A 70,105-nucleotide genomic window follows, 5' to 3' on the forward strand; every position below is an offset into this window, starting at 1 on the left:
AGCAACCAGGAAATTGCGACACTTGGAAGCATACTGCTCCGGAAAATCCCGGAAATGAGAAACGTGGGCGGTGGAGGCGAAGTCGAAGCTGTCCACAGCGACGCCTTTCTGCTTCAGGGTCTTCATAAAGATTTCCACGTCCCGGTGCCTGATCACCTGATCAGCTCTGGAGTAGAGGAAGAAATGCGGCCAGGTGGGCGGTCTGTCCTTCACGGCGTCATAGTGGTTCTTGTGGATGTACTTGGTCAACGGGTAGAGCACGACTCGCAACAAGAAAACAGTCACTGCAAAAAGCGCCAAGAGGACGTATCGAAGAACCGGACTTATTTTGGGACCCAGGGTGGCCGTCAGCGCACGCAGGGCCCCACGAACGTTCCCGCTACCCGGGGCGCTGTCCACAACCGCCCCGATCACACGCAGGGAACTGAACTGCTTGTCGCTGTGCAGCAGCTCCACGATGTAACGGTACAGCATGAAGCCTCCGTTGCTGAACGTGTGGAAAAAGATGGGGCTGTTCTCCACCTCGTAATCGTAGAGGATCTCCAGCAGCTTGAGGGCCGTGCTTTTCATCTCCTTGTAGCCGAAAGACTCTGAGATGAAGACCGTCTTCAGGGGGGCCGTGTAGCGGATGGTGACACATCCCTGAGAAACAGGAAGTAAAAAAAACAAACAAAAAAAACAGGAAGAAAGGATGATATAGAGAGAAGTTCCAGAATTACTACAATGCTTCTTCTACCTGCTCGTTGTAGATGGAGCTGTATTTGGACAGGTGCTTGTCTTTGCAGCCAGCCCAGCCCAAAAGAACCACAACCGGCTCCTTCGTCCCCCGCCAGTGCCTGTCTGAAAACAGAAAGTGAAAAAGCCAAAGTGAGCTAGCACGCTAAGCTAACAGCTGGGGCAGGATCCGTTATGTACAGCATCGTTGTGAGGAGGGATGCTAACATAGCCTAGCTTAGCTTAGCTAGCGGAACACAATGAAAGGACGCTGACCTGACACCACCGCGTCCGGAAACACGATGTTGTAGTCGATTTCATCGTCCGCCATTTCTGTCCGCGGGGAGTCTCAGCTGCTGTTCTCCGGAGACGACGTTGTGTTCATCTGGCAGTCGGGTGAAGAAGACGATGGAGGAGCTCCGGGCGTTGAATCGAAACCGCTAACGATACTTAGCGGGTCGATGGGCAGTCGGCGGAGGTTCCTGTTTCCTGAGCCCGCCCCACTCGGCTTCTGATTGGCTGGTACGCGTTGCGGTCATTGGTTGAGTTGGACCGAATACGAGTGGGATTGGTTAGAGTAGAAAAAAAAAGACAGTTCACTGAAAGGGCTCTTCCTGGAAATGCGTCACGTGATTGGCTTTATCGCCCCGCCCCTTTGGTGTGACAGTTTAACTCGTGCTTGAATTAAGTCGTGACATTCAGATTCCTTTAATGGAGTGATAAATAATAATAATAATAATAATAATAATAATAATAATAATAATAATAATAATAAATATAATAACAATATAAAAGTAATCTTCTTTCTTCTTCTTTTCCTTTCGGCTTTTCCCTTCAGGGGTCGCCACAGTGAATCAGTGTCCTCCATCTAACCCTGTCTTCTGCATCCTCTTCTCTCACACCAACAACCTTCATGTCCTCTTTCACTACATCCTTAAACCTCCTCTTTGGTCTTCCTCTAGGCCTCCTGCCTGGCAGTTCAAAACTCAGCATCCTTCTACCAATATATTCACTATCTCTCCTCTGGACATGTCCAAACCATCTCAGTCTGGCCTCTCTGACTTTATCTCCAAAACCTCTAACATGTGCTGTCCCTCTGATGTACTCATTCCTAATCCTATCCTTCCTGGTCACTCCCAGAGAGAACCTCAGCATCTTCATCTCTGCTACCTCCAGCTCTGTCTCCTGTCTTTTCCTCAGTGACACTGTCTCTAGACCAAACAACATCGCTGGTCTCACCACAGTTTTGTACACCTTTCCTTTCATTTTAGCTGAAAGTCTTCCATCACACATCACACCTGACACTTTTCTCCACCCGTTCCATCCTGCCTGTACACGCTTCTTCACCTCTTTTCCACACTCCCCGTTGGTCTGGACCCCCTGGACCCTGTTCACCCTAAGTCAGTGGTTCTTAACCTGGGTTCGATCGAACTCTGGGTGAGTCGGTCTCAGGGGTTCGGCAGAGACAGATCAAGACAAAACACCCGACACGATGTGTACATGTGACACATCGTGTCAATTCTTGATGACACAACCCCCTTATCCATCACTGGCTGCAGGGATCACATTGCATCGATTAGCCTACCTGTGCTACATGGGATTTTGCGCACTCAGTAGTCTATCTATGCCTGTCATGATGGTTCGTCATCTGATTGCTTTCTTAATATTTTAATTCATAGTAACTGTGTTGAGCAAAAAAAGAAAGCGGTCGGACGATTATGTGCAATGGGAATTTACATGTACTGTATAACGGAACGTGATGGGAGTCAGCGTTCTCCATGATTTGCAGTGTCAAGTTGAGCAACTCTAGTCTCGCACTGGAGAAAATAAAGAAACACTTCTTTAAGCTGCATGGAAAATAACAGAAACAGACTTTGCTGTGAAAATGACATCAGATTAACACTTGTTAAGGTGAAGCCACGCATATCTGAACTGGTCTCTCAATAACAACAGCAGAAGTCACACTGATTTGCAGGTGGGTCATTTCATGTCAGTTCATGCACTGTCTTGGTTTTGTTCCTTGAAAAAGGTGACATTAATGCACAGTTAATAAAATACACCAGTAAAATATATACTTATGTCTTCAATTTTTTAAAAAAAATAAAATATTTTTTTGACTAAAGAAGGGTTCGGTGAGTGAGCATATGAAACCGGCAGGGTTCGGTACCTCCAACAAGGTTAAGAACCACGGCCCTAAGTACTTCAAATCCTCCACCTTCTTGATCTCTTCTCCCTGTAACCTCACTCTTCCTCTTGGGTCCCTCTCATTCACACACATGTTCTCTGTCTTACTGTGTCATCTGCAAACATCATAGTCCATGGAGATTCCTGTCTAACCTCGTCTGTCAGCCTGTCCATCACCATAGCAACAAGAAGGGGCTCAGAGCTGATCCCTGATGCAGTCCCACCTCCACCTTGAACTCCTCTGTCACACCTACAGCACACCTCACCACTGTCTTACAGTCCAGTAATAATAATAATGATAGTGATAATAATAATAATAATAATAATAATAACAATAATAATAATAATATAAAAACAAATATTTGTACTGTCACACAGTCTTTACACAATAATAGTAATAATAATTATAATAATAATAATGATTATAATGATAGTAATTTTATTACATCTTTATGAGATGTAAAGGTTTTGTACATGACCATCCCCGGTGTAGGCAAATTTTAAAGTTCTTTTTGTACCAAAAAATTGCATTAAAATTAATGTAGTTATCGATTATTGGCATTTAATATCTTTATCAGAAATCTTTAACTTTGCACCTAATTTTTGGAAATGTTGCATATTTTGTTTTACCCATTGGAAAAAAATCATAGTTGTAAGGACATAAAGACCATATAAAAAAAACCGGCCATATACAATACACTTTGTATATATGGATAGGTCTGAAGAAGTTCAAAAGATCTGATGCATTGAAAGAAATGCATTGTGGTTACACATTTTTTATGATACATACAGTTTATGAACAAGCCTGGTGTATGTAACGTTTAAGGATTTCGCAGGAGTTAAGAGATAACATGTTGTTACGTAAATAGTCCCTTCCCACTACTGTTAATTCTGACTGGGGCGTGGTCAGACAGATTGAGGACCTTTGTGACCACAGCGACTTGGGAGACAGACAGCATCCATAAAAGCCAAACTCCGCTCACACCTTCAGCCGACAGCCGTAACTGTGGCATCTTTGCGTCAAGGACCCTCTTCATCAGTTTGATGTTTTGGGCTGCAGGAGCTACTTTGGCCTTTGTCGGAGACTAATCAGATCCTATACAAACTTTGACAGTCTTGTTCAGAACAGATACATCTAGTTCCCATTGACAATCATCATCTTTCTGATAGGATGCCACGCCACAACGTGGGAGTCTAGACTCCGACGTTGGCTGTTTCTTTTGATCATCATGAAGGTCTTTGTGGCTGCAGTGGCAGTTTGGGTATTTACCCTCATCTACTGAGGCAAGATAAGTGGTGCATGTGAGGAAAGAAACCTTTGCAATACATTGGCATTACATTTGCATGTTTGCCTGTCTGCTGTATTCAGACATCAGTGTGTTCTACCGTCACGTAAACTGTCACATAAACACAGACATCTGGAATTACATTTAAAGATTAGCCAACTAAAAATCCTGTCAACTGACATTTCCCAGTCTGACATCTGTTCCTAGTATTCCTGCTAGTTTCTGACAGTTGAGCACAAGTCGTTGAAACTGGTGTTTCTTTTTCGGGCAGAACTGGAACAATTCAAATGGGACACATTAACACGAACGCTGCTGTGTTCCGACCTTACAATAATGAAGAACTAGATTTCAATTAGTTGATGAAAACAAGGTCCAAAATGGGACAACACTGCTTCATTGCGATGATTCTGATTTGTCGGGCCTCTGGAGCACTGCGCTGTATTTCAGGCCAACTGTGTTGGTTCTGAGCTGCACGTCTACCAGCGTGAACACAGTAATGACCTGAGCACAAACAAGGAGGTGCACCATCGTCAGCAGGATCAGCGCCTCACAGAGGACATCTGGATTTTTAAATGAACGGGACAAAACCAAACTCTCACCTGCTCCACTGGTGGATCCTCCGGGTTCTCCGGATTCCAGACCAGAGTCAGCTCAGACTTCATCCCCACCTTCCGATAATGGAACGACTTCAGACCCACGATCGACTGCAACAGGATCAAAAGTTTCAAACTGGTTCTGTACGTTGAGCAGTTTACACTCTGGTATCGTGTTTCTACGGTGATCAGACTGTTTGGGATAATGGATTCATGTCGCTGACCTTGCAGTAGATGCGTTTCTGTACTCGATATCTGAGCAGCATCACGTCAAAGGACTCATCCAGCACCCACATCACCATGGCCTCGGACTCCAGGGGGCAGCACTCCTGTGAAGGATCCGCCACACCAGAGATGTCATGTAGAGAACACAGACTTGACATCTTACCAGAATGACTAGGAGACAACTCAACAACTTCCTTCGAGGGTAAAAACCTTACCGTCTTTGAACTAACTACAGACCTGAGATCTTCAAGAACATCTGGCTGTTCCACACAACCTCACATTACTTAAAGGGCAGAAACTGATATTCCACCAACCTTCACAAACACGCCAAAGAAGAGCTCGCTGCTGAGTTCCTGCACCCTCTTGGACATGGACTTCTTTTCATTACAGAGCAAAGCCTGTTTCTGAACTTCCTCTGTTGACAGTCTAAAATTGGGGCCATAATCTGTAGGAAATAGAGAACAAAGAAGACCCATTCAGGAAGACGTCGGTCCAAAGGAAGGAGGCAGGCGTCTGATGAGAGGTGAGGTGCGGAGAAACACGGACGCAACGCACTCAGAGAAGAAACAAGTAACCGGTGGACGATGATGTCAGCATATCGTCTGATGGGGGATGTGAAGTGAGTGTAGAGCGGCACGTTGAGGGAGTAGTGTTTGAAATGCTGCTCCTGCTCATAGGAACCAGAGCAGAGGTACAGTGCCATCTGGAAGACAAACAGAGTCATTGTGTGGGGGCGAGACTCATACTCCAGTGGGATAAAGCTGTGTTCATCAGGCAGCGGTGACACCGACCTGCATAGGTTTGACACACATGTGGGTCAGGACTTCATTTCTCACAGAAGAATATTTGTCATCACCCACAGCAAAATGGAGGCTCTTCTGCAAGTCAGAAAAAAAAAAAAGACAATTTGATCCAATCGCTTCCAACGTGGTTGGAAACATCCTGGATCTTTCTGTTCATGTGGTATTTGATTGTATATCTGAATACTGGACTCTAACGGATCAGAACACTGACATGCAGAGCTCCGGCGGATGACAGGTCAATGGCCAGGCCCAGCTGGTCAAACAGCTCCCGCAGCTCATCCACCATTTTGGCCTTGGGCGGCGGGTGGCACCGGAGCAGGGCCTGTTTGGGGAAGCAGTCGTAGATCCGTTGGGCGGCAGCCATGTTGGCCAGTAGCATGAACTCCTCCACCAGCCTGAGAACATAGCTCAACCATCAGGGGCATTAAAATGCAGCATCACAGCCGACAAATACGCCGGGGGGGACTCACTTGTTGCTGTCCCTGTACTGGTAAAGGTGGCACTCTTGAGGCATCATGGTCTCTTCATCCAGCGTGAAAGACATCTTTAACTGGAACAAAAAGATGTGGAGATGTTCAGCTGAGTCAGCTGTCTCATCTCGTTTTGATGGATTTGTTACTTCGCCTCCAGCAAGCACAAAGTGCCCAAACATTAAACTGAACTCCCGTCAAATGGGACAGGTATCGAAAAACTGATCGACCTGTGAGGTGTTTAGAAACTTGTTCACAGCCAAGAATGGAAAAGAGAACTGACCTGATCTAGTCTGAGGGCCCCCTGCGAGAAGCGCTGGGCCCGCAGGTTCTTGGCGATGGAGTGCAGGTTGAGCACAGCCTGGTGGATCTCATCTATGGGGTGCTCCAGGTCAATGAGCGGGAGTTCCCTAGCTGAGAACATCTTCCCTGGAGCTTCGATCATACTCTGAGTGTGGTCATAACTCAGCTTCGCGCAGGATCGGATGACCGAGCGGCCAAACCATTCGCTCAGGATCTGTGGGGGAGCGAAATTAGATAGGAAAGGGAAACAGAATACATCCTCGCCAAGAGCAATCAAAGTCCGTTTGACGTAGACCCTTGCCAGCTCCTAGCGACCTTGTTAATAGCTGACAAGTGTGCGTACGTGCACTCATATGGTTCATTACGGTAGTCACAACAGTGCATAAATGACGTTCAAGGCAAAACACCGGAAGTATCGCAATATTGTCACATGGCTTCTCAATACCGTAACTCATGAAAAGTTTGCTAAAAAATTACAACCATGACAGAGAGCATAGCTTTTCAGCTCTCTGTCAATGTTGGAATTGTTTAGTTTAAGCAAATTTTGAGCACTGACAAGCTGTGTGACGATCTTGTGATACTTCCGATGTTTTGCCTTGAATGTCATTAACGTACGGTTGCGACAACCATAATGAACCATATGTGTGCACATACGCACACATGCCAGCTTCTAGCACAGGCACTAGCACCATAGGTAAAAGGGTGACTTACACTGGTGACTTTCCTGTAATTGGCTGGGATAAATTCTAGCAAACCCATGACCCGTAATTGGATGAGCGGCTGATGACAAGATGATCGTAATGGATGGAGGCCTTACATACCTTCCCCTCAGGAGTGAGCTTCCAGATGATAGAAAAGGTAAGTCGGTCGGTGAGAGGGTTTAGACTGCAGAGCTCTTCACACAGCAGGTGAGGCAACATGGGTACCATCTGAAGAAGAGTAAGACTTGTAAGATGTTCCCAACAAACCAATCAGATAAGACGATGCAACAGCTCATTCCCTGCTCCTCACCTTCTGGACCAGGTACACGCTGGTTGCTCTCTGGCTGGCAATTGCATCCAGGGCATTGTCCTCCTCCACAAAGTAACTCACGTCAGCAATGTGGACCCCCACCTCAAAGTTACCTGTTTAAACAGACAGCATGATTTCCCACCCCCAGCAGGACCAGCAGCTGCAGAAGTGATCAGAGCTTGGACGTTTACCATCTGGGAGGCGTTTACAGGACAGAGCATCATCCAGGTCTCTGGCTGTAGCTGAGTCAATTGTAAAGATACACTCCTTCCTACAGGGAGGTGAAACCAGATTTTTGAGTCACGTGACCTCAATTGATAGTCATTTTTTTCAATTTACACACATTTGTTGCCACTTAATTGAAATGGTCCATTGTCAAATGGATAAAAAATACATATGCATATGCATCGTCTTGGCTGGTATGACAACTGCTGGACTGAAAGCTGAACCATAGGTTTGAATAGAGAATACAGAGTTCTCAGTCATACCTAAGATCCTTCCTCCTCCTCATCTCCTCATCTGGGATGGTCCATGGCAAGTTCTTGGGCAGGCAATCCAACACCTCATCTGAGAAGTTGGAGAAATCCACATCATTCTCGATCAGGATGCCCTCTGTCTCAGACTCAATGTCTCCAGCATCTCCAATAGTTTTTATGAGTCGTCTACAGGAAAAGTAAAAAGTGGCAGGCGTCTTACTGCTGCAACAGGTCTGACATGTACTTTAAAGGCAGCACTCACCCCTCTGCAAAGTTGCTATTGGATGCCCAGTCCGTGATCTGGCACATGAACATAGTACTGGTGTAGTTGCCCGACAAAAAATTGAAGTCTTTCGGACAGTCATAGAGGGGAATATTGATTCGTGGCACCCGGTGGTCTCTGGGGGAGAACATGGCAAACGGCTTCCCTGGAAGGAACTTCAGGAAGCCCATGACGACTCTGGAGTGCTTTTTCTTGATTATGTGAACCACCTGACCGTCAAAAGTGAGGGAAGATTGTTAATTACACTGAGATGGGTCTATAGTCTGAATGCTGGGAGGGGTCCGTTCAGGACAACTTGGGCAGGGGGGGCTCACTTTGGCAGTCCTTTGGAGTTTTTCATGGTTGGGTGCTGAGGGGCCTTCCAGAGGATCCCCTGTTTCAACAAGGGGAAAAACAACCTAAGATGTACGAGTTGAACCGCTGCCATATTCACAATAATGACGACCCTGGTACCTGTGTCAGTGAGGGAAGTCTCAAGTGTTGTGTAGACTTTGTTGTGAATGAGCTGAGGCTTCGGACTGTATGCTATCTTCTGCACCGGGTTTTCTTTCTGGACTTCCAACTTGCTGCAGCCCTCACATTCGGTATCGGACCTCACAACCTGCATACGTAAACATTCATCTACTGATACAAAGCTTGCAACATAGGTTCAAAACCTAAAAGAGAGATGCACACATAAAGCGTTTACCTTCCACTCCTTCCGGGGGAGGACCTGCACTGCCACAATGTCGCCGTTCAGAGCTCTGTTACGAGGAACGACACCATCCAGAAAAATATCCCATTCATCATTCTGCCGAAAGAAAAACAAGCCCATCATCTACAGTGGTCTGGTCCAAAGGTTCAAGTCCCAGAGGATGTACAGGGCCCACCTTCAAAAGTTCAATTACACTTTGTTCTGGTGCATCACTGAAAAGCCAACGGCAGTTTTGCCATGCACGTTCACTGGAGTCAGAGGCGTATTAGACGTTCATGTCCAGCTCCCACCCCATCCATCTCTTTGTACCTTAAGGTCCTGACAATCCCATCATTCACAAAACACTCTCACTCCCGCTTGAACTTACAGGGGATGAGATGTAAGCGTCGTGGTAGTTCTTGGGGTTGATCCTGAGTTGCCCCTGCAGAGAATGTTATTTTTAATTCACAAGGATCATTTTAACCTGACAGGCTCAAAGCAAACTCTAAACTGGTGTGTCTTCATGACTCTGACTGCTGCACCTGAATGAGTTCTCCTCGTTTAAGGCCGTTGGAAACCTCTTCAGGACTCATGTATGACTCAAACAGTTGTTTCTTCACTCCTCCTGCTTTGCTTGTACTCTTGTCAGCAGAACTGCCACCTAAAGGTAAACAGATTTAATCCATGAAGTTGGTGGTTGATTACCTGGTATGGTTGATGACCTGACCAAGTGTTAACCTCTGAGCTGCTGCAGCTTCATGACTTTAGACTCCGGGGATGTTGAAGTCCCTTTTGGGTTCTTTGGCAAGCTTTTTCTCTTGGACTTGGAACCCGAGGAAGACGGGGACTTGGGATGGGAAACAAGCAGACTGGCGCTGGACTGGTTCTGGTTCTGTCTGCGTTTCGATTCTTGATTCTGCTGAGCCTTTTTGGACACGCGGGGTGGATCCATGTGGAAGTCCTTGGAGATGTCTCTGAAGGTGATTGAAACAAACACTACTATTCACTGGATTAAACTCCATGTACTTAACTTTAAACTTGGAGCTCTCACAAGCAGATCAAAGATCAAAGATGGAAGATCCCTTTATTAGCCTAGTCTACCCTAGCCTTTATAAGATTAAAGATCAAAGATCTTTTTATTCAAGTCAGTATTTGAGTATTAGTCTGTATTCAAGTAAGTAGATGACCGTAACCATCTCATCTAGGCTCCAGCAGGTCATGGGTCTGCTGGAGCCTATCTCAGCTTGCTATGGACAAGAGGCAGGGTATACCTCAGAAGAGATGCATGCTCATTGCACATGAAATACAAAGAAACCACATTTACATCAATGGACAATTTGGTGCAACTTAAATGTACCTAAATTCCATCTTTTGGAGGTGGGAGAGACCTGGAGAAAACCCACACAGTCACAGAGAACATACAAACTCCTCAGAGAATCAAACCAAGAACATTTTAGCTATGGGGCAACAGCGCTACCCACTGTGCTACAGTGCTGTCCATTATATTAAACTCCATTCAAAGTATTTTACAATACAAGCCTGCATTGACCCACATACATAGCCAAGAAAGGCACCTTCTTTATCAGGAATGATAACCACTCACAGAATGAATCACAAACCAAAAAGGAACAAGTTGGAGTTCAGTATAAGTTTCAATGAGATGTAGACCGCTACAAGAAATGGCAATGCACTCAAGTAAGGTTGATTGATTGATTGATTGATTGATTGATTGATTGATTGATTGATTGACTGATTGAGTGATTGATTGAAGTACACTAGACAAATGAACACTTTTTTAATGAAAACTCAAGGACAATCTCAAAAACAAGGTGGACCAGTATGGTCTGGCTAGGTGGAGACTGAGCAGGGGTGCAGCAGTAGTGATGTCTGCATTGACACAGCGCTCCAATACGCGGCCCCAGACTCAGTAGGGGATTTTTCTGAACCACTGCTTCGAAGCCTGCTTCAAACATGGAAAAACCAAATGACTGATGACATTTGAACCACTCAAGTGCTTCATTCATACCTGAAACACTTAAGTGCTTCATTCACAAGGTGAAACACTGACCACTTCATTCACCATGTGAACCAATTTAGTGGTTCAGATCAATGGGAGGGGATTCAAAACACCCAGACGTGTCAATATAGATGAAACTGCGTGGTGTGCTGCCGATTGTGTCAATACCTTCTGGACTGATTAGCTTTTGGGTTGTTGATGGTTTGCTTTCCAATTGCTTTGCAATGGAACCAACCAGAAAGAGATCTAAAGTCTGGAAAAATTTTGAACTGGTGCTGCCAAACAAAGTAGATTTTAATTTCCAAGAAACTAATTTTCAAGTTCTGTTGCTTACACAGTGGAAAAGAATAAAACACACACATGTCATTGGTTATTTGACTTCGGTTGAGAGGTGTACCATCAGTGATGACAAATTGTAGTCTAAACAATGTTTACTGAAGAAGTTCAGCAGTTTAAAAAGCTGGTGAGGATACAGCGCTGGTCTCTTCAACAGACACAGCAAAAAACCTCTGGAGAAGAGCAATGAATGTTCATTCACTGCGGTTTTGTATAGTGTTTGGGTTAGACTCTCCTGCAGAGATGAGCTCACTATCAGCCTGACCCAGCCTCACATGTATCGGCTATTTCTGTGTGTTGTGCTTGTTCTGTACTAGACAAGGACTAAGTGTTGTGTTATCTATGTTTGCGTAAGCAGATACATTTTGTTGCCATTTCCATAGTTTAATGGAAATTACCAACACAGGTGAAGCGTTTGCTTTGTTCCCATCAACTGGCATTCAGTAACAACATGTCGTCAATGATGACGCGTTAGTGAGCCATACATGAGAATGAAGTCAGTGCTGCTGCTCTGATGACGTCTCAGAAATCCGACTTTTATGTCACAACATAGACATTGTTTTTTCCAGTGGCCCTAATCCTCCTATGTAACTCACACACACAAACACATATGTATATGTTTATATTAAATAGACATACATGTACATGTAATCAATATCTCTAATTGCTTTATTAAACCCTGCAAGGATTAATGATCATAAATCAATTTCCGATAATACATGGTTACGACATAGCAACGATATAGTTACGGTATAGGATTAACACATTAAATTAAATTATATTCGGTTTTACTCCAAAAATATATACTGCACAGTACAGTGCTGTTTTCTGGGTTATTGTTTGTTGTGTGGCTAGAGTACCCCCACTCCGCCAAAGAGGACGCCCACGTTCCCAAAGAATGGGGCTCTGAGTAATGAACCAGTTTTCAACACAATTGTCCCAAAGGGTTCAAAGCCCCATGAGGCACCATTCAGACATCACTGTGCAGCAGCCTCCAAGCTACTGACATTCCTGACGCTGGTAGCTGCTCATCTGGTGGTTGCTCAGGTGTGGTTTAATATGCAGAGCTGGCCAGCTGCTTCCTGTTGCTCCAATTGCTTTTGCAGTCAGGACCTGGGGAAAAGAAGCATAAAAAACAGGACAAAAACGGATCTGGACATAACATCTTGAGTATCAATCAAATACAGTGCTTATGATAGCATTATTGAAATGGTTACAGTGGAACAAAGCTATGATTTACTTCACTACCATTGCAATCAACCGGCCTTGCTACTCTTGTCTTGGAGGTCAGCAGGGCTCTGCATTTGCATATTTTACAGACAATTGATAGATATGTTTTATTGATCCTAAGCTGGAAAATTCACTAAAGCAAGAATTGTAAGTTCACTGCTTTTATCCTCTATGTAGTACTAGAAAGAACCAAGTCAGATCCCTTGTCCTCAACCACAACCTGTAAAGACCAGCTAAAGAAACCTTCATCACATGAGACAATTTTTAAATTTGCCAGTCCCACACACTTCATTGTAAAAACTTTGCTCAAACCTCAAATTGCAGCAAGGAGGCACAGTGGGTATTATTGTTGCCTCACAGCAAGAAGGTTCTGGGTTCGATTCCCTTCTGTTTTCTCCCCATGTCTGTGGGTTCTCTCCGGATTCTCTGGCTCTCTCCTCAAAACTTAGATGAATTCGACACTCCAAATTGTCAGTGAATGTGAGTTGTTGTTTGTCATTCATGTGGCCCCGTGATGAGCTGAAGTCTTATCCTGAGTGTTTCCCGCTTCTTGCTCTTAGTGAGGCTGTGAAAAACTCCAGCAGACCCAGGACCCACAAGCCAGATAAGCAGCTATATGCGGAACGGTTATGACTGATTTTGCCCAAACATTTTCCATCAAACATTATTGAAAATTGGTTTTAGTTTTGAGTGAAGTCAGAGTGAAGACTGTGATCTTGTCATTTTATCGCAGGCCAGTTTTGTCAAGATGCTCACTCAGAGTGTGACTTTTCTGTTATTTTTGTGACTATCCTTATATTTACTGTGTTGTTCTTTTCCTGATAAACTGCTAAAGCTACACTACACTGAAAGAGTTATTAATGTTTATTAAATTAAAATGTGAATAAAATTATGTAATCTATTTAAAACAAGTGTGAAATAAACACTATGTACTGTCTTCTTCTTTTCTTTTCAGCTTTTCTCTTCAGGGGTCAGGGGTGATAAATGAGGCAGAGTCTTCAAACAATTGCAATGTGATCGAATATCTTGAATATATTTTTGTAATCATTTGTTTCAGATGTACTGTAATTATTTTCTGTATAAAAATTTAATTTGGTGTTCAAAAAGTCTTTTTTTCTAACTTGAGTCTTGAAAATATTTAATCAGGGTCGTCTTATATTCGGGTCAATACGGTAATCAAAAATATTGAGGACCCCGAATCAGTTTGGGGTGAGACACCTCAAACAGAGTGTAGTTGGACATCTGGCAGCTGGATGAGATGAATTTAAAAAAGCATAATATTGGACCTTTAATCTCCAGTTGTACTATCACCCAGTGCTTATACAGTAATTCATTGCTAATTCGCGCTTCAAGATGAATTGCTTCACTACATTGTGGATTTTTAGTAGGTAGTCACGTGATACCGTACATGCATTCGGAGACTCATGGAATGGAACAAACACTTTTCTTTGATACAAAAGTGCTTTAAACAGTCTATAATAGTGCGGGAAAAGGTAATGCAGATATAAGGTGGTTTACTATCAGTATGAGGAGGGTTTACAATAATGAGCTCAGGTTAGTCACCCCTAATATTTGCTAGGGACAGCAAAAGAAATCGAAAAATGCAAAGACATCTTTACAAACACTGACCTACAATAAAATGACAAGATCAACACTGTCAATCTGACTATTCAAAACCAAAACCAACCAAACCTGGTGTGTCACCGAGCAACATTTGGTGAAATGCAACATTAATTAATTTGTAGTATGGATATTTCCTGTCAACCTATTTGTTAACTTGACTTTTATCTGCATCATCACAGCTCAGGTGAGCTCTGAAGAACTCCTGGATCTTCTTCCACAGGTGAAGTTCAGCTACTGCGTGAGCTCTGGGTTCACCTCCCCAAACAGCATAATTACTGCGGATTCCATGAGGAGCTGAAGGGCAGAATGGTGAAAAGGGCGGATTCAAGACGTGTCCAGCTCCCGGGTAACAGACAGTTTCAAAGTTGTCCTTCCCATGACGTTTGAGTCTCCCCACCATCTCATCCATGTAAGCCTTGCTGTTGAGGCACATGTCATCCTCCGACACCACAAAGAGGAACTGGGCTTTCGCTTGTTCGATAGGAATCAGACTGCCCTTGTTTTCCTCTGCCAGTGGATTTGTAAAAGCATACTTGTTAATAAAAGCTCCTGACTCGGTGAGGATCACTTTGCTGTGGTCAAACAGAATTGGTGATAAGATCTTATGTTTGTTGTAGTACAGTGGGAAGGAAGTGTTTGCATTGCAGCCGTTGATCCACACACAAGCTTTAACAGCTGGCACAAAAGCAGAGAGTGAGAGTGAAAGATCTGCTGCTTTAGATAGTGATAGTACACCAACTCCATTACCGCCCATCTGTGAAAAATAAAAAGATGAGAAATGATCACAATACAAAGCTTACCGGAATTTACCCATGATTTGAATCACCATAAAAAGTGGTTTATCAATGAATTTACACATTGTCATATCTGGCAGACATTCCCACTAGATTCCATCCTACTGTAAGTGACCCACTCCAACCTGAGAGGGTACTGTCTGTTTCAAACCCTCTCCTCTGGGAAAAGGTATCAGACAATGTCATGCAAATCATCTGGATCCAAGAACAGCTTATTTCTAAAAACTTTGACTCAACCTCCTCCTCCACCAATGCGGATATATGCTGAATTACTTAAGGTTGGTTATTTATAGCCGTCGGACCTGCTCTCTCATTTATTGGATTATCTGATCATTTGTTCATAGAATTTTGGTATGGTGAACAAGATTGAAAAGTTGTACAACAGATTTTCATCATTATCTGTATACATTGACAATAAAGTCCTCTTTTCTATGACATGGAATTGTTGCTGCTCACATTTATGAGTCAAAAAAGCTCACCTTTGGTTGTTGTTGTAGGAAATCTATTCCATCTCTAAAGCGGTCCAGATGAATTTCCTTTGTGTTCCTGGGCTTAACATCATATATACATAAAGTCAGAACCATGAAGCCTTTATTGGCCAGCAGAGCAGCTTTTCTCTCTGATGGACTGTTGCTCAGATCCAACACAGCTGGAAATGGACCTGCTCCTGGATGACAAAAACATAACTGAACGGCAACAAAATCCTAAATTGTACTTAAAATGAAGGAATGCACTGTTTGGTAAGCATCACTAAAATGATATCACTCTTTTAACCATACCTATAGCATCAAAGCTTTGAATTTATACTGAGTCCTGAGTTTCTACTTTGTAAGATGTCCACCTTGCATCTTGTGGTTTTAGTTCATGCAGGACAGATCAGAGAGATAGTAGGGGTGATTCAGGAAATATTGGCAAGCAGAGTAATAATTATTCCAGATGAATTTTGTGGAATTTATTGTGGCTACCCCTGAAGGGAGAAGCTCAAAGGAAAGGAAAAGAAGATTTTGTGGAATTTATTGTAGCATGTTTGATTCAAGTTTTTAGAGAGGTGAGATGTGGGTCCAAGAACAATCCATTAAATATTTAAAACAAGAAAAAGCTTTATTGTCACATACAGTTTTATGTAACACAGTGTTGTGAATTTTGTCCTATTTATTTGACCGATCCCTGAGGTGCAATCAGAGGCCCCATTGGTACCTAGGAAGCCAGTTAGGGTCAAGCGTCTTGCCTCAGGGTACACTGAAATGTAGACTGAAGAAAATCAAACAACGTATCTTCTAATGTAGTTATTACCACCTACTGTATGTCACAGCTGCCATGGCGTTATGAAATGAGATTAGATTGAAATTTGTTGTCCTTGCAAAGCTGAGATGGAAAATTTCTGGTTGGGCATATGGGAAAGCAAAGCCTAAAACAACATTGAACCAATGTTCATTGCCTTTGACAATTAATCATGTCCAACTGCTAATAACCTGTGTCTGCATAACATGGATGTCCCTGTCAGGCATCATGGTAGCTAAGGTGGGTGTCTGAAAGCATGAGCAGGACACAGAAAGGAATTGGCAGTACCACCAGTGAAGTCAGACAAAGCAGTTCACCAAGAATAGAAGAATATAGACTAGTAAAAGGAAGATCAAGGATGAGGGAGCATCAGAGTCACGGTCCTGGATGACTGAAAACCCAAAAGTACAACAAAAAGATGGCCCCCAAGTGTAACTGCTAAACTAATACCTCAGCCAGAAGAAACCTAATGAGAGTGAGGAAGAAGTGAGTGAGTGACAGTGGGAAATTAGCATGAAATCACAGGCCCTCCATGGCCCTCCATGACAGCCCCCTTGTACCACTGACAGGAAGAGAAACTTGGTGATACCAAGAACACCTATGAATGGCTGGAAAACTATGGACTGGTGCAGTACAAGAACAATCCCCAAGTACAAGGCCCACAGAGGACAGGGTCCACCGGAGGAATTGAGATCCAAGGTGTGAAGATGCCCATGTTAGGGTCCACCTACCTGGGGGAGTAAATAGGACTCCGTTTATATTCCCCTCATTGACAGGGAGTCGAGTGACCCCGCCTCCAAGTAGAAGCCTCTCATTGGTCGCCTCTGCCAGCACCCTGCCCTCCTCATCATCATGTGCAGAGATTATCACCACATGAGGCTTTAGTGATTCGCCCTTTTCGAAGTACTGATGTAAGGCTTCTGCCCTCAGTGACCATAGCAGACCCATTGGCTCCACCCCAACATAGCTGCCACCAAGTGAGGGGTGTTTGTACAGGTCGACCTCGCCTCTGTCATCAGCCCTGTAGGTGGCAGAGGAGCTGAACACCACTCCCCTCTCGTCAGTGGATCTGGCTCTCATGGTGACCACCTGTCTCGACCTCAGCCTGGTCACCTTCATCTGAACAGGTTCATCAAAGAAGCATCTGGCTCTGGGCAGCAGCCTCAGTCTGATTTGAGAGGACATCTCTTCACAATCTGCAGACAACACGGAAAACAATATTGTGCCAGGATTGTTGCTGTAATTAAGTAGAGTCAATAGTCAATACAGTAATCCCTCGCGCATTCGCGCATCAACACAAGCAACTTCACCTCATCGCAGATTTTTAGAAGGTGGTCATGTGATAACGTATGCGCATTCTATTGGCTGACAGCATCTGGAAGTTCCATGAGTTTCGGAAGCGCACTTTTAAAGCACAAACATGCTTTAAACAGTTGATAAGAGTGTGGGAAAGGTAATACAGATAGAAGGTGGTTTATTATCAGTATGGGGAGGGTTCATAAAGGTTTAATTTACTGTTCGTTATGCCCGTGTGGTTCCTGGAATATATTAGCCGCGAGTAACGAGGGCGCACTGTAATCAGTTCTGAATGTGTTTGGTGTTTGGTGCGTTCTTTATAAATGGTGTTTAAGTCTAGCTTTTAGGTCAACTTCCATGTGGAATTCAGCTCTCAACCAAACAAATATTAATCGGGAGTCATGAATGATAATAAATTACTAATCTTTATAATTACTGTATATCATCAGCCTGAAATATTCAACATGCAGTGGAACCAGTTCTAATGGTTCAGAAATAGGTTTGGCACGTCTGCCTGGGAGCAGACACAGGGTAGATCTGTAATTTATGTGTATCTCCAAAAGTGGTAGCACTTAACCGCGTGTAGCCACAACTTTTTGACTACATGTCAAACTTGTTCACAGTTTTCAATTATGAAGAAATGTACATAGTAGAGACAGACAGACAAACAAGACAGACAGACAGACAGACAGACAGACAGACGTCATGTTTTTATGTCCATCAGGGAATCAAACCAGTCATATTGGGTTGTCATTTTAAGAATTCTACTATTTTTCTAAAGTGGGCAAGATGAAGCTCCTTGACGTTTTGAGGGTTGTCTTTGTACACAGGTAAAGGCAGAACCAAGAAGTCTTTGTTGGCCAGCAGACATAACAGGCTCATTTCTACATGAGGATTTAAATTTGTTCTTTGTTACATTATGAATATTAAAATGGAACATGAAGTCTGGAATGTATGTGTACAACCCTGATTAACTTGTGATCCAACTTTTTTTTAGATTAAAAAATAAAGCAATGACAAATTAGCGAATAAATTAGCTGAATTGAAACACATTTGAAAATGAATTTAAACATGAACGACTGACGTGATCCATACCTGTGGAGATCCTTTCCTTCCGTGGAAGATGAGTGCAAGTGGTTTGAAATGTGAAAGTCAAATGAGTTTTTATTCTCGCTTGACGGTTACTCATGCTGCTAGGTAATTGGTAAGCATACTATTTGCTTTGCAGACACATACCAGAAAGGTTGTACAGACTGAAGCAAAAAAATAATAATTACTAATTCCGCAGCAACCTGTTACGTGACCAACACCTGTCAAGAGGCACGGATGTATGCATTCGTCTGTGCATCATTCCGCACAGAAGTCACTTTTCAAAGTAAAACATATTTGAACTGATAATCAATAAAGAAAGAAAAATTCAAGCGTTCTGTGCTGCCCGGTACCTAATGGCTCATGGTCTGGGTTGGCAGTGGTTCTCATTCACCAGGTTGGGGACCACTGCCATAGCATATACTTTTGTCAGATGCTTGCAAAAAAACACATTAAAACAAAAGTTTGAATATTTCGATTTTTTTTTTCATATTCAACATGAAATTCTATGTTTACATACTGCAGGCTCCGAATGATTCAACTCCTTAACTCATTCTTTGTTAGCTGTTCAAATACTGTTCCAAACTTCATACAGCTACAGCAAAAGGCTGAGGTCCTTTGGAGCACAGTGGACACTCCTGAAGATTTTTCATAAAACCATGTCAGGCTATGTAGCTAGCACTGCTCCCAGTTGACCACACACAGACTCACACAATCCGTTTTACCCAGTGTAGATATGCGTGACCAATGTATGTCTTCTGTGCATAAATTACACTGTGGAACTCAAGTGGTGGCAGCAGCTCAGGTAGGTGTTTATTCTGCACTTAAGTGAAAAAAACAAGAAAAACACACGGCAGTTCTGTCTTACGGAAATCCTCCGTAGTACAGAGGATTTCTAGGCTACCATACTGTACATTTATGAGCTAGTGATCGTACTGTGGTTTTTACACAATTAGATGAACAAAACAATTATCTTGTCTTCATATGAAATACAGAAAATGTAAAATACATGTAGTGTATTTTTTTCCACTATGAACTCTTACCATTTTTTATGTTATTTAACTTATTAACCAAATCAAATCACAAAATTACACATTAAATTATAACACTCATAACACACCTGCACTCAGTGAAAAAACGGCTGATAGCATTAGCTTTCAGACATGTATACCAGATTAACTTTTAAGTGCTTTTTAAGATGATAGTAATTCGTTTTGTCCACAGACACACAGATGTTACCTGTCTCATGGAAATCATCATCCTTCGCTAACATGAAGCATGGTGCAGGCATGTAGAACAGCAGATGGCGTAGTTTCCCCATTTAGCGGGATTTTTACTACAACCTATTCAACTATGTTACATATGTATGTATGTATGTTTGAATGTATGTATGTATGTATGTATGTATGTATGTATGTATGTATGTATGTATGTATGTATGTATGTATGTATGTATGTATGTATGTATGTATACATGTATGCATGTATGTACGTTGTAGTTTGTCCTCACTTACTACTTATTTTACCACTTATGTCTTACTACTCTTATTATTTATCTTATTTGCTAAGATATCCTATTCTCCTTTCTTTCTGACTTGTGGACATTTACCAACTGTGGGATGAATGAATCTTATTCTATCTTACCTTACCTACCCTTACCTTACCTACCCTTACCTTACCTACCCTTACCTTACCTTACCTTACCTACTTTATCTTACCTTACCTTTTACCTTACCTTACTTTACCTTACCTTAGCTTACTTTATCTTACCTTACCTTTTACCTTACCTTACCTTATCTTATCTTACCTTACCTGACTTGACCTTAACTTTTATCGTACCTTACTTTACCTTACCTTACCTTTTAGCTGGCCTTACCTTACCCTCCCCTACCTTGCCTTACTTACCTTACCTTACTTTACCTTACCTTACCTTATCTTATCTTACCTTACCTGACTTGACCTCAACTTTTATCGTACCTTACTTTACCTTACCTTACCTTTTAGCTGGCCTTACCTTACCCTCCCCTACCTTGCCTTACTTACCTTACCTTACTTTACCTTACCTTACCTTATCTTATCTTACCTTACCTGACTTGACCTTAACTTTTATCGTACCTTACTTTACCTTACCTTACCTTTTAGCTGGCCTTACCTTACCCTCCCCTACCTTGCCTTACTTACCTTACCTTACCTTACCTCACCTCACCTCACCTTACCTTACCTTACCTTAGCTTAGCTTAGCTTAGCTTAGCTTAGCTTAGCTTAGCTTACCTTACCTTACCTTACCTTACCTTACCTTGATTTACCTTACCTTACCTTACCTTACCTTACCTTACCTTACCTTACCTTACCTTACCTTACCTTACCACCAGTCCTGAGCTCAGCCTGACTACCTTCTAGACTTTTACCGAGTGAATATTCAATAATCAGATCTGGCTGTGTTTGGTGTCTTCTCGTCTCTAGTGTCAGTTTAACTGGTCCTTGGTCATGGCTTGAGTGTTGCCAGCCACGTGCCTGGCGACGCTTTGCCAAGCAGGGCCATGGATCCCAAAAGGAGAGAAAGACAGCTGATGAGGTCAGGGGATTCAAAGAAGAATGAACTTAATTATTTGCTTTCATTGCTAATTTAGAAGGATTGCCTGCATGTTCGCTTTGTAATGAGAAGCTGTCAAATAACAAAAAGAGTCATTTAGAAAGACTCTTCCAGAGAAGGCATGCTAAATTTGTTGGTGGTCCTGGAAAGCAATAACTGCGAGTAAACAGGGATTACTGTATCTTTCTCCTCAAAGACAGTGAAGGAAAGGGCACGCAACATCTCCAATCGGCAAATCCAGGACATTAACGGGATTGCCCAGGAAACCCGCCCTTTTCCTGGTTATCTCTCTTTCCACCTCTTCCTGTGGAACATTGCCCTATGCCAGGTCAAGAGTTGTTTCCTTAGGATTGCTCACAGGTCCACCCATCAGTATCACACACTCAACGCTTATTATTTATAAAGAATGATCGTTGATAATCGAGCTGTATTTTTTGGAGCAAATATATTAAATTCATCAATGCAACAAAACATAAAACATTAATATAGTAATGGAAGTTACACTTAAAGCAACAAATATTGTACAACACAGAAGTCATGTGGAGCATGTGATGTGGCCAGTCTTCTTTTGACCAAGAAGCTGCTTGATCAACTTGATGGGATTGCCCAGGAAACCTGCCCTTTCCTTGGCTGTCTCTTTCCACCTCTTCCTGTGGAACTCTGCCCTACGCCAGGTCAAGAGTTGTTTCGTAAGGATTACTCACAGGTCCACTCTGCCAGGTTTCTCAACTGCCTCTGCTTTTCTTGTACTGTCTTTTTAGCAGCTCAAGCTAAAAAGGTTGCGTAAACAAAACAGAATTAGGATCGGATTAGGAATGAGTACATCAGAGGGACAGCACATGTTAGAGGTTTTGGAGATAAAGTCAGAGAGGCCAGACTGAGATGGTTTGGACATGTCCAGAGGAGAGATAGTGAATATATTGGTAGAAGGATGCTGAGTTTTGAACTGCCAGGCAGGAGGCCTAGAGGAAGACCAAAGAGGAGGTTTATGGATGTAGTGAAAGAGGACATGAAGGTAGTTGGTGTGAGAGAAGAGGATGCAGAAGACAGGGTTAGATGGAGGGAATTGATTTTGCTGTGGCGACCCCTGAAGGGAAAAGCCGAAAGGAAAAGAAGAATAAGAAGTGGTCGTCCTGAACCAGGAAGGCATGATAACAATGCTGCGGTCTGTCCCCTGGCTTGAATTTGGTAATTGGACTACAGTGTCCCTGGTCAATTTCTGGTGGAGATGGAAGTAGTTTCTCTTCAAAGACCTCAGTGAGGAGGTCTGACAAGAAATGTGCGAGGCTTTCACACTCATTGTCTGGCAGACCAAGAAAGCAAATATTTTACCTCCTACTGTGCCCCTCTAGATCACAGGCCATAAATAAAAGAAACAGAGTAGGGAAGCAACTTTTGTAAATTGGTTGTAAAATTAATATTTGAGTGAAAAATAACTCCACAGTCATATGTATTGTCTTCTTTTTTGGTGTTAAGCCACCAAGACTTTATTAACAGTTGTTTGAGAAGCACACCAATTTAAATAACCACATGCTATAGTTCAGGCCTATGGTCATTTATTTACATGATAAAGACAAAGACCTTATCATAACAAAGAAATCAGTTTAACTTGGTTAATTTCACTGTTGATTAAAAATATCATCAAATGTATCTGGTCAGGATGACCCCATCCATCTCAGGAGAGACCCATAGGTAGACCCCAGACCCCAGGAGAGAATCTTCGTCGGTTGGCTTGGGAATGGCTTGGAATCTCCCCAGAGAACCTGATGGTGGTTGTTAAGAGGAATGTCTGGGCTTTCCTGCCCAAACTGCTGCTCCATGTCACAGATGTGGATAAGTGATTCAAAATGAACAAACGAATGAACGAGCGATACACATCCACAGGTTATTTGTGCTATCACCACAAAATGGACCTCTCAAAACTAAACCTACCCACTGGGCTCCTGTAAAACAAGAACATGGGGCCTCCACCAAGAAGAACCATCAGTGCAATCTGTTCAGAAAAGCAACACTAAATAACAATTAAATTAATTTCCTTTTGAAATCAACAAGATTTCTTAATCATAAAGGGCATTTTTATTACATTTGGTGATCTACACAAACACTTACGGAAATGATGTAAAACATTAGTTGCTAGAAATTGTGTGCACTTGTTCATTATCATCACCTCTTCACTTTCTTCATCTTGAATTTCATAGCTCACTAATACCCAAGTATGTGTCTGGACTTTCTTATTAGTTTTGATTTTAAAATTTGTAGTAAGGGTTCCGTTATTTCCTGTCAATCTATGTGTTACTTTCATCTGCAACATCACAACTCAGGTGAGTTCTTAAGAATTCCTGGATCTTCTTCCACAGGTGAAGTTCAGCTGTTGCGTGAGCTCTGGGTTCACCTCCCCAAATGGCTCGATAGCCACAGATCCCATGAGGAGATGAGGGGCAGAATGGTGAAAAGGGCAGATTCAAGACGTGTCCAGCTCTCGGGTAACAAACACTTTCAAAGCTGTGCTTCCCATGACGTTTGAGTCTCTCCACCATCTCATCTACGTAACTCTTGCTGTCCCAGCACATGTCGTCCTCTGAAGCCGCAAAGAGGAACTGGGCCTTCGCTTGTTCGATGGGAATCAGGCTGCCCTTGTTTTCCTCTGCCAGTGGATTTGTATGAGCATACTTATTAATAAAAGCTCCTGACTCGGTGGGAATCACTTTGCTGTTGTCAAAGAGTTGTGTTGATAAGATTTGACGTTTGTTGTAGTAAAGAGGGAAGAAAGAATTTAAACTGCAGCCGTTGATCCACACACAAGCTTTAACATTCGGTACAAAAGCAGAGAGTGAGAGTGAAATATCTGCTGCCTTTGACCGTGACATTACACCAACTCCATTACCACCCACCTGTGAAAAAACAAAAGATAACACATGATTAATACACAAAGCTTACAGAAATTGGACCAGAAATGTAGCCGCGAGAGGACATAAGCCAGTGTCTTTTTGTGCCGGTCCCAAAGCCGGATAAATACAGAGGGTTGTGTCATGAAGGGCATCCAACGTAACACTTTTGCCAAATTAATCATGAGAATCAAACCTATGACTTCCATACCGGATCGGTTGAGGCCCGTGTTAACAATGACTGCCATCGGTGCTGATCACCTACAGAGTGCCGGTGGATATTGGACTACTGTTGGTCGAAGATGGAGTGGAGGAAAGTGTGCCCATGGGAAGAGATAAGAGGAACGCCAGGAGTATAGGACTGAGAGTAGGGACGTTGAATGTTGGAACCATGACAGGAAAAGGTAGAGAGTTGGTTGACATGATGCAGAGGAGGAAGGTAGACATACTGTGTGTCCAGGAGACCAGGTGGAAAGGTAGCAAGGCTTGAAGTTTAGGAGCAGGGTTCAAGTTGTTCTATCATGGTATAGATGGGAAGAGAAATGGAGTAGGAGTTATCTTGAAGGAGGAGTTTGTTAGGAATGTCCTGGAGGTAAAAAGAGTGTCGGATAGAGTGATGAATCTGAAGCTAGAAATAGAAGGTGTGATGTTCAATTGTTAGTGGGTATGCTCCACAGGTAGGATGTAAGCTGGAGGAGAAGGAGAAATTCTGGTTGGACTTTGATGAAGTGATGCAGAGCATACCTAGAAGTGAGAGAGGTGTCATTGGTACAGACTTCAATGGACATGTTGGTGCAGGAAACAGAGGTGATGAGGAGGTGATGGGCAGGTTTGGTATCCAGGAGAGGAACGCAGAAGGACAGATGGTGGTTGACTTTGCAAAAAAGAATGGAAATGGCTATAGTGAATATTTTCATGCTGAGGTTCTCTTTGGGAGTGACCAGGATAGATAGGATCAGGAATGAGTACATCAGAGGGGCAGCATATGTCAAAGGTTATGGTGATAAAGTCATTGAGGCCAGACTGAGATGGTTTGGACATGTCCAGAGGAGAGATAGTGAATATATTGGTATATATATATAATATATATGTAAGCGTGTCTCTTCACTGACGTCATCGTCGGGGGTCTTCAGCCAATCAAATGTGGTTACCAGCATACCTGCGGTACAGTACCAGCATATCCCCTATACTGGTACCTACCGGAGGTGTGCCGGACGTAGCCTCGCATCATGTTCTCTAATTGGTCCATTGCTGCCGGCGTACGTAGTGACGTAATACGTCCTATGTCGGTGGACAATGGCCGATCTGGCGGAGCGCTGACTAAAGTGACACAAAAACATTTTTACAGATTTCTGAACTCAGTGTACATGTAAGATGCTTAATGTTAAAAGGCGTTGATTTTTGAGAAATTTTAAGGCTTTTAAGTGTGTCTTATGGTGCGCAAAATACGGCACCTACATATTTATATTTACAAGGAACGTTATTAACCGGTTCAGGAACTTTATTTTTTTTGTTCTAGCCGGTTCAGGAACGTCAGTTTATGGGTGCCTATGTCAAAGGTTATGGCGATAAAGTCATTGAGGCCAGACTGAGATGGTTTGGACATGTCCAGAGGAGAGATAGTGAATATATTGGTAGAAGGATGCTGAGTTTTGAACTGCCAGGCAGGAGGCCTAGAGGAAGACCAAAGAGGAGGTTTATGGATGTAGTGAAAGAGGACATGAAGGTAGTTGGTGTGAGAGAAGAGGATTCAGAAGACAGGTTTAGATGGAGGCAATTGATTCGCTGTGGCGACCCCTGAAGGGAAAAGCCGAAAGGAAAAAAAGAAAGAAGAAGACAGAAATTTGACCAGGAATTTGAGTCCATTTTAAAAATGATTAAATCAATGCATTAACATGATGTCATCTCTGGCAGGAATTTCCATTGGAATCGTTCATACTGTAAGTGACACACTCCACCCTGGGTGGTCACTGTCTGTTTTAAACCTTCTCCTCTGGGTGCAAATCAACATTGTCGTGTTGATTTGCACGACAATGTCGGATCCAAGAACAGCTTATTTCTAAAAGCTTTGACACACCCTCTTCCTCCAGCAAGACTGATATATACTGAATTTACACAAGGTTGTGTATTAATAACACGCTTGTTCTCTCTTTAATCAATTGAATCTGATCCCTTTTTCACAGAATCATTGCACAACATTGAAGAGTTGTAAAACAGATTTTGATCATTGTCTGTGCACATTGACAATAAAATCTCCTCTTCTGGAACATGAATTGTTGCTGCTAAGATTAGTTGGTCACAAAACTCACTTTGGGTTGTCGCTGTAGGAAATCTATGCCATCTCTAAAGTGGTCCAGATGAATCTCCTTTGTGTTCTTGGGCTTTACATTGAATACACATAAAGCCAGAACCACAAAGCCTTTATTGGCCAGCAGAGCAGCTCTTTTCTCTGTTGGGAAGCTGTTCAGATCCAACACAGCAGGAAATGGACCTGCCCCTGGAAGACAGAGATATGAATTAATTCTACATAAATTGAAGGAATGCACGGTCAGCATCACAAAAATGATGCCATTCCTTCTACCATGTCTATACCATTAAAACTATAAATTTAAATTGAGTCCTCAAGTCCAACTCCATAATATCTCCACTATTCCTTGTAGTTTTTCTGGCTGTGGAGGTGCGGTTTTAGTTCATACACGATAGAGCAGAGAGAGTAGAAGTGGTTCAGGAAATGGTGTGAAGGAGTGACATAATTATTCCAGATTTATTGTGTGGAAGTGATCAAGAATAATTGTTTTGTAATGGTTTGTTCAGTGGAAAATATAGAAAAGTACCATTATACAGAACGGTCCAAGTTGTGTCATGTGAGTATGTTTTGACTTTGAAATGCTTATTTTAACATTGAATTATGAGAATTGGGGAGACTACATGCCTACCTGGGGGAGTAAATAGGACTCCATTTATATTTCCTTCTTTGACAGGAAGTCGAGTGACCCCATCTCCAAGTAGAAGCCTCTCATTGGTCGCCTCTGCCAGCACTCTGCCCTGTTCTTCATCATGTACAGAGAATGTGACCACCTGGGGCTCCAGAGCCTTCTCCTTTTGAAAGTACTGATGTAAGGCTTCTGCCCTCAGAGACCACAGCAGACCCATTGGCTCCACCCCAACATAGCTGCCACCAAGTGAGGGGTGTTTGTTCAGGTCGACCTCGCCTCTGTCATCAGCCCTGTAGGTGGCCGAGGAGCTGAACACCACTCCCCTCTCGTCAGTGGATCTGGCTCTTATGGTGACCACCTGTCTCGACATCAGCCCTGTCACCTTCACCTGAACCGATTCATCAAGGAAGCATCTGGCTCTGGGCAGCAGCCTCAGTCTGATTTGAGAGGACATCTCTTCACAATCTGCAGACAACACAATAACAATATTTTGCCAGGATTGTTGTTGTAATCAAGAATAAAGACAATACAGTATTTTTTGCATTATAAGACACACCTAAAAGCCTTTAATTTTCTCAAAAACCAACAGTGCGCCTTATAATCAAGCGCGCCTTATACATGAAAAAGGTTTTAAAGAGACTTCATTCATTGAAGGGGCGTGTTATAATCAGGGCTTTGAACCGGTTCATGGAACGAAAACGAAAACCGGAAACTTTATATTTTTTAATGTTCCGGAACAGAATCGGGACAGAAAATAATTGTAAACCGGTTAATACCGGGGGGGGTTTCGTTCTTGAAAAAAAATATTTGACCTCATGTTTCACTTCCTGTCATTCACTGGACGCGGGATGAGAGCAGAGAGAAGTAGCGGCTATCAGTAGCAGTTCAGAAAAGGGAGGTCTCCAAGTCACAATTTAATCATAACAGGTAAACACTGCAGTGTGTCAATCTTAAAAATGTATGATTTAGACATTAACTCATTGGCTGCAGTCATTTTCAGAGCAGTGTGTTCCCGTACTGTCAGTGCTTTGTAGCAATTTTGAGCTATGGGAGAAGAACTATGAAGATCAGTTGTTCAGCAAAAAAAGACATGGTGGAAGTTATTCTTGTCCTATGTCATGTAGTGTCTAAGTAGGAGGCATAAGCCTGAACTACATGATATAACTGTCATAAAGCAGTGGTGTACTGTTTACTGTAGGGTAGGGACATATCTATAATTATAGTCTATAGTATATAAACTAATTGCCTTAGTTGCCAATTTAAAAGTCCTTAAGTTACAGTATTTTGCGCACCATTCGGCTAATTGTGTAAAGAGGCGCAGTCTAAATAATGGACATTATTCGGTGCATGGTTGCTAACCGAAGCAAAAAAGTGACTGTGGTTGGACTGTGTTGTACTACGTATTTAAATTTTAAAAAATACACCGACATTATTTTTTAAATATGTTGTTCTTTCTTTATTTTTTTATAAATCTGTGCTAAATCCTTCGAAGTCCTCATCTCCGTTCTGCATTGAATATCTCGGTAGTTTCTCTACCGCTGACCGTCTGGTTTCCGGGTGTCTGTCCGGTAATGATGCCTTCATTTGCGAAACATCGGACAAAAGTCGAAGCAGACATGTTAGTCCAGGATCCACAATCCGCCACATATTGTGGGGGTGTAACTCCTCGGCACTGCCCCCCAGTCCTGGTAAACGTGTGTTCACGTCTCTCATCCATCGCTCCACGACGCCCCAGTTTAACTTTAAAGGCTCTGTTATCACCGATGTCCAGGGGTTGGAGTTCTTTCGTTAATCCTCCAGGATGAAGACAAGCTCAGAATTCAGCCGCTTGATGTGGTTTCTGACAGAAACGGTGGTGTGGGGGGGGCATGGAGTCACAGATCAAGAGAGATGGCGAAGCATGAAAAAAGCCCCCCGGTTTCTTTACGTGAACCGGAACAACCGGAACTGATAGCCTGGAGTTTACATTATTGCATGTAAGCGTGTCTCTTCACTGACGTCATCGTCGGGGGTCTTCAGCCAATCAAATGTGGTTACCAGCATACCTGCGGTACAGTACCAGCATATCCCCTATACCGGTACCTACCGGAGGTGTGCCGGACGGAGCCTCCCATCATGTTCTCTAATTGGTCCATCGCTTCCGGCGTACGTAGTGACGTAATACGTCCTATGTCGGTGGACAATGGCCGATCTGGCGGAGCGCTGACTAAAGTGACACAAAAACATTTTTACAGATTTCTGAACTCAGTGAACACATAAGACGCTTAATGTTAAAAGGCGTTGATTTTTGAGAAATTTTAAGGCTTTTAAGACGCATAAGTGTGTGTTACGGGGCGCAAAATACACAATGTTGGTCAACTGTGGTTGTTGTAAAGTGCTTAACAAATAAAGTTGGATTGGATTGGATTGGATAAATGTATTTAAAATTATGTGATCATTTTGAAGGTGATACCAACAACGCGTTTCAAAAAAGTAATGAAATGCGACACAAAAGCATGTTTGCTGTCCAGATCCATCACTGTGAAAAGTGTTTGTTGTTTTTCATTGATCATGTTCCAAATAAATCAAGAAAACATTTCACTTTCAAAGTCACACAAGCTCTTCAAGTCAGATTACAAACATTTAGAGAGTTTTCACAAGGAGGAGTCAAGACATGGTAGATCAGTGTAACCTTTTCCCTTTGTTGTGATCTTTTGCTGACAGAACCGCAACATGCACTTTGTAGTCACACACTGGGAATGCCGTAGAGATTCAAGCAAAAAGATTTCAAAACCTATTCTCGATAATTCCACAGGTTATACTGTACTTTCCTCAGCTATTTTAGGAAACCTCACTAAAACAACACTTTGAATGATCAAATGCTTGTTTTCTTTTCTACATTCAGCACAAAATTCTAGTTTTAAAGATCGCAGACTCCAAATGACTCAACTCCCTGATTGTCTTCCTTCATTAGGTGTTCGCTGTCGAAAGTGTTTGTTAGTTTTCATATCATAATTTTCCAAAGAAATCAAGAAAACATTTCACTTTCGAAGTCCCACTAGCTCTTGTACTCAGATTCCACAGTTTTTAAAATGATATGAATCAGCGCTATATAAATAAAAGTTGATTGATTGATTGATTGAATTTATTTAGATTGAAAAATACAGCGACAAGAAGTTAGCAGTTAAATCAGGTAAAATAGAAATAATTTGAAAATGATTTTAAAATTGAACGAGTGACGTGATCCAAATCTGGAGAGATCTCTACCTTCCACGAAAGACGAGTTCAACTGGTTTTTAATGTGCAGGTTTTTTATCTTTATTTCATCTTTATTTATCTCAACACCCACTCTGTAGTACAGTGCGCCCTCGCGCATTCATCCAGCAATGCTCGTGACTTCACCTCATCATGGATTTTTGGTAGGCAGTCACGTGATATTGATATATTGGCTGACGGCATCCGGATGTGCTCTTTGTGCTCTCTAAAGTGCTTTAACCAGTCAATCGAGTGTGGAAAAGGTAATACAGACAGAATGTGGTTTATCAGTATGGGGAGGGTCATAAACGTTTAAATTACCGTAAATAATAAGATAAATAATTCAGCATTCTATAGCGGAATCGGTTAATCACATGTGGCTCCTGGAACGCATTACCGCAAGGAACCAGGGCACACTGCATGCCACACTATATTAGTATACAACAGCTTTTGTCAAAAAATTAATTGAATTGAATTTTTTTTTAATTACTTCAGCACAAAATTCCAGTTTTAAGGATCGCAGGCTACAAATTATTTAACTTCCTGATTGTCGTCCTACATTAGTTGTTCAAAACACTGGACCAACTGTTAAATACCCCCGGACATGAAATTGGTCGATGTTCTCTGACTTCTTTCATAATGTACACTCCCTCTGCATACATACATGAGTGGGCGATCCTCCCTCTCCACCAGACCACCTTTAGGGCCCTCCAAAGCCGATGTAGTAAATTTGGGCAGTTTTTATATACTTGTTGTTAATGTCTTCCTTTGAGCATGTGAGGCAGCCAGTCTTCATGTGATCAAGAAGCTGCTTAGTCAGCTTGAAGAGATTACCCAGGAAACCCGCCCTTTTCCTGGCTCTCTCTTTCCACTTCCTCTTGTGGAACTCTGCCCCACGTCAAGAGTTGTTTCCTTTGCATTGCTCACAGGTCCATAAAAGGAGCCGGATCAGTGATTCAAAATGAACAAGCGATAGACATCCACAGGTTTCTTGTGCCATCACCACAAAACGGGCGTGGTCAAAACTAAGCCTACCCACTGGGATCCTGTGACACGAGAACATATGACCTCCATGACGTACATTTTAATTACATTTGGTGATATACAAGACTTATGGAAATAATGTAAAATATTATTTCACAAAAAACTCTTTCACATTGTTGCTTTAATCTTACACAGAGTCAATAGTCAATAATCAGTTATGAATGTGTTTGGGTTCTTGTGTATATTTTTATCTTTTCAAATGGTGTTTACATCTACAGTTGCTTGTAAATCTACCTCCTAAATGAGGAATCCAGCTCTCCAACCTGCAAATTTTCATCGGGGGCTATATTGAATGACAGCAAATGACCAGTGACGTGCGGTCAGGGGGACCATAACAGAAAACAACGGAAAATGGAAAAAAATTAATTAAATGGTTATATTTATCCAGTAATGTTTATTATATATTTTCCATTCAACGTCACCAACTTTACATTATTTTTACTCAAAACCGCTGAATTTTTCACATTTACTGCTGAAATACTGAGCAGAGACCTGCAGTGAGGCACCAGCCAGCCGTGCCTCACCATGGATTGCATAATGGCTCGACTAGCTGAGTTGACATGCTGTACAGTGAGACTGTAATGCTATCTCTCTATATGTCGCTTTTAACATATGTTATAGGTAATGTATATAATGTACAATGTTTTTTGTCAACAACTGTATCTCAACTCCAAAAATTTTCGATACTTTGTTCAGAGAGAGCTGCACATGGACTTCATTTATAAGTAAACATAACATGAAAAATGCATAGGTACTACATCTGTTTTTTAATCAAATGACCTATTTGTGTGTTACAGTTTCTATGTGTAAATATTTCTGCTATGAGACTTTAAAATAACCCGCTCACCGTTACTTTTTAAATTGTGGATGTAAACATCTACATCTGATTATGATGAAGTCAGTGTCTCACCAGTGATGAACCTCACCGCACATCACTGCAAATGACCCTTTGCTTGTCTGATATTGAGCTCATTTACATGATTAATTCTGCTTTGATGTTCAGCCCTGTTTCAAAAATGTAGGGTCATTGTGTCACATACTTCAACCAGAATTTAATGATTCACAGAACATTTAAAGTATTCATTTAATTGAACAAAGCACCATCAGAATTTAGATATGGCTTTGTGACATTTTATAGAATGGTCTTATGCAAACAATCTTAGGTTAGTAAAATAATCTATATTATGTGATTGAACTTAGTGTTCTATATGTAGTCCCAAATTTTTCAGCTCCCAGATTATCTTCTTCTTTCAGAATTCTTTTCTTTTCAAAAAAGATAAATCATAGATGTTGTCTTTGTTAATAATTTTAACTTCAAAATTGCTCACTGATAATGCCCTTCTTCCTCTTTTCCTTTCGGCTTTTCCCTTCAGGGGTCGCCACAGTGGATCAATTGCCTCCATCTAACCCTGTCTTCTGCATCCTCTTCTCTCACACCAACTACCTTCATGTCCTCTTTCACTACATCCATAAACCTCCTCTTTGGTCTTCCTCCTGCCTGACAGTTCAAAACTCAGCATCCTTCTACCAATATATTCACTATCTCTCCTCTGGACATGTCCAAACCATCTCAGTCTGGCCTCTCTGACTTCATCTCCAAAACCTCTAACATGTGCTGTCCCTCTGATGTACTCATTCCTGATCCTATCCTTCCTGGTCACTCCCAGAGAGAACCTCAACATCTTCATCTACACATGTACTCTGTCTTACTGTGGCTAACCTTCATTCCTCTCCTTTCCAGGACAAACCTCCACCTCTCTAGCTTCTCCTCCACCTGTTCCCTGCTCTCACTGCAGATCACAATGTCATCTGCAAACATCATAGTCCATAGAGATTCCTGTCTAACCTCATCTGTCAGCCTGTCCATCACCATAGCAACAAGAAGGGGCTCAGAGCTGATCCCTGATGCAGTCCCACCTCCACCTTGAACTCCTCTGTCACACCTACAGCACACCTCACCACTGTCTTACAGTCCTCATACATGTCCTGCACCGCTCTAACATACTTCTCTGCCACTCCAGACTTCCTCATACAATACCACAGTTCCTCTCTGGACACCCTATCATAAGCTTTCTCCAGATCTACAAAAACACAATGCAGCTCCCTCTGGCCTTCTCTGTACTTCTCTATCAACATCCACAAAGCAAATACTGCATCTGTAATACTCTTTTTTGGCATGAAACCATACTGCTGCTCACAAATGTTCACTTCTGCCCTTAGTCTAGCTTCCACTACTCTCTCCCATAACTTCATTGTATGGCTCATCAGCTTCATTCCTCTGTAGTTGCCACAACTCTGCACATCTCCCTTGTTCTTAAAAATGGGCACCAGCACACTTCTCCTCCATTCCTCAGGCATCTTCTCACTATCTAAGATCCTGTTGAACAACCCAGTCAGAAACTCTACTGCCACCTCTCCTAGACACTTCCATACCTCTACAGGTATATCATCAGGACCGACTGCCTTTCCACTCTTCATCCTCTTCAGTGCCCTCCTCACTTCATCCTGACTAATCTTTGCTACTTCCTGGTCCACAACAGCCACCTCTTCTAGTCTTTGTTCTCTCTCATTTTCCTCATTCATCAGCTCTTCAAAGTACTCTTTCTATCTTCCCATCACACTACTGGCACCTGTCAATAGACTTCCATCCCTATCCTTAATCACCCTAACCTGCTGCACGTCCTTCCCATCTCTATCTCTCTGTCTTGCCAACCGGTATAGATCAGTCTCTCCCTCCTTACTGTCCAACCTAGCATACAAGTCATCATAAAAGCCCCTTGTCTGTCCTTTGCCACCTCTACCTTCACCTTACGCTGCATCTCCCTGTACTGCTGTCTACTCTCCTCAGTCCTCTCAGTGTCCCACTTCTTCTTAGCTAACCTCTTTCTCTGTATACACTCCTGTACCTCCTCATTCCACCACCAAGTCTCCTTATCTACTTTCCTTCCAGATGACACATCAAGTACTCTCCTACCTGTCTCCCTGATCACATTAGCTGTAGTTGTCCAGTCATCTGGAAGCACTTCCTTGCCACCCAGGGCCTGTCTTAACTCCTTTCTAAAAGTCCTGCAACACTCTTCCTTTTCCTCACTCCGTGCCTAATATGTGCAAATTACCACTATACACACATTTAAGGAGAATGTGGAACTGGGGTGAGGAACTTCAGTCTCAAATCCCTCCACCGTTTGAACAGCCACACCAACACCGGCCCTACAGCACACATGTAACGGAAAAGACAAACACGAAATGTGTTAAAAACAAGCATAACCACTCCAAAAGTTCATTAAATTGTCTCCAAGAAAATAAATCAAAGCTACAAGGAACTAAGAGAGACCATTTAATATGTTAACTAGAATGTATTGTTCTGTAATACCTCGTTACTCGCTGTTAATGCGTTCCAGGACCACCATCAAAAAACAAAATTCCAGCAATGTAGAAACAGACTATTGATTATACTATTTTCGGTCATTTAAACATTATGAACCCTCCCCATTCTGATATTAAACCACCTTATATCTGTATTACTTTTTCCCACACTCTTATAGACTGTTTAAATCACTTTTGTGTTTCATGGAAGTGCGGTGTGTTCCGTGAGTCTCGGAACGCAGCGCACTTCCGGATGCTGTCAGCCAATAGCATGCACTTATGGTATCACATGACTGCCAACTAAAAATCCACGATGTAGTGAAGCCGTGCATCTTGAAGCGCAAACAAGCGAGGGGATTACTGTACCTACAATTGTGATCAAGGTTAGCAGAACATGAATAGGGTTCTCCTTCGGGTGGGGACAGAGGGTAGAAGTGTTGAAAGCAGAGCAATGTTGAACAGTAGCATGACGAAGATTCAAAATAGTTGTGGAGTAACGTAGCCAGTGAGCTACCAACAATCTCACGAGTAGCTAACACAGCCAACGTATCCCAGGAAGGTGACCTGTTGAAAACCAAGAAGAATCGAAGACATGATGGAGTAAGAGGCTGGATAATTACACATTCCCAGTGTGTGACTGCAAATAGCATGCTGAGGTTCTGTCAGCACAAGATATACGACCAATCATCGAGGAGGATGAGTGAACGATAAAGAAAGAATGCAATCTCAGTAATTTAACCTTCACATTACAAACCAGTTGAACTCAACCTTTAGGTACGGTAAGGATCTCCACAGGTAAGGATCAAGTTTAGATTAATTTTAAAATGATTTACAAGTTGTCTAATTTAGCCACTAACCTCTTATTACTGTATTTTCAATTTATATAAATTAACAAAAATTGAGTTTGTGCAAATACTTGATCACAAATTAATCCAGGATGTAAACATACATTCCAGACATAATGTTCCAAAGTGAAATTTCTGAAGGTGACTTGATGTCAGGATAATGATGATCGTTGAAATCATTCTAATCTGATGAAAATGTTTCGAGCGTTTGACAAGAGAGTCAAATATCAGACATTACTGATGAAAAGAGGCCATTGAAGAAGTTTTGGACAGATTAACGTTGACATCATTTAGATTTTTAACATGAGAACAATTTAGGAAATGTAAAAAAATTAATAGATTTTTAAAAATGTTTACAAAATTTCACAAAGAACATTTATAAATTATTTCCTCATGTAGCGTTTGATACACAAAACAAATTTCAAACAAATTGTGACAGAGTAACATATACTGTATGTATTGTAAGAGCTCACCTTTTATTACAATCTTTGAGTGTTTTCTTGTTTTGTTTTTATCGTTTTCATTTCATCATTATGCACCTGGACTCTTTTATCCTCTGTGGTCATACTTTGTCAGAATGTATGACTACAGAGAATGATGAACAGAATGTTCTTTCATTGTCTTGCTGAAAACAAAACAAGACGATCCCTGAATCAAACGTCTACTTGGCAGCAGAAGTTGCTTGAAAACCTGTAACCTGAGTCATGTTAGCAACCTGTAGCCAATTAAAGTGTTGCTGGCACCAACTTCAAAATGGGCGTAAACTTTGTCATATTTGAAATTTTTTTGTGCATGTTTATGTCTGGGCGGCACAGTGGGTAGCATTAATTGAGCTAATCCAAGCACCAGTCAAACTGAGACCACAAGACACCAAACACAGCCAGAACTGGTTCTTTTATACTTCTGACTTCTGTACAAGGTCAGAGTGACATTATTGATGCAATATTGTTTTCTGTGTTGTCTGTAGATTGTGAAGAGATGTCCTCTCAAATCAGACTGAGGCTGCTGCCCAGAGCCAGATGCTTCTTTGATGAACCTGTTCAGGTGAAGGTGACCAGGCTGAGGTCGAGACAGGTGGTCACCATGAGAGCCAGATCCACTGACGAGAGGGGAGTGGTGTTCAGCTCCTCGGCCACCTACAGGGCTGATGACAGAGGAGAGGTCGACCTGAACAAACACCCCTCACTTGGTGGCAGCTATGTTGGGGTGGAGCCAATGGGTCTGCTGTGGTCTCTGAAGGCAGAAGCCTTGCACCAGTACTTCGAAAAGGGCAAATCATTGAAGCCTCATGTGGTGACAATCTCCGTACATGATGAGGAGGAGGGCCGGATGCTGGCAGAGGCGACCAATGAGAGGCTTCTACTTGGAGACGGGGTCACCCGACTCCCTGTCAATGAAGGGAATATAAACGGAGTCCTATTTACTCCCCCAGGTAAGTAATCTGGACCATCCCAGGGGCATCTTTACACCTTAGATCTGAGCTCTTCCAGTGGACCCTGTCATCTTTGCCCTTGTACTTAGGATTGGTTCTTGAACTGCAAAAGTCCATAGTTTTCCAGCCATTCGTAGGTCTTCTTTGTATCACTTACAACTTTCTCTTTCTCTTCCAGTGGTACATGCCATGGAGGGCCTGTCCTTCCATGCTGATTTTTTGTCTTCCTCCTCACTCTCATCAGGTTTCTGCTGCTTGAGACATTTACATAGCAGTTCATCCTAGTGGCCATCTTCTTGTACTTTTGGGTTTTCAATCGATCATCCTGGACTATGGTCCTGATCCTCCCTCATCCTTGATCTTCTTTTTTACAGTCTGTATTCTTCTAATCTTGGTGAACTGCTTTGTCTGGCTTCAGTGGTGTTACTGCCAATTCCTTTCTGTGTCCTGCTCATGCTTTCAGTCACCTCTCTTAGCCACCATGATGCCTGACAGGGGGTTTAATGTTATGCATACACAGGTTATTGGCCAGCTGAACTACAGTACATAGGCTAAGTCATGGTGGGATGGGCTACGTCAAGTCTCCTGTCAATTACTTCTGTCGTGATGTCACAACTAGTGATGATTTTTATGTTTTTGTAGATATGAAAGTCGGTGCAGGACCCGTTTGTTTTTTCCAGATTCTAGGAGTTAGTGGAGACCTTAAAAAATGTAAATTGATAGTTTTGATGCTATAGATATGGTAGAAGAAGTGACATCATTTTGAGTATGCTGACCAAACAGTACATTCTTTTGTTTTATATGAAATTTAGGATTCTGTTGCCATCTAGTCATATTTCTGTCTTCCAGGAGCAGGTCCACTTCCTGCTGTATTGGATCTGAACACCTTTCCATCAGAGAAAAAATCTGCTCTGCTGGCCAATAAAGGCTTTGTGGTTCTGGCTTTATGTGTATTCAATGTTAAAGTCAAGAACACAAAGGAGATTCATCTAGACCACTTTAAAGAAGGAATAGAGTTCCTACAAAGACAACCCAAGGTGAGTTTTTGTGATCAACTCGTGACCACGACAACATGAAGTAACAGTAATCAAACAGATTTAATGGTACGGAAATATGACTTTGGTTTCCATTTATGTGCAGTGGAGACTAGTTATCATGCACTGAGTTGATTTTACAATCTGCAAGAAAAGTATTGAGCTCAATGCTCCACCAACAAGCCAATTGTGTGTTTGCTGCTTGCTGATTGTGTAGACCTACCCTGTGTTTCTGAAAATGCAACTTTAAGAAACTGCATTTTGAAATCAAAAAGTTATGAAATCAAAATATTAAATTTGTAGTAGGACAGTCAAATAACAACACCTCACTTCACAACGATTTATGTCATAGAAGACAGTACAGTAAAACCTGTCTCACAACTCTTCAGTGTTGGGTACCTTTGAATGATTCTGTGAATAATGGAGAAGAGTACAAGGTTTGGTAAAAAAAACTATCTGGGTGAAGGAGGGGAAACAAAAACCACAGCTTTTGTAAAAAAGATGGTCTTTAATCTGATTATTTTGCACATTATTTTCCAGTACCATCTCAAAACAAACAGTTACCACCCAGGTTGGAATGGGTCACATACAGTAGGGTTGAGTCCTTCCAGATGTGTACTTTATCATGATCTTTCATTCACTTTTCATCATGAATGACCTCCATTCCCCAGTTCCTGTAAGCTTTGTGTGCTTATCATGTCCTCTTTTTATTTATTCACAGGTGGGTGGTCAAGGAGTTGGCGTATTATCACGTTCGAAGGCATCAGATATTGCGCTGTCACTTTCTGCTTTTGTACCGGCTGTTAAAGCTTGTGTGTGGATCAACGGCTGCAATGCAAATACAGTCGTCCCTCTCCATTACAAGAACCACCAAATCTTTTCATCAACACGCTTTGACCCCAGCAGCGTGATTCACACTGAGTCCGGTGCTTACATTTTGAAATTTGCTTTTGCAAATCCGCTAGCAGAGGATAACAAGGACAGCCTGATCCCTATCGAACAAACAAAGGCCCAGCTCCTCTTTGTGGCCTCGGAGGACGACATGTGGTGGAACAGCAAGGCTTACATGGATGAGATGGTGGAGAGACTCAAACGTCATGACAAGAACAACTTTGAAAGTGTTTGTTACCCGAGAGCTGGACACATGCTGGAGCCACCATATGGACCATACTGCAGGTCATGTCCTGCAGGGATTTATCCCTATCAAACCTTGTGGGGAGGTGAGCCTAGTGGTCATGTAGCTGCTGAAGTTCATTTATGGAAGAAGATCCAGGAGTTCTTCAGAGCTCACCTGAGATAACAAGTAGGTTCACAGGGAAGACTTTATAGTGACATCATAGTTCCCAATTTAGTCCAATGAAAAACCCTTCGTTGATCTGTTTTTGGTGCAGCTACCAAAATAGACAGCAACCTTCCTTGCCATGTGCTTGAAACGCTCCAAAGAGACCTTGATAAGGCTCTGTACTACGTTTTATCTCACAACTTAATTGAAATGCATGTCATCAAACACATCAGTTCATAGTTGACTCGCTCTAGTTAGAATCCAAGAAACACACTTTTACTACAGGTCCTGCCCGTGTCTGCATGAGTTTCCTCCAGTTACCCTCGTGTTAACCCACTTTCCTGAGTTACAGAAATAAATCACGCTTACACGTATTAATTGAACGGGAGAGAAGAACCCAATTGTGCAAACAGGAAACACAGGAAGCGGGTCAAGTTGACATGGAGTGGTTACCTAGGTTTGGATAGTTGCGCGGAACAAATCTTTTCCTGTATTCCTATGAATGAGACATGCTTACCCTCTTATATACACAGGAATGAAGGACTGTGACTATATAAGGGTCAGGAGACATGCATTCAGTGGCTGTTCCCGATTGATCTGTACTGATGATCTGAGTCTCAATAAAAGAATTCCCGTTTTGGCTGTAAAACCATCCTCTTTGTACTTTGGTTTTATTTTGGTATTTTGCTGGATAAAACACTCTCACCACAACTGGGGGACGGTGGAGTCCCACAAATTCCGTGGGAAATAGAGGACGGCGGAGTCCTGCAAAGTAGAAATTTAAATTCCGTAACACAAACATTTGTGAGAGAATGAGAGTGTGAATGGAAATAAAATACCACTAGGTATTTTTATTTCATACCAAAACAGTGGGATCATAAGCAGCAGACTGGTGTGGATGCAAAAGGCAAGAATTCTCCACTTGAAAGAGTTGAAGTGAGAATTACCACAACAGAAAATTTAATTTACTGCCCTACTGATAGAACACCAGTTTTTAGAACACCCTAGGTGTTGACAGACTGGACTAAATTTCCTAAAAATGGGGAAAAGAATAAGCAAAATAAAACCCAAAGATAGACTGCAGTGTAAAGACTGGAAACTTATCAATAAACAGGATCCTGAAAAAGTTTAAAATTTAGATTTAGATGATAATAGATGATAGTATAAATTGGAGGTAAATTGAACACGTAAACATAGCAGCACTTCAGAAAATAATTATTGTTTTAGAAAAAAGGTAGCTACAACATAATGGGGGAAACAATAAAAATAGATAAAAGTAAAAACAAAAGAAAAGTAAAAAGGCAAAATAAGAAAAAGCAAGAATTAGCACACATATCCCAATAAAATAAAATGGGCATATGAATTTATAAACTATATAAGTAATTGATATAAAATGTGATGAGTGTTTCAGTGTCTGGTATGCGTCTTGTGTAGACTATTGGGGTTACCTGCTTAGAACATTAGTGTCAAACAAGCCACCTGGCTGAAAGATGGTCACCCAAAGTTATTATGTATTTGATAAGATCCAACTATACGTGTATAGGAAGATCAATGTGAATGTGAATTTGTAAGCCCATTGAAAGTACAAGGATTCATGTCCCTGAGTTAGTTCAAATTATAGGGTAAAATGTGATTATAAATGTTTCACTTTGGCACCGCATCACAAATGGAGTTTACATTAATATGAAGGAAGGAGATATAGCTAGAGATTGTCCTGATAAGAAAAGAGGAGATTAAGATTGACTAGAAGAATGTGATACGTTGACAGAATCACATTTAAAGTGGAATGTGAGATAAAAAAAAGTTCTTATAAACTTACAAGATTGGTTGTTGATGGATGGAGTTAAAGCAGAAATACTGCTATTGGTAAATGGAAAACCTTTGACTTTTTGTGTGACTCTGGTGCGTGTAGAACGACATGTAAGGAGTCAATTCCAGGCTCCAGACAGAGTAACCAGAGTGTGATAATGAGATCTGCTAATAGCAAAATGTCTGCTGTACCACAATCAGAACTTGTTTGATTAAGAGATCCCCAAGAGCAGTCCTGTCAGATGTCAATATTAATGTTTCCTGATTGTCCTGTAAATCTATTGAGGCCGTGACGGTCTGCTATGGTAATGATCTTACTTATATTGATGCCACAAATAAGCTGATCAGGTAGCAGGAGGGTTTGAGTCCTTGTTTTGTTGGTGGTGTGCGATTAACAAGAATGTAGACAGGATGAATTACATCCACTATAATGTTCAAAAACTGGTGAACTGGACACAGAGTGGGTTTGACGCTGTTTACAATCAGCTATCAGCAACCTCCCTCAAGGCATTTCAGAACTGAATAGCCCTTGACATGTTGTTGGCAGAGGAGGGAGGGGTTTGCTCAATGTTTGTTGCACTTCCATCGCCAAAAACACAGCTAGACAGAAGCCTCACCAAAGCTATAGAGGGACTTAGGACTCTCAATAGCAAAATGAAGGAACACTCTGGAGTTGACACGTCCATGTGGGACTGGTGGATGGATGCCTTTGGCAAGTATAGAGCCTTAGTGACCTCAGTTTTAGTTTCAATTGGAGTTTTTGCTGCAATTCTAACCCTATGTGGATGTTGTTGTATACCTTGTCTGCATTCTCTCGTTAACCGTTTAATCACCACAGCTTTTTCACCTATGGAAGAAAGTATGGCTCAAATATATTCTTTGCTCGCTGCTGATGGGTACAATGACAATGACGGTGAAGATTATGAATCGGACAAATAACATGATCTCCCATTGTAAGTATATTTGTTCTCATAAAAATGATCTGGCAGCTGAAAATCCTCATGAAGAAGCTGACACTGTGATATGAGGATTTGACAATGTGTGACAAATGTGTGATAAACAGTAGGGAAATGTTAGAATAATGTACATAAGTTATCCCAAATTTACTGATTTACATTCTTTTATTCTTTATACTGCATACCATGAGCATATAAATGTGTATGTGTTTGTGTGTGTCTTGCTATGCACTGAGTTATGTTTAGGCAGAGGTCGAAAGGTCACAACTGAGGTAGCAGCTGATGACTAGTTTAAGATGTAAACCTTGACCTGCTGAAAAAAGGACAATACCATAAAAGGAAGAGGTTACTCTTGTGACATTATACCATACATGGTGCATTGCTGATATTTTGTCCCCCATCCTTTAGGACACATTGTAAACAGGAACTGCTCAACTGAAATAAAAAAGAAGTTTCAGCAGAGACATGTTGAGAACGGGGTGGAGATCTGTAACTGAGCACATCTCTGTCCTTTCTCCTCGCGAGTAAAAATGATAAATGTTGTCTTCTCCTTTTTGTGAGTGTGTTTTAAATGTTCTAGGTTGTTTGAACCTGACCTGTACTACCTTTTCCCACACTCTTATAGACTGTTTAAAGCACTTCTGTGTTTCACGGAAGTGCGCTGTGTTCCGTGAGTCTCGAAATGCAGCGCACTTCCGGATGCTGTCAGCCAATAGCACGCGCTTACGGTATCACATGACTACCTACTAAAAATCCACGATGTAGTGGAACAAAAGAGGGATTACTGTACATACAAATGTGATCAAGGTTAGCAGAACATGAATAGGGTTCTCCTTCATCCGGGAGGGGACAGAGGGTAGCAGTTTTGAAAGCAGAAAAATGTTGATCAGTACCATGAGGAAGATTCAAAATAGTTGTGGAGTAACGTAGCCAGCGAGCTACCAACAGTCTCATGAGTAGCTAACACAGCCAACGTATCCCAGGAAGGTGACCTGTTGAAAAACAAACTGAAGCTTGGACAAAGAAGCCTTATGTCCTGCAGCCGCAAGATGACAAAGCAGAGCAATGGTGTCTGAGGTTCATACTGTTGTTTTGTAGGAGCAGCTACTTATCCAAATTCTGGAGGAGGGCAGAGCCTTATGATGACCTGTCAGAGCTTCTACTGTGTTTGAACACCTCGCAGTAGTAGGTGGGGCTACAAGTCAAACCGCGACACAGGTGTTTTTCTGCTCCTTGAAACAGAACGCCAACCAGAATTGTTAATCAGGATAAAAGGGGGCGGCAGTGGCTCAGCCCTAAAGCGGCAGGGAGGTAGAGCGGGTCGTCCAATGTTCCAAGATTAGCGGTTTGATTCCTGCTCCCACCCAGCTGCCTGGAGTGTGAGCTGACATTGGGAGGTGTCAGCTCACCTCCCGGGCACTGTCAAGGTGTCTTTGAGCAGGGTGCTGTCCCCCCTTACAAGTTGCTCATTTGGGGTGCACCATGTAGCAGCTGACGCCACTCTACCTCCCCCTGCAAACGTACTAGGCCCGTGTCTGTGTGTTTGTGCGGGCTAAAAGGGCCTATACATACTAACATACTGTATGTATGCATGTTTGTTCAACAATGAGAGTGTGATCTTAATTTTCCACCGGGGATTAGTAAAGCATACAAATACAAACAAAAAACAAACTGGAACAGATAAAAAGGCATCAGAGAAAACAACAACCACAGAAAACCAGAAAGAATCTGAGACACCTCCTCAGTGTGTGACTGCAAATAGCATGCTGAGGTTCTGTCAGCACAACATATACGACCAATCATCTAGGAGGATGAGTGAACAATAAAGAAAGAATGCAATACAAATAATTTAACCTTCACATTACAAGTCAGTTGAACTCATCCTTTAGGTACGGTAAGGATCTCTACAGGTAAGGATCAAGTTTAAATTCATTTTAAAGTGATTTACAACTTGTCTAATCTAGCCACTAACCTCTTATCGCTGTATTTTCAATTTATATAACTTAACGTACATTCCAGACATAATGTTCTATTTTCAGCCTGTATAAAAGTGACAGCTTTGAAAGTGACTTGATGTCAGGATATCGATGATCGATGAAATCATTCTAATCTGATGATAAAAAATTTTCAAGCGTTTGACAAGAGCATCAAATATCAGACATTACTGACGAAAAAGGTAATTGAAGAAGTTTTGGACGGATTACAGTTGATATCATTTTAGATTGTTTCCTTGAGAACAATTTAGAAAAAAAAAGTTACAAATAACACATGTTTAATACACATAAAAAATTTCAAACAAATTGGGACAGGGTAACATGTATGTATTGCAAGGGCTCTCCTGTAACCACAATCCATGTGTTTTCTTTTTTCTTGTTTTATTTTTATCTTTTGCACCTGGACTCTTTTATTCTCTGTAGTCATACTTTTTCCTTAATATGTACAGAATGTTCTTTCATTGTCTTGCTGAAAACAAAACAAGACGATCCCTGAATCAAACGTCTACTTGGCAGCAGAAGTTGCTTCAAAACCTGTAACCTGAGTCATGTTCCCCACCTGTTGCCAATTAAAGTGTTGCTGGCACCAACTTCAAAATTGGCGTAGACTTTGTCATATTTGAAATTTTTTTATGCATGTTTATGTCTGGGCGGCACAGTGGCGCAGTCGGTAGCGTTACATGAGATAATCCAAGCACCAGTCAAACTGAGACCACAAGACACCAAACACAGCCAGAACTGGTTCTTTTATACTTCTGACTTCTGTACAAGGTCAGCGTGACATTATTGATACAATATTGTTTTCTTGTCTGCAGATTGTGAAGAGATGTCCTCTCAAATCAGACTGAGGCTGCTGCCCAGAGCCAGATGCTTCTTTGATGAACCTGTTCAGATGAAGGTGACCAGGCTGAGGTCGAGACAGGTGGTCACCATGAGGGCCAGATCCACTGACGAGAGGGGAGTGGTGTTCAGCTCCTCTGCCACCTACAGGGCTGATGACAGAGGCGAGGTCGACCTGAACAAACACCCCTCACTTGGTGGCAGCTATGTTGGGGTGGAGCCAATGGGTCTGCTGTGGTCTCTGAGGGCAGAAGCCTTACATCAGTACTTTGAAAAGGGCAAATCATTGAAGCCTCATGTGGTGACAATCTCCGTACATGAAGAAGAGGGCCGGGTGCTGGCAGAGGCGACCAATGAGAGGCTTCTACTTGGAAATGGGGTCACCCGACTTCCTGTCAATGAGGGGAATGTAAATGGAGTCCTATTTACACCCCCAGGTAGGTGATCTGGACCATCACAGGGTCATCTTTGCACCTTGAATCTGAGCTCCTCCAGTGGACCCTGTCCTCTGTGGCCCTTGTACTTTGGGACCGTTCTTGTACTCCATCAGTCCATAGTTTTCCAGCCATCCGAAGGTCTTCTTTGTATCACCGACTTTCTTTTTCAGTGGTGCATTCCATGGAGGGCCTGTCCTTCAATGCTGAATGCTTGTCTTCCTCCTCACTCTCATCAGGTTTCTGTTGCTTGAGACATTTACATAGCAGTTCATCCTAGTGGCCATCTTCTTCTTGTACTATTGGGTTTTCAGTCGATCATCCTGGACTATTGTCCAGATCCTCCTTCATCCTTGGTCTTCCTTTATCCAGCCTGCATTCTTCTAATCTTGGTGAACTGGTTTGTTTGGCTTCACTGGTGTTACTGCCAATGGCTTCCTGTGCCCAGCTCATGCTTTCATTTACCTGTCTTAGCCACCGTGATGCCTGACAGGGGATTTAATGTTATGCAGACACAGGTAACTGGCCAGTTGACTGTTGCCAGATGTCCAACTACATTGGCTAAGTCGTGATGGGACGGGCTAAGTCAAGTTTCCTGTCAATCACACCCATCGTGATTTCACGACTAGTGATGATTTTTAGAAGTTTTTGTAGACTTTAAGTCGATGCAGGACCCGTTCATTTTCCAGATTCTAGGAGTTATTAGAGACCTAAAAAATGTAAATTTATAGCTGGAGGTAGCAGAGATGAAGATGCTGAGGTTCTCCTGGGAGTGACCAGGAAGGATAGGATCAGGAATGAGTACATCAGAGGGACAGCACATGTTAGAGGTTTTGGAGATAAAGTCAGAGAGGCCAGACTGAGATGGTTTGGACATGTCCAGAGGAGAGATAGTGAATATATTGGTAGAAGGATGCTGAGTTTTGAACTGCCAGGCAGGAGGCCTAGAGGAAGACCAAAGAGGAGGTTTATGGATCTACTGAAAGAGGACATGAAGGTAGTTGATGTGAGAGAAGAGGATGCAGAAGACAGGGTTAGATGGCGGCAACTGATTCACTGTGGCAACCCCTGAAGGGAAAAGCCGAAAGGAAAAGAAGAAGATGCTATAGATATGGCAGAAGAAGTGACATCATTTTCGTTATGCCGACCAAACAGTACATTTTTAGTTTTATATGAAATTTATAATTCTGCTGCCATTTAGTCATATTTCTGTCTTCCAGGAGCAGGTCCATTTCCTGCTGTATTGGATCTGAACACCTTTCCATCAGAGAAAAAAGCTGCTCTGCTGGCCAATAAAGGCTTTGTGGTTCTGGCTTTAGGTGTATTCAATCTTAAAGTCAAAAAGACGAAGGAGATTCATCTAGACCGCTTTAGAGATGGAATAGATTTCCTACAACGACAACCCAAGGTGAGTTTTTTGATGAACTTGTGACCACAACAGGCTGAGGTAACAGTAATTGAACAGATTTAATGGTATGGAAGTATGACTGGTTTTCTTTTGTGTGCAGTGGGGAGTAGTTAATCAGGCATTGTTGATTTGACAATCTGCAAGAAAAGCATTGATCTCAATGCTCCACCAACAAGCCAATTCTCTGTTTGCTGTTTGCTGATTGACAGATTGTGTAGACTTCCCCTTTGTTTTTGTAAATGCAGTTTTGAGAAAAGTTATGAAATCAAAATATTACTTTTGTTGTACGACAGTCAAACAATGACAGCTCCCTTCACAGCAAAGCACAGTTCCATTCTGATCATTTTTGTCCATGAAACAATTGAAATATTATTTAAAGCTGCTCTGAATAAATATTGTAGTTTCATCTCAACAACGTATGATCTCTCCTTAGATAACTGGACCAGCCAGTTTGTTCAAGCAGCTACAGAGTCAAGCTCAGCAGAGTGGGACTCAAACCCAGAACCGCCTTGTTTTGAGTGACAGTGCTACCCACTGCACCACCGTGCCACCCTTCATTCTTGTCTTAATGATTTGCAAGTAGAAGCTAATATCCAACTCAGTCCACAATCAACTAACAGTTCATTCAATTGACAAATGTCGTCAAGGACACATAACTTAAGACACTTTAGCTTATCTCCCTGATCTGCCTCCTTTGCTGTTTGTGACGCACCGCCACCTCAGCTCCTCCTATTCATGCCATGTCTGACTTAGTCATATTTTTAATGTCAGTGATGCCACATATACAGTATGAAGCCGCATAGCATGCAGAGAAACACGTTTATGTCTTAGAAGACAGTACAGTAAAACCTGTGCCATAACTCTTCAATTCATTCATTCACTTTTCATCGTGAATCACCTCCATGCCCTAATTCCTGTAAGCTTTGTGTGTTTGTCATGTCCTCTTTTTTATTTATTCACAGGTGGGTGGTCAAGGAGTTGGCGTATTATCACGTTCAAAGGCAGCAGATATTGCGCTGTCACTTTCTGCTTTTGTACCGGCTGTTAAAGCTTGTGTGTGGATCAACGGCTGCAATGCAAACACAGTCGTCCCTCTCCATTACAAGAACCACCAAATCTTTTCATCAGCAAGGGTTGACCACAGCAGCGTGATTCACACTGAGTCCGGTGCTTACATTTTGAAATTTGCTATTGCAACTCCGCTGGCAGAGGATAACAAGGAGTGCCGGATCCCTATCGAACAAGCAAAGGCCCAGCTCCTCTTTGTGGCCTCGGAGGACGACATGTGCTGGAACAGCAAGGCTTACATGGATGAGATGGTGGAGAGACTCAAACATCATGAGAAGAACAACTTTGAAAGTGTTTGTTATCCAAGAGCTGGACACATGCTGGAGCCACCATATGGACCTTACTGCAGGTCATGTTCTCAAGGGGTTTATCCCTATCGAGCCTTGTGGGGAGGTGATCCTAGTGGTCACGCAGCTGCTGAAGTTCATCTGTGGAAGAAGATTCAGGAGTTTTTCAGAGCTCACCTGTGATAACAAGTAGGTTCACAGGGAAGACTTCATAGTGACATCATAGTTCCCTATGTAGTCCAATAAAACACCCTTCATTGATCTGTTTTTGGTGCAACTACCAAAATAGACAGCGACCTTGCCATGTGCTTGAAATACCCATTAATCCTTTTTTTTTTCTTGTCAGATGTTGTTGATGATGTTTCAACACTGATGAAAGTGAAATATGTTGTAATTACATGTCTGGAAAGAAGAAAAATAAACGGAATCAATAAATAAAGGTCGGCGTGGACGACGCCATCCTCCACATACTACTCCGAGCCCACTCGCATCTGAACAAGGAAAGCAGCACAGTGAGGATCCTTTTCCTGGATTTTTCAAGTGCATTCAACACCATACAGCCATGTATACCACAGGAAAAACTTCTACAAATGCGAGTGGTTGCTTGGATCCACGACTACCTCACCGACAGTCCACAGTTTGTCAGGCTAAAGGACGCCACGTTTGATACTGTGGTCAGTTGCATCGGTGCTCCACAGGGGACTGTCTTGTCCCCAATCCTCTTCTCCCTGTACACGGCGGACTTCTGCTACAACTCAGAACTGTGTCACATCCAGAAGTTCGCAGATGACACAGCTATTGTGGGATGTATCAGGGACAATGAGGAGGAGGAGCATAGATGCCTGGTGAAGGACTTTGTTGATTGGTGTCACAGCAACAGCCTGCAGCTCAACACCTCCAAAAATGAAGAGCTGGTCATTGACTTCAGGAGGAACAGACCCCAACCTAGACAAGTTCTGATAGGAAAGGAGGAGGTGGAGGTTGTGCAGGACTATAAATATCTTGGGCTGTGACTGGACAACAGGCTGGACTGGACAAACAACACGATGCAGCTGTACAAGAAAGCACAGAGCAGGATGTATTTTCTGGGGAGGCTGAGGGCATTCAACGTCTGCAGGAAGCTCCTGTGGATGTTCCATCAGTCTGGTCGCCAGCGTCCTGTCATATGCTGTGGTGTGTTGGGGAGGGATTTCTCCAGGCTGGAAAAGCTGATCAGGCGGGCCAGCTCAGTGGTCGGGATGAAGCTGGACCCTCTGGCAATGGTGCCAGAGAAGAGAACCTTGGACAAACAGCTGGACATCATGAACAATGTCTGCCACCCTCTGCACACCATAGCAAACAACCAGAGAAGCTTGAGTAGCCTGAGCAGCCAGAGGCTGTGCCTCCCAACATGCAGGACCTACAGATTTAAGAAGTCCTTCATCCCCTGAGCCATTAAACTGCTCAACTCCTCTCTGGGGGAGATGAAGAAGAAGAGAGTCCACACGAGAGATGAAGGATGACACAAACAATGCACCAAAAACAATGCAAACAATATAGACATTTCACTCTACTCACGCCTAACTAGCCCTGTTTATTTTTTTATTTCTATGCCTATTTATGATTTTCTATTTATATATTCTTGATGGGTTATTTATTACTCTTTCTATTTGGTGTTGGTTTTACTTTCTATGTGCTGGTGCTTTCTGTGTGCTTTTTCTATGTTTTGTGTACTAACTGTCCTATGTGTGACGGAGATGTTAATTTCTTTGACGGAACCTCCTTAAGGTATAAATAAAGTTATACTGTACTCTACTGATTGCTTGAGGTGGGCAGCTGATGCCTCACAAAGCTTCTCCAGGGTTCATCTGATTATGGCCAAAAATGAACCAAAGTTTCGGGAATTTGAAACCACACAGAATAGTGACATCTGGTGGTGCACTGCAACTATATCATCTGCTTCAACCAGCTTCCTCTCAAGTAGGCATCCATGCTCATGAACATCTACAGTATATGTCAGCTGTCAAGTTGACAGAAGAGGCCTTGCTCACTAGAGCTCAACTTGTCACCCTCAACTTGTCCTCCACCAGATTCCTCAAGGCCTTCCTATCAGGGATAACGTCGGTTGGGTTCAAAGGGTTGATTAAGGCCTAAGGGTCACATTAAATGAAATACAGCTCATTAGGTAAACATGCATTGATGCACTACATGCTACATAACTTCAATCATCCATTACAATCATATCCACAAATACAGCATCAAGCTTTAGCTTCATTGACACTGCAAAAAAAACCATCGTAAGATATTTACATTTGGTGATCTTTAAAAGAAACACATTAAACTTGAAAAAAAAAATTATGCAGTACTTTTTTTTAAAGTGATTCACCCCCCCCCAAAAAAAATGTAGCCACAAGAGGACACAAGCCAGTGTCTTATTGTGCCAGTCCCAAGCCTGGATAAATACAGAGGATTGCATCAGGAAGGGCATCCGGCGTAAAACTTTTGCCAAGTCAAACATGCGAATCAAACCTATGACTTCCATACCGGATCGGTCAAGGCCAGGGTTAACAACAACCTCCATTGGCGCGGTTGACCTACAGGGTGCCAAAGGAAATACTACTGTTGGTCGAAGGAGAGGAGGAAAGTGTGTTTGTAGGAAGAGAGATGAGTGCCAATAGTATAGGACTGAGAGTAGGGACGTTGAATGTTGGAACTATGAAAGGAAAAGGAAGAGAGTTGGTTGACATGAGCAGGGAACAGGTAGAGGAGAAGCTAGAGAGGTGGAGGTTTGTCCTGGAAAGGAGAGGAATGAAGGTTAGCCGCAGTAAGACAGAGTACATGTGTGTGAATGAGAGGGACCCAAGTGGAAGAGTGAGGCTACAGGGAGAAGAGATCAAGAAGGTGGATGATTTTAAGTACTTAGGGTCAACAGTCCAGAGCAATGGAGAGTGTGGAAAAGAGGTGAAGAAGCATGTACAAGCAGAATGGAACAGGTGGAGAAAAGTGTCAGGTGTGATGTGTGATAGAAGAGTTTCAGCTAAAATGAAAGGAGAGGTGTACAAAACTGTGGTGAGACCAGCGATGTTGTTTGGTCTAGACACAGTGTCACTGAGGAAAAGACAGGAGACAGAGCTGGAGGTAGCAGAGATGAAGATGCTGAGGTTCTCTCTGGGAGTGACCAGGAAGGATAGGATCAGGAATGAGTACATCAGAGGGACAGCACATGTTAGAGGTTCTGGAGATAAAGTCAGAGAGGCCAGACTGAGATGGTTTGGACATGTCCAGAGGAGAGATAGTGAATATATTGGTAGAAGGATGCTGAGTTTTGAACTGCCAGGCAGGAGGCCTAGAGGAAGACCAAAGAGGAGGTTTATAAAGAGGACATGAAGGTAGTTGGTGTGAGAGAAGAGGATGCAGAAGACAGGGTTAGATGGAGGCAATTGATTCTCTGTGGCGACCCCTGAAGGGAAAAGCCGAAAGGAAAAGAAGAAGACTTTTCCCAAAAAAAATTCAAAACTTCGCAAGATCTTCAAAGTCACCAACACAGGCCTCAATACACACTTCAAGGAAATCATCCTGAGTTACTCGATACACACTTCGAAGCCTTCATACAGTAGCACACATCACTAGCCGCAGTAGCGAAGTTGATGGGAATGAGTTTTACATGCAGGGAGGTGGAGAAGAAAATGACAAGAAGATGACTGGAAAACACAAGTGTTTAAAGTTTTGTTTTGTTGTTTTGCTTCAGTCTGGACATCACTTCAGTGCGTGACTGCAAATAACATGCCAGGGTCAGCAGAAGAGACACGGCCAATAATTCAACAGCATGAGTCATCAGTACTGCAGGAATGCAATACAAATCATTCATTACACCTTGTTGACCTCATCTTCCAGGGAAGGAAAGGATCTATGCAGGTAAGGATCAATCATTCGTTCGTGTTTAAATTCATTCTCAAAAGACTTTCAACTTGTTTGATTTAGCTGCTAATTTCTTAAAGCTGTATTGTTTAAACTGCTCACTCTATGCTTTTGCACAGGCTACTAAAACATATTTGTGGCTCAATGGCTGCAATGCAAACTAATTTCAACCTTTATGCTACAAGAACCTCCAAATCTTTTCATAAAAAATTTGGAGGGAGATTCACATAGTCTTAACTTTCATTACTACAACACTTGCTGTGGGCGAGAGCCCATAGCCTGCTTGGATAGGCTCCTGTAACCCATGACCCATACTTCTGATTTGGGGCTGAAGGACAGATAAGGATCGTCTTGTCTACAAAAAGATGAATGAATAAATTTTTAAGTTAGAGGGACAGATCCTACATTTTGGAAGTGGATGTAAAAGCTGGACTCAAAACAATCAGATAAACATACATGAATAAAGTTATCATAAAGTAACTCCTAGTAAATGGACACTTAGGCCATGTCCACACATAGCCGGGTACTTATTCCCCCCTCTGCTTAGGGAAAAAAAAAAGGGTCCACATAACATTGTTATGCATGTATAGTCCGTTTTTTAAAATTCCCGGCTACTTGTGGACATGGTCTTAATCTTGAAGCCACTCCTGACATAGTTGTGGCAGTTGGAACCAAGAGTTGCACTCTCAGACAGGTAAAGTCTTACTATCAATTATGTAGATCAACAACATGCTGGAAAGAAGACAGGCACATAGTATCCATTAAGGTACAGGCGAGGCTGGAGGTGATGAACAGAAATCTACTCTTTTGGGACAAGGACAAAAGAGACAGTTGTAAATGGTCAGGGAGAAAGTAATAAAACAATACTGGATAGTCTTTCAGAGGTACAAAGAACATTTGGGCTGGGGAATATGTGAGAGCGCAGTATAAATGGAGACTTAACTGCAAAGTTTAAGCAGCCGTGGCAAAAGTTAGTGGAGTTGGTTGGTGGAAAGAATACTTTGAAGATCTACTCAATCCTTCCACCATATATCATGGAGGAAGCAGAGGCTGATGTCTCAGAGGTGGACAACAGAGCTTAAGTCACCGAGGTGGTTGCAAGTTCCTTAGTGGCAGGGTACCAGACGTGGATGAGATTCTCCGAGTATCTCAAATCTGTGAATGTGCAGGGACTCTTTGTTGATGTGTCTCTGTAACATCGCGTGGTGGTCAGGGACAGTACCTCTGGATTGACAGCAGGTGGTCCTCCTTTTCAAGAACTTTAGGGGGATCATACTCCTCAGCCTCACAGGGAAAGTCTATTCCAGGGTACTGGGGACCAGAATTAGACTGATAGTCGAACCTTGGATTCAGGAGGAACAATATGGTTTTCGTCCTGGTTGCAGAACACTGGACCAGATCTACACTTTCCATCTAGCGCCGAGGATTCGTGAGAGTTTCACCAACCAGTCAAAATGTGCTTTTTGGACTGGTTGGAGAAACTCCAACCAGTTATCCGTGGTGTCTTTTGGGTACTTCGGGAGAATGGGGTTCGTGGCCCTTTGCTGAGAACCCTCCGATCACTGAATGACTGAAGCCGGAGCTTGTGTCACATTGCTGGCAGACAGTCAGACCTCTTCAAGGTGCATGTTGGATTTCAGCAGGGTTGCACTTTATCTCAAATTCTGTCCCCAAACCAGAGGGAGTCCGGTTTGGGGACCAAATGATTTCTTCTCTGCTTTTGGCAGATAATGTTGTCCTGTTGGCCTCATCAAACCTTGACCTGCACCATGTGGGTCGTTTGCAACTGAGTACAAGGCGAGTGGGATGAGGATCAGTATCTCCCAATCTGAGGCCATGATTCTCTACTGGAAAAAGGTCTGCCCTTCTCTGATCGATGGGAATTTTTTACCCCAAGAAGAGGATTATCCGTATTGAATATCTTGGGGTCTTGTTTACGAGTGAGGAAAGGACAGATGGATCAGTGCAGCAACTGCAGTGATACAGTAGTGTATAGGTCTGTCGTAGTGAAGAAGAAGCAGAGTCAAAAGATGAAGCTTTCAATTTACCAATCATTCTATGATCGTGTAATCAGAGTTATCAACTATAAACACAAAGGCAATGTTCAGCAATCATCGTTTTATTTTGTTTTTTGGGACCATCAGAAACTGTCTCCGGAAAGAGATGACATGCTTCAGGTGGGGACTCTTGCAGCCGAGCAGGATCATTTAAAGAGGAGTCAGGAGCTGACCATGTCGAGACAACTCTCTCTACAGGACCTCGCTGCTGATTAATGGTGGTTCGTTTGATGTGATTACCTTTCTAGCCAGGTTGGACAGGGTGTGGATGGGGGTGAAGGTGTTATTGATCACCACACCACTCTCAACTGCCTGGTTCACCTTTTCAACACTATTGAGAAAAATCACCACCATTCATTCATGAGGCTGATTTTACACAGCCGTACCTGACCTTCTCTCCCACCTCTAAACTCATGTCTTCCACCAACCAGCTGATAGTCAGCACTAGCTTGATAACGTGTCGGTGTGTCAGCCGCTCGAAACCGGACCTCACCAGCCCCCGTGGGCTGCCAGATTACCTCCTAATGGATGGATGGATGGATATTTTCTTGTTAGTGTACAGATGATCCTCAAGCTACACCTTCACATCTGGGAATGTTACGAGATAATCCAAGCACCAGTAAAATTGACATACTGGAGACCACATGACATCAAACAACCAGTAGTGATTATTGATTATTGTCTCAGTACTTGATTACAGCAACAATCCTGGCGCAATATTGTTTTTGTGTTGTCTGTAGATTGTGAGGAGATGCCCTCTCAAATCACACTGAGGCTGCTGCCCAGAGCCAGAGGCTTCTTTGATGAACCTGTTCAGGTGAAGGTGACCAGGCTGAGGTCGAGACAGGTGGTCACCATGAAAGCTAGATCCACTGACAAGAGGGGAGTGGTGTTCAGCTCCTCGGCCACCTACAGGGCTGATTACAGAGGAGAGATCGACCTGTACAAACACCCCTAACTTGGTGGCAGCTATGTTGGGGTGGAGCCAATGGGTCTGCTGTGGTCTCTGAGGGCAGAAGCCTTACACCAGTACTTCGAAAAGGGCAAATCATTGAAGCCTCATGTGGTGACAATCTCCGTACATGAAGAAGAGGGCAGGGTGCTGGCAGAGGCGACCAGTGAGAGGCTTCTACTTGGAGATGGGGTCACTCGACTTCCTGTCATTGAGGGGAACATAAATGGAGTCCTATTTACTCCCCCAGGTATGTGGTCTGCCCTCATAATCCAATGTTAAAATAAGCATTACACAGACACAACATGGACTGTTCTGTATAATGGTACTTTTTTCTACATTTTCCACTGAACAAAGCATTGTTATCAACCATCAGTTGATTAATAACACATCAATTATTCCTAATCACTTTCACTCAATATATCTGGAATAAGTACAGTATGTCTGTCCTTCACACCATTTCCTGAATCACTTCTACGCTCTCTGCTCTATGCTGCATGAACTAAAACCGCACCTCCACAGCCTGAAAACTATAAAGTATAGTGGAGATATTATGGAGTTGGACCTGAGGCCTGTATAATTATTGTTTTGATGCTATTGATATGGTAAAAGGACTGACATCATTTTAGTGATGCTGACTAAACAGTGCATTCCTTCATTTGAAATACAAGTTAGGTTTTCTTGCCATTCATTGATATAATTCCAGGTCCATTTCCTGCTGTGTTGGATCTGAACAGCTTCCCATCAGAGAAAAGAGCTGCTCTGCTGGCCAACAAAGGCTTTGTGGTTCTGGCTTTGTGTGTATTCAATGTAAAGCCCAAGAACACGAAGGAGATTCATCTGGACCACTTTAGAGATGGAATAGGTTTCAACGACAACCCAAGGTGAGTTTCGTGGCCAACTAATGCTAGCAGCAACAATTCAAGGTCCAGAAGACGGGATTTTATTGTTAATGTGCACAGATAACAATGAAAATCAGTTTTACAACTCTTCAATTTTTGGTCAACAAGCAATGATTCTATGCACAAAGAATCAGATTGGATTGATAAAAGAGAGAACAATTGTGATTGTTATACATACTCAACCTTATGTAATTCAGTATATATCAGTCTATTTGGAGGAAGAGGGTGAGTCAAAGGTTTTAGAAATAAACTGTTCTTGGATCCTGTTGATTTGCATGACATTGTCTGATACCTTCTCCTAGAGGAGAGGGTTTAAAACAGACAGTGCCCTCCCAGAATGGAGTGTGTCACTTGCAGTAGGATGGAGTCCAATGGAAATGCACGTCAGAGATGATAGTGTTGAAATTCATTGATTTCATCCCATTTTAATAGTGATTCACATTCATGGTCAAATTTTTGTAAACTTTGGTTGTGATCATGTCTTATCTTTTGTTTTTCACAGGTGGGCGGTAATGGAGTTGGTGTATTATCACAGTCAAAGGCAGCTGATAATGCTCTGTCAGTCTCTGCTTTTGTACCGGCTGTTAAAGCTTGTGTGTGGATCAAGGGCCGCAGTTCAAACACTTTCTTCCCTCTCTACTACAACAAACATCAAATCTTATCAACACAACTCTTTGACAACAGCAAAGTGATTCCCATCGAGTCAGGAGCTTTTATTAGTAAGTTTGCTCATACAAATCCACTGGCAGAGGAAAACAAGGGCAGCCTGATCCCTATTGAACAAGCGAAGGCCCAATTCCTCTTTGTGGCTTTAGAAGACGACATGTGCTGGGACAGCAAGGCTTACGTGGATGAGGTGGCGGAGAGACTCAAACGTCATGGGAAGGACAACTTTGAAAGTGTTTGTTACCCGAGACTGGGCACGTCTTGAATCTGCCCTTTTCACCATTCTGCCCCTCATCTCCTCATGGGATCTGTGGCTATCGAGCCATCTGGGGAGGTGAACCCAGAGCTCACGCAACAGCGGAAATTCACCTGTGGAAAAAGATCCAGGAATTCTTCAGAGCTCACCTGAACTGTGATGATGCAGATGAAAGTAAACAAATAGGTTGACAGGAAATAACCAAACCCTTACTACAAATTTTGTAATCATAGCTGCCAAGAAAGTCCAGACACAGACTTGTATGTTAGTGAGCTACTAAGTTCTAGATGTGGAAAGTGTAGAGGTGAAGGGGATTTTTAGAGATTTTACATTATTTCCATAAGTGTTGTATGTCACCTTCTTCTTCTTCTTTTGTTGTATGTCACCAAATATAATTAAAATTTACATTATGAACCATAAATCTTGTTGATTTTAAAAAAAATTGACTTTATTTATTTTTATTTACAGCTGTTTTTCTGAAAATATTCCTCCGATGGTTTTTCTTGGTGGAAGCCACGTGTTCGTGTGTCACAGAAGCCCAATAAGTAAGTTTAGTTTTGACCAAGCAAGCTTTGTGGTGTTGGCACAAACAACCTGTGGATGTCTACTGCTCATTCAAACCTTCGTTCATTTTGAATCACTTATTTGGATCCGTGTCGTGGGGACAGCAGTTTGAGCAGGGAAGCCCAGACACTGCTCTTAACAACCACTTCCACCAACTTCCTGGTGAGATCCCAAACCTGGCTATGTGAGGATGAGTGTGTGAAACTACTCCTTCTAGTCACCAAAATTATCAGATCCCTCAATATTCAGGCCGAGGAGGAGGAGTTGCAGCTATTTTTAATTCTTTTCTACAACTGAACCCTAAACATAAGCTGAATATTATCTACAATGAAAGTCTTAGTCTTGCCTACCAAACCCAACCCACAAACCAGTCCAGCCTTGCTGTTTATCAGAGTTTACTGACTTCGTAACTCGTCTACTCCTTAAAACAGATAGTGTCGTTAATGTTGGAGACTTCAATATTCATGTGGATGACATCAATTATAGACTCAGTATTGCATCTATGTCATTACTAGACTCCATAGGCTTTCATCAGTGTGTACATAAACCCACTCATCATTCTAATTACACCCTTGATTTAATCCTGACACATGAAGTGGAACTTGAAGACTTACTTGTCTTTACACAAAATCCTCTCCTCCCTGACCACCACCTGATGACTTTTGATGTTCTGCTATTCTGTGATTCCCTCCCTGCCAAAAATATTGATTCTAGACATTTATCAGATCCTGTTCTTTCTACATTTATTGAAGAAATCTCAATTGCGCTTAATTTAATCCCACATCTGAACTACACAGCAGCTTCCCTCCATAACGCAGTCAATGTTAGTCCATTACAAATTGATGAGTTTGTTAATAATACAGCGGACCCTCTGCGAAAAACACTAGATTTAATTGCTCCACAAAAAATATGATTATAAAACATGGGATACAAACTCCCTGGGTGAATTGTCATACTCACCAAATACAGCAGCATAACAAAAAAACGGAGAGAAAATGGCGTGCTACTTGCTCGGTCCAAAAACTGTTTGGGATGCAGTGTTTCGTGATATAATCACTGTTACAATCCTGTTGTGCTAATTCCTGTTTTCTCTTCCCCTACCTGCAGGTGTTTCAGATCTCTGTTGATGTGACACACACAAAACGTATGGTCACATTTGATGGTATTTGATGAATGCTTTTATTTTGATAATTTTTGTAATGATATTTGAATTTGTACCATAGCATTCATTCATTGTCTCTCTGTAAAAATACAGCGTAAGTGTAATTTTGTTTTGTGTAATGGACTTTGAAATCTACAGCACCTCAGTGCTGCCAGAAGGGGGCAGTGCGTTTGTTGTTCTCCCTTTGGACTCTCTTGCTTGCGGACTTTCGCTAATTCCTCATTCTATAGAGAGAAGCTGAATTGACAACACACGACGTTGCCTGTCCTCATTATTCCTTCCATTTACAAGTTAGTAAAGTTGCAAAACCAGTGTAAATGTACAGAAATACACGTTTTGTTTTACAGAATTTAAGCATCTATTTTGCAGGACTCCGTCATCCTCTATTTTAGACGGAATTTGTCGGACTCCGCCGTCCCTCGTTACCTGCTAGTGACTAGTATTTTCAGGGTTTTTCTTTCCATTTCGCGCAATGACCCTCAGTCATTCACTTGTTCTTTAAAGAGACTTAAACTCACCACTGTCGTCTTCCCTCTCTCAAAATACCGTCAACCCGTGGATCCCAGCTGGTGATTTGGAGGCCGGTCCTGGAAAGGATCTGATAGGCTGCTCCTAGGCTAGCCTGCCGTGGTCACGGTCTTTCCGGTGTCCTCGTCACCCGCTGGAATCCTTAGGTATATTGGCATCCGACTCGAAGGACCAAATCAGAGGTCACGCCCTGCTCAAGGGACCTTCTGCTATCACTTGCTGCTGTCGTCTCCCTGAAAAGATAACTCAATACACAGCAAGACCCTCACACACAGATATAAACATTTTATGGTCATGATATGTAGTACAAAGAATAAAGGAATATAAAAGAGTAAATATGAGATTACTTATATACATTATTCCAACAGTGAGTCACAGAAAAAGAAGACATGGCATAATTTTACAATTACTTAATTTACTTGACATATTCTTAAAATAAGGTTCAATAAATTTAATAAATTAATGTTTATCATTGTTTCTAAACTGAATTATACTTATGAACCAGGAACACCTATTCTTTGAACTGTAAACATGTTATTGTCACACCCGATTGCATCCATCTGTCCATCCATCCATTTTGTCAGCTCCATTTTGACAGCTAATTATTCGTTTTGCATGTGACGGGTCTGCTAGAATCTATCCCAGCTGGCTATGGGCAAAAAGCTAACAAAGAAATTTACTTTATTAATCCCGCATTTGGAAAATTCCTTTATTTGCTCGATATATTTATCCAACCAAGCCAGAAGTACACACAACACACAGAAAGGGCTTGTAAAGTGTAATTAAATGATTTGTACTGTATTCCTACAGTACTGATGAACAGCATTCATGCTGTTAAATTATCGGCCGTGTCTCTTCTGCTGACCCTGGCATGCTATTTGCAGTCATGCACTGGAAGTGATGTCCAGACTGAAGCAAAACAACAACAAAAAACTTTCCACACTTGTGTTTTCCAGTCACTTACATCTTCTGTCATTTTCTTCTCCACCCCCCTGCATGTAAAATCATTCCCATAAACTGCGCTACTGCGGCTAGTGATGTGTGCTACTGTATGAAGGCTTCGAAGTGTGTATCGAGTAACTCAGGATGATTTCCTTGAAGTGTGTATCGAGGCCTGTGTTGGTGACTTTGAAGATCTTGCAAAGTTTAAACGTTTTGAATTTTTTTGGGGACGAAAATGAATCACTTTAAAAAAAAGTAAGTACTGTATAAAAATTTTTAAGTTTAATGCGTTTCTTTTAAAAATCGCCAAATGTAAATATCTTACAATGATATTTTTGCAGTGTCAAGGAAGCAAAATCTTGATGCTGTATTTGTGGATGTGCAATTGTTTTCCATTGTTGAAGATAAAGGTTTCAAGGTACGGCGGCTGGTAGTTACATAGCATGTAGCATATGTTTGCCTAATGAGCTTCATTTAATGTCACCCATAGGCCACTTATCAACCTTTTGCACCCCACCTACACAATCCCTGATAGGAAGACCTTGAGGAATCTGGTGGAGGACAAGTTGAGGGTGACAAGGGAGAAAGTCTTAGCTCTGGTGAGCAAGGCCTCTTCTGTCAACAGAGGTGACATGTGGATGTTCATGAGCATGGACGCCTACTTGAGAGGAAGGCGGTTGAAGCAGATGACATACTTGCAGTGCACCACCAGATGTCACTATTCTGTATGGTTTCAAAGGCCCGAAACTTTGGTTCATTTTTGACCACGATCAGATGAACCCTGGAGAAGCTTCATGAGGCTTCAGCTGCCCACCTCTAGCAATCAGTGCCTGTAATGAGAGGGAAGGGACGGCTGACTTCTGTCTATCCTGGCCTGCAGTAGTAGAGACCTTGTTGTCGATCGTTTGGGACCTTGTGGTTTTGTTTGTCATCTCCTTTGTATTTCTGGTGGGTCAATAAATCCAGTTTTCACGGCTTTATTTCAATTGTTTAGGTTTAAAATGGTTTAAAGAGAAGGGGGGAGAACCTTGTTCTGTCAGTTGTGGTTCCCTTGCTTTTGTTCCTTTTGGCTCACCCCTCGGATTTAGTTTTTAGTGGTACACTGGCGTTGTGGAGTTTCCCCCGCCTCACGCCCTATGCCAGCTGGGATAGGCTCCAATTCCCCATGACCTGCTGCGGCAGATAAAGCGGAAGAAAATGGATGGATGGGTCTGTATTGATTACAGTACGTTCAATTTCAATCGTACGAGTTGGGTTAACGGATCATAACACTACACTTTAAACAAATACCTGAGCATTGGAGTCATAACAATGTTATGGTTCTGGAACAACAAGTAGTTTAACCACTGCTGAAAGTCAAGGGAAGTCAGGTGTGCGGCAGGGTCTGATGTCTGATGCTGAGTTAATTCATAAGATGCTCAATCCCTCCATAAAGACACAGAAAGATTTCAAAATAAAGGAATGTCTTAAGATTCTGTATGCTCTTCCTGTCTTGGTGCAGGTGGTTTATTTAAAAATGAAACAAGGAGTTGCTTCAAGTGTCCAAAAAATGCAATCAGATGGTCAGATCTGTTAAGAACATTCCTTTAAAGTAGAGAGTGGACAGCTCTGTGGTATCTTAAAGGTGAAGAAGCCGGTTACAGTGCAGTGATGATATTCTGACAGTTATTAAAAAGACAGTTATTAGAAATTAACCAGTAAATTTAAAGACCAGGCTATTATAAGAGAATGTATTCAAACTGCTTATTATCTTGCAAACAGAGGTCACGTTCAATAGGTTAATACCTGTTAGGGTGATTTATTTCTGTTGTATTGTTTCCCTGAATGTCATTGCATCTCTGCAATTGGCAACAACCTTTCTTGACTGCGGAAACCAGCATACCGTTTAAAATTATAAAATTATTCACTTGTAATTGCACAGTAACTCAGGTAATTGCGTTGATACAAGGATACTTGGAGGAAACCCTTGAAGACATGGGCAGAACATGCAGTAAAATTGTGTTTCTTGGATTCGAACTAGAGCGAGTCAACTATGAACTGATGTGTTTGATGACATGCACTTCAGTTAAGTTGTGAGTTGAAACGTAGTACAGAGCCTTATCAAGATCTCTTTGGAGCGTTTCAAGCACATGGCAAGGAAGGTTGCTGTCTATTTTGGTAGCTGCACAAAAAACAGATCAATGAAGGGTTTTTCATTGGACTAAATTGGGAACTATGATGTCACTATAAAGTCTTCCCTGTGAACCTACTTGTTATCACAGGTGAGCTCTGAAAAACTCCTGAATCTTCTTCCACAGATGAACTTCAGCAGCTGCGTGACCACTAGGCTCACCTCCCCACAAGGTTTGATAGGGATACGTCCCCGCAGGACATGACCTGCAGTATGGTCCGTATGGTGGCTCCAGCATGTGTCCAGCTCTTGGATAACAAACACTTTCAAAGTTGTTCTTCTCATGACGTTTGAGTCTCTCCACCATCTCATCCATGTAAGCCTTGCTGTTCCAGCACATGTCGTCCTCCGAGGCCACAAAGAGGAGCTGGGCCTTTGCTTGTTCGATAGGGATCAGGCTGTCCTTGTTATCCTCTGCCAGCGGAGTTGCAATAGCAAATTTCAGAATATGACCTCCGCACTCAGTGTGAATCACGCTGCTGTGGTCAACCCTTGCTGATGAAAAGATTTGGTGGTTCTTGTAGTAGAGAGGGACGACTGTGTTTGCACTGCAGCCGTTGATCCACACACAAGCTTTAACAGCCGGTACAAAAGCAGAAAGTGACAGCGCAATATCTGATGCCTTCGAACGTGATAATACGCCAACTCCTTGACCACCCACCTGTGAATAAATAAAAAAGAGGACATGACAAACACACAAAGCTTACAGGAATTAGGGCATGGAGGTGATTCACGATGAAAAGTGAATGAATGATGGTGATAAATTACACATCTGGCTGGGCTCAATCCTACTATAAGTGACCCAAACCTCGGTGGGCACTGTTAATTGGCCGGACCCAAATTGCCCGTAGGAGTGAGTGTGTGTGCATGGTTGTCATGGTTATCTGGTGTCTTGCTCGGAGTTTCCCTCACCTCACGGCTTCTGCCAGCTGGGAAACCCGTGACCCGCGCAAGCGGATGAAGCGGAAGAAAATGAATAAATGAATGAATGAATGAATGAACGAATGAATGAATGAATGAATAAGACAGAATGAATGACCGCTGAGCTTGACTCTGTAGCTGCCTGAACAAACTCTCTGGTCCAGTTATCTAAGGAGAGATCATACGTTGTTGAGATGAAACTACAATATTTATTCAGAGCAGCTTTAAATAATATTTCAATTGTTTCATGGACAAAAATGATCAGAATGGAACTGTGCTTTGTTGTGAAGGAAGGTGTCATTATTTGACTGCCCGAATACAAATGTAATATTTTGATTTCGTAACCTTTCTCAAAACTGCATTTTCTGAAACAATAGGTAGGTCTACACAATTTGTCGATCAGGAAACAGCAAATACAATTGGCTTGTTGGTGGAGCATTGAGCTCATTAATTTTCTTGCAGATTGTCAAATCAACTCAGTGCATGATAACTGCTTGTTAGAATAATGTATATAATTTATCTCATATTTACTCTTTTTATATTCCTTTATTCTTTGTAGCATGGCCATGTTAATGTTTATATCTGTATGAAGTGTATTACTATGTTTTAAGTTCTTTTTTAGGCAGACGAAACCAGCAGGGGGACCACCAGAGTGTTTGGTGGGAGCCATTTGAGCAGGATGCGACCTCTGAATGACAATAAGAATGACACTGGTTGTTATCTTCAAAGGAGAGGATGCCCTAAAACAGATTAGAATGACTGTGTCACTTTTTTATTGGTTCATGCCAGATGTTGTTTTACTGTTGTCTTTCTGCCCCCCATCCCTTAGAAAAATAAATGTAAACAGGGACTGCCCTAAATAAAAAGGGGGTTCGGCAGAGAAATCCTGGGAGCGGATAGACATCTGTAACTGGGCACATCTCTGTTCGTTTCCCCTCGCGAGTCTAACTGTTGTCTTCTCCTTTTTGAGTGTGTTTTGAATGTTTTAGGTTGCCTGAACCTGACATTAAATTGGTCCTTCGAGCCGGATGCCAATACACCTAAGGATTCCAGCGGGTGACAAGGACACCGGAAAGACCGTGGCCACGGCAGGTTAGCCTAGGAGCAGCCTAACAGATCCTTTCCAGGACCGGCCTCCTGGTCACCAGCTGGGATCTACGGGTTGACGGCATTCCGAGAGGGAAGACAACAGTGGTGAGTACAAGCTTGTTTAAAAGGAAATGAATGAATGTGGGCCGATGCGCAAAGTAAACTAAATTTGGACGACGGAGTCCGGAATATCCGTGTAAATTGGCTGAAGAGTACAAACCCTGAAAATACTAGTCACTAGCAGGTAAACGAGGGACGACGGAGTCCGATAAATTCCGTGATAATTGATGGACGACGGAGTCCGACAAATTCCGTGTAACAAATTTGGACGACGGAGTCCGGAAGATCCGTGTAAATTGGCTTACTAAATCAAAGGATGGCGGAGTCCTGCAAGATAGGTGCTTAAATTCCGTGGACAAACGTTTGTGTGAGAAAGTGAGAGTGTGAATGGAAATAAAATACCACTAGGTGTTATTATTTCGTACCAAAGCAGTAGGATCGTAAGCAGCAGACTGGTGTGGATGCAAAGGCAAGAATTCTCCACTCGAAAGAGTTGAAGTGAGAATTACCACAACAGGAAATTGATTTGCTGCCCTACTGACAGAAAACCAGTCTTTAGAACACCCTAGGTGTTGACAGACTGGACTAAATTTTTAAAATGGGGAAAGGAATAAGTAAAATAAAGGCCAAAGATACACTGCAGTGTTAAGATTGGAAACTTATTGAAAAACAGGATCCTAAAAAAGTTTAAAATTTAAGACAGATGATAATAGAGGATAGTATAAATTGGAGGTCAATTAAACACATAAAAATAGCAGCGCTTCATGAAATAATAATAATAATAATAATAATAATAATAATAATAATAATAATAATAATAATAATAATAATAATAATAATAATAATAATAAAGGGTAGCTACAACATAATGGGGAAAAAATAAAAATAGAAAAAAAAGAAATAACAAAAGAAAAGTATAAACACAAAGTAAGAAAAGGAAAGAATTAGCACATACTGTATATTCCATTGAAATAAAATGGGCATATGAATGTATAAATTATATAAGTGATATAAACTTTGTGGTGAGTCTTTCAGTTTCTGGTATATATTCTCTGTATACTATAGGGGAGAGCTGCTCAGCCACCTGGCTGAAATAAGGTCACCCAAGTTAGTGCGTGTTTGATAAGATCCAACCATATACGTATGGGAAGATCAGTGTGAGTGTGCATTGTGTGATTGATAAGCCATTGAAAGTATAAGTATTAAATTTATATTACCCATTGAGTCAATTCAAATTATGGGGTAAATATGAGGTTATAAATGTTTTATTTTGGCACCGAATCATAAAAAGGGGTTTACATTAATGGGAATATTGAACGGGAGTTCTTTAGAAAGTTTAAGCACGTTGATAAGAGAAGGTAAAGATAAGTGAAAGAAAAGAAACAGGAAGTCAGTGGAGAGGTGGAGCTACATAGAACATGTCAGAATGTTAATGTTGTGGGAAGGAAGGACATATACAGTAGCCAGAGATTGTCCTGATAAGGAAAGAGTAGATTAAGATTGACTAAGAGAATGTGATTCGTTGACAGAAAATAAATAAATAGATAGATAGATAGATAGATAGAGAAAGACTTTAAAGTGGAATGTGAGACAAAGGAGGTTCTTAATTATAAACTTAAAAGATTTGTTCTTGATGGATGGAGTAAAACCAGAAACATTGCTAATGGTAAATGGAAAACCTATGACTTTCTTCTGTGACACTGGTGCGTGAAGAATGATACGTAAGGAGTCTATTCCAGGCTCCAGGCAGAGTAACCACAGTGTGATAGTGAGAGCTGCTAATGACAAAATGTCCACAGTACCGCAATCAGAACCTGTTTGGTTGAGAGATCCCCAAGGACAGTCCTGTCAGATGTTCATATTAATGTTTTCTGATTGTCCTGTAAACCTACTACGCCATGATGGTCTGCTATTGCTAGGATTAGCATTAATGCTAAGTTTTGAGGGAAACATTGTACTCAAGAGGAAAGCAGAGCTGCAAAAAGGAGACATTTTTGTTCACCAGGGAACAGGTGAACTGTTTTATTATTACTCCCTCGATGTTCCAAATAAAACACCTCATGAGAACCACAGCTCTGATGATAGAGGGAGAAAAGATGATATCTAAATTACAGGACAAAATGTCAGAGGAGGATCGGCACATCACACTCTGGTGCAAAGCTACACCAGGCCCTGATGAAAATTATAAAAATAGGTTAACTAAAGTCACACCAGCAAAAGTCACAGTAACTTATGATATTCAGACGGAGAGACTAATGCAGCTGCAGCAGTTAAATTGTTATCACCAGAGACCGTAAGACTTTTCAAAATGTGTACCTTTTATTGCTTTGTTTAAAAGTAATACAGAAAAATGGAGAGATTTGAGTAAAATGGTGGTAAAAGGTGAAAATGCAGTTGATTGGGAACACATCTCTGATACTATGGTTATAAGTGCTGCCACTAGACTGACCAGAAAATCATTGTTCTGGACAATCCAAGTGCAAAAAGGTGTTTACATGCATGCTGAAAATCTCCTCACTAGGCAGTGACTGTTTGTGCTTACAGAAGAAGAACTGTTAAAAGATGTACCAGAGAAATTATGGTCGAGAGGTTCCACTGATGTTGGATTAATAAAAGGAACCCTACCTGTACAAATTAGACCTAAAACTGAACATAACCTTGTGTGCGACAATATCCATTAAAACAGGATGCATATGAAGGCATAAAACCAGTAATTAATGACTTAATAGCTGCCGGTGTAATAATAAAATGTAACGATTCACCATGTAATACTCCAATATTCCCAGTAAAAAAGCAAGCACCATCTGTAGGATGGCGTATGGTCCAAGATTTACAGGCCGTAAATAATGCTGTCTTTCAGAGAGCACCATGTGTCCCAGACCCTTACACCTTCCTAAATTCACTCAGACCAGATGCTAGAGTTTTCACTGTTGTAGACATCAGTAATTCATTTTTCTCTATACCTGTTGATAAGAACAGTCAGTTTTTGGTTTGCATTTACCTTTGGTGGCCACAGATATACTTATACCCGATTACCCCAAGGGTATTGTGAGAGTCCAACTATTTACTCTCAGGCAATGAATGCCACACAGTGCAAAATTCCAACCTCCAAAAAATAGCCAAATTTTGATTTATGTGGATGATGTTTTGCTAGCATCACCTGAAATTAAAACATGTAAAAGTGATCAATGGCCTTATTAAAACATTTGGCTGAGGAGGGACATAAAGTGAGTAAAAATAAATTACAGATGTGTAAACAACAGGTGAAATACTTGGGACATAATCTGAGTGCAGGAGGAAGAACAAGACTAGAAAACAAGAAAACTGCAATTCTTCTATCGCCTAAACCACAAACTAAAAAGCAGATGATGTAATTTTTAGACTTGATAAATTATTGCAGAAATTGGATGCCAAACTATGTGGAAATAACCTCAATTTTGATTAAAATGATGTATGACGAAGACCTTAAAATAACAGCACCTCTAAAATGGACAGTAGAGAATGAATATGCCTTTTTGTAAAATAAAGCAAACTCTGGTATCTAGCACTGGAGTCTAGCCTTGCCAGATTACAGTAAACCTTTTATTCAGATGGTAGATTGTAAAGGTCATTTCATGACCTCAGTTTTGGTACAACAATGCGGAGATAAAATGAAGCCAATACCGTATGCCTCATCTAAATTGGACAGTGTGGCATGTGCATTGCCACACTGTGTTAAAGTAGTCATTGTAGTATCCATGGCTGTGGAAACAAGCACTACTTAAGTCTTGTTTCATCATTTGATTTTGAGAGTACCACTTGCTGTCTCTGCTCTTGTCTCACTTGTCTTGCATGGCAACATTGTTATCCCAACCACATTTGACTATAGAGAGGTGCACAACGTTAAATCCAGCTACATTGTTACCACTACCTGATGATGGCATTAAACATGATTGTCAAGAAATAGCAGAAAAGACATCTAAAAGCAGAAATAATTTAAAAGATCAACCACTCGAAACAGGAGAAGTGCTATTTGTAGATGGTTCCTCTAAGAAAAATGATTTAGGTAAAACGCAAACAGGATATGCAGTAGTAACGCAAAAAACTGTAGTAAAGGCCGAATTCTTACCGTCAAATTATTCAGCTCAAGCCGCTAAATTAGTAGCATTAACCGAAGCATGCAAATTGAAGATAGGGATGTGACAATTTATATAGATAGTCATTATGCATTTGCTACAATTCACACCTTTGCTCAATACTGGAAAAACCAAGGCATGATAACATCTACAGGCAAACCAGTGACACATGCAGAACTTTTATCTGATCTTTTAAAAGCAGTACAACTGCCAAAAACCTTAGCCATTTGTAAGTGTGCAGCACACTATTTTGAGCCATGGTGTTACACATGTCTCAACAGGAGGGATGGTAGGACAGATACATCAAAATTATACCACATTGTAAAAAGGTCATTTCGGCAACCAAAAATGAATAACTACGCGCAACAAGCTGGCGTTAGAGCCGTCAGTGTATCTTTTGACAATGTCGATGGTTGGCTACACGTTAAAACCGGTGTTAGTGGAATAAATAACAATTGGCTGCTTATGGTAGAACAGGCTGCTAAAGTGACAAACAGTGACTGAGTTGTATGCATGGGACCAAGACCGATTTTACAAGTGGTTCCAGCAGTCATCCCTAAACGATGTGTAATAGAAGTCATGAACAATACTAACCCTAACGCAGAGTGTGACAAGTGGGATTATGTCTTTCCAGTTACCACTACTGATAAAGAAAAACCATTGTTCTCTAAAAATGTTGCACCTGGTAATTTTTCTTGCATCAATATAACTGGACTTGGAAAACAATTAGGAAATCTTACTCGAAACTTATGTGACAAAATCATTAGAGTACCAAAAAATTTCAAACCAGTAGCTAGAGCAGATATTTGGTGGTGGTGTGGGGACGACAGACTCTTTGACGAACTGCCACACAATTATACAGGAACCTGTGCTCTGGTTACATTGATGCTGCCGGTGACAATTCACAAAATGTCTGTTGATAGAGTCGCCGCGTTAGCTGATAGAGATGATTTCCCAATGATACGCAAACAAAAACGTTCACTTCATGATAATGACCCCACTTATATCGATGCCATTGGTGTGCCGCGTGGGGTTCCTGACGAATACAAATTAGTCAATCAGGTAGCAGGAGGATTTGAGTCCTTGTTTTGTTGGTGGTGTACGATTAACAAAAATGTAGACAGAATCAACTACATCCATTACAATGTTCAAAAACTGGGGAACTGGACACAGAGTGGATTTGAAGCAGTTCACAATCAATTATCAGCAACCTCCCTTATGGCGTTCCAGAACAGAATAGCCGTGGACATGCTGTTGGCAGAGAGGGGAGGGGTTTGTTCCATGTTTGGGGAAGGGTGTTGTACTTTTATCCCCAATAACACAGCTGCTGATGGAAGCCTCACCAAAGCCATAGAGGGACTTAGAACTCTCAATGGCAAGATGAAGGAACACTCTGGTGTCGACACGTCCATGTGGGATTCCTGGATGAATACCTTTGGCAGGTATAGAGGCTTAGTAACCTCATTTTTGGTGTCAATTGCAGTTTTCTCTGCAATCATGAGTTTGTGTGGATGTTGTTGTATACCCTGTCTGCGTTCTCTTGTTAATCGTCTGATCACCACAGCAATCTCACCTTTGGAGGAAAACATGGCTCAAATGCATCCTTTGCTTGCTCCTGACGACTACACTGACGACGACAGTGACAATTTTGACCTAGACATATAGACATGATCTCCAAGTGTAAACATAT

The 70,105-nt window shown here is 42.0% G+C and overlaps 7 protein-coding genes and 1 pseudogene across 7 annotated transcripts in view; 3 read left to right on the plus strand and 5 right to left on the minus strand.

The window, feature by feature from the left end:
- The window catches only part of tmem53 (transmembrane protein 53), a 1,910-nt gene extending 724 nt beyond the window's left edge, over positions 1–1,186 (minus strand). Inside the window, exons 1-3 of the mRNA XM_068340755.1 lie at positions 991–1,186; positions 737–840; positions 1–642 (exon numbers count right to left, since the gene is read on the minus strand). The exon at positions 1–642 is cut by the window's left edge and continues 724 nt beyond it. Of these exons, the coding sequence (XP_068196856.1) occupies positions 1–642; positions 737–840; positions 991–1,045 (801 nt within the window). The 5' untranslated portion in view covers positions 1,046–1,186. The remainder of the gene's footprint in view (positions 643–736; positions 841–990) is intronic.
- A 3,391-nt stretch (positions 1,187–4,577) lies between these two features.
- On the minus strand, positions 4,578–9,973 carry dis3l2 (DIS3 like 3'-5' exoribonuclease 2). Its single transcript, XM_068340903.1, has 20 exons — positions 9,760–9,973; positions 9,564–9,682; positions 9,410–9,463; positions 9,037–9,138; positions 8,802–8,949; positions 8,663–8,721; positions 8,328–8,557; positions 8,078–8,251; positions 7,781–7,860; positions 7,590–7,702; positions 7,400–7,507; positions 6,559–6,792; positions 6,276–6,355; positions 6,017–6,200; positions 5,794–5,880; positions 5,558–5,705; positions 5,317–5,447; positions 5,002–5,106; positions 4,784–4,888; positions 4,578–4,685 (listed from the first exon to the last, which is right to left on the minus strand). The coding sequence occupies exons 1-20, from the start codon at positions 9,971–9,973 to the stop codon at positions 4,578–4,580; spliced, it is 2,583 nt and encodes an 860-aa protein (XP_068197004.1).
- Positions 9,974–14,369: 4,396 nt separating this feature from the next.
- LOC137612402 (acyl-coenzyme A thioesterase 6-like) lies at positions 14,370–17,487 on the minus strand. The gene is made up of 3 exons (XM_068340906.1): positions 17,034–17,487; positions 15,501–15,688; positions 14,370–14,981 (listed from the first exon to the last, which is right to left on the minus strand). Exons 1-3 carry the CDS (start codon positions 17,485–17,487, stop codon positions 14,370–14,372), a joined length of 1,254 nt encoding a protein of 417 aa, XP_068197007.1.
- A 5,244-nt stretch (positions 17,488–22,731) lies between these two features.
- On the minus strand, positions 22,732–31,145 carry LOC137612783 (acyl-coenzyme A thioesterase 6-like). Its single transcript, XM_068341494.1, has 4 exons — positions 31,000–31,145; positions 27,102–27,566; positions 26,475–26,662; positions 22,732–24,171 (listed from the first exon to the last, which is right to left on the minus strand). Exons 2-4 carry the CDS (start codon positions 27,553–27,555, stop codon positions 23,566–23,568), a joined length of 1,248 nt encoding a protein of 415 aa, XP_068197595.1. The 5' UTR covers positions 27,556–27,566; positions 31,000–31,145; the 3' UTR covers positions 22,732–23,565.
- Positions 31,146–35,520: 4,375 nt separating this feature from the next.
- LOC137612746 (acyl-coenzyme A thioesterase 6-like) lies at positions 35,521–39,839 on the plus strand. The gene is made up of 4 exons (XM_068341425.1): positions 35,521–35,540; positions 36,558–37,022; positions 37,872–38,059; positions 38,778–39,839. The coding sequence occupies exons 2-4, from the start codon at positions 36,569–36,571 to the stop codon at positions 39,354–39,356; spliced, it is 1,221 nt and encodes a 406-aa protein (XP_068197526.1). The 5' UTR covers positions 35,521–35,540; positions 36,558–36,568; the 3' UTR covers positions 39,357–39,839.
- Positions 39,840–44,923: 5,084 nt separating this feature from the next.
- Positions 44,924–48,617, plus strand: LOC137612776 (acyl-coenzyme A thioesterase 6-like). The gene is made up of 4 exons (XM_068341481.1): positions 44,924–45,374; positions 46,592–46,779; positions 47,742–48,323; positions 48,481–48,617. Exons 1-3 carry the CDS (start codon positions 44,924–44,926, stop codon positions 48,315–48,317), a joined length of 1,215 nt encoding a protein of 404 aa, XP_068197582.1. The 3' UTR covers positions 48,318–48,323; positions 48,481–48,617.
- A 6,222-nt stretch (positions 48,618–54,839) lies between these two features.
- On the plus strand, positions 54,840–57,055 carry LOC137612404 (acyl-coenzyme A thioesterase 6-like; annotated as a pseudogene).
- Positions 57,056–61,608: 4,553 nt separating this feature from the next.
- Positions 61,609–70,105, minus strand: part of LOC137612640 (acyl-coenzyme A thioesterase 6-like) — a 13,887-nt gene continuing 5,390 nt past the window's right edge. Inside the window, exon 4 of the mRNA XM_068341264.1 lies at positions 61,609–62,891. Coding sequence (XP_068197365.1) covers positions 62,316–62,891 — 576 coding nt within the window. The 3' untranslated portion in view covers positions 61,609–62,315. The remainder of the gene's footprint in view (positions 62,892–70,105) is intronic.

The sequence above is a fragment of the Antennarius striatus genome, chromosome 18, assembly GCF_040054535.1.
Source record: "Antennarius striatus isolate MH-2024 chromosome 18, ASM4005453v1, whole genome shotgun sequence".
In the NCBI taxonomy this organism is placed as follows: domain Eukaryota; kingdom Metazoa; phylum Chordata; class Actinopteri; order Lophiiformes; family Antennariidae; genus Antennarius; species Antennarius striatus.

What these genes read in the sequence shown, in the direction of transcription:
- LOC137612746 (XM_068341425.1), top strand. Translation starts at nt 36,569, where the DNA reads ATGTCCTCTCAAATCAGACTGAGGCTGCTGCCCAGAGCCAGATGCTTC. An exon ending in AGTCCTATTTACTCCCCCAG is followed by an intron (nt 37,023 to 37,871) that starts GTAAGTAATCTG and finishes TCTGTCTTCCAG; the next exon opens with GAGCAGGTCCACTTCCTGCT. An exon ending in TCCTACAAAGACAACCCAAG is followed by an intron (nt 38,060 to 38,777) that starts GTGAGTTTTTGT and finishes ATTTATTCACAG; the next exon opens with GTGGGTGGTCAAGGAGTTGG.
- dis3l2 (XM_068340903.1), bottom strand. Translation starts at nt 9,973, where the DNA reads ATGGATCCACCCCGCGTGTCCAAAAAGGCTCAGCAGAATCAAGAATCG. An exon ending in CTGTAAACGCCTCCCAGATG is followed by an intron (nt 7,703 to 7,780) that starts GTAAACGTCCAA and finishes CTGTTTAAACAG; the next exon opens with GTAACTTTGAGGTGGGGGTC. An exon ending in GGGCCCTCAGACTAGATCAG is followed by an intron (nt 6,356 to 6,558) that starts GTCAGTTCTCTT and finishes TTTTTGTTCCAG; the next exon opens with TTAAAGATGTCTTTCACGCT.
- LOC137612402 (XM_068340906.1), bottom strand. Translation starts at nt 17,487, where the DNA reads ATGTCCTCTCAAATCAGACTGAGGCTGCTGCCCAGAGCCAGATGCTTC. An exon ending in AGTCCTATTTACTCCCCCAG is followed by an intron (nt 15,689 to 17,033) that starts GTAGGTGGACCC and finishes TTTGTCATCCAG; the next exon opens with GAGCAGGTCCATTTCCAGCT. An exon ending in TCCTACAACAACAACCAAAG is followed by an intron (nt 14,982 to 15,500) that starts GTGAGCTTTTTT and finishes TATTTTTCACAG; the next exon opens with ATGGGCGGTAATGGAGTTGG.
- LOC137612783 (XM_068341494.1), bottom strand. Translation starts at nt 27,555, where the DNA reads ATGTCCTCTCAAATCAGACTGAGGCTGCTGCCCAGAGCCAGATGCTTC. An exon ending in AGTCCTATTTACTCCCCCAG is followed by an intron (nt 26,663 to 27,101) that starts GTAGGCATGTAG and finishes TCTGTCTTCCAG; the next exon opens with GGGCAGGTCCATTTCCTGCT. An exon ending in TCCTACAGCGACAACCCAAA is followed by an intron (nt 24,172 to 26,474) that starts GTGAGTTTTGTG and finishes GTTTTTTCACAG; the next exon opens with GTGGGTGGTAATGGAGTTGG.
- LOC137612776 (XM_068341481.1), top strand. Translation starts at nt 44,924, where the DNA reads ATGTCCTCTCAAATCAGACTGAGGCTGCTGCCCAGAGCCAGATGCTTC. An exon ending in AGTCCTATTTACACCCCCAG is followed by an intron (nt 45,375 to 46,591) that starts GTAGGTGATCTG and finishes TCTGTCTTCCAG; the next exon opens with GAGCAGGTCCATTTCCTGCT. An exon ending in TCCTACAACGACAACCCAAG is followed by an intron (nt 46,780 to 47,741) that starts GTGAGTTTTTTG and finishes ATTTATTCACAG; the next exon opens with GTGGGTGGTCAAGGAGTTGG.